This window comes from Eurosta solidaginis, chromosome 2, assembly GCF_040869045.1.
Source record: "Eurosta solidaginis isolate ZX-2024a chromosome 2, ASM4086904v1, whole genome shotgun sequence".
Taxonomy (NCBI): Eukaryota; Metazoa; Arthropoda; class Insecta; order Diptera; family Tephritidae; genus Eurosta; species Eurosta solidaginis.
Genome location: NC_090320.1, coordinates 11,085,636 through 11,157,724, shown reverse-complemented (window position 1 = coordinate 11,157,724; position 72,089 = coordinate 11,085,636). Strand labels below are relative to the sequence as shown.

The window sequence follows — 72,089 nt, the reverse complement described above, 5'->3', positions numbered from 1 at the left end:
TGTTATGATGTTTTTCGTAAGGACAGAGATCCTATTAAAACTGGCTGCAAGAGAGGTGGAGGTGTGTTAATAGCAGCCCGGTGCAATTTGCATGCGTCATTTTGTGAATTGCGTGATAACGACTCCCTCCTCGATCAACTTTGTGTCCGTTTGTGTGGTTCCACTGGTTACCTCTATATTTGTGTTTCTTATATTCCGCCATTGAGTGATGAATGTGGCTACAAATCGCATATTGACAACATTCTCTCAATTCATCAAGACATTGGTAACAATCAATTATGCCTTCTTGGCGATTTCAATTTGAGCTCTGTTAACTGGAATTATCTTGATAACAATTCCTACTTAACTGCTGTAAATATTACAAGTGCTATTGAATCTTATGTCATAGATAACTTTTTAAGTATCGGCTTAACGCAAATTAATGATTTATGTAATAAGCTGCATCGCTTTCTGGATTTGATTTTCATAAGTAATGAATTGAATTTTGTGTTATCGCAGGCTGCAACTTGTATATCACCTGCTAATTTGCATCATATCCCGTTCGTATTGGAAGTTCAATTTTTAGAATTTTTCAAATCGTCTACCTCTATGACCAAACCGTCATTTAATTTTGATCGTTGCAATTTTAATGCTTTTGATGCAGAGTTGAACAACATTGATTGGGACTCCGCGTTTAAAAATAAAGAAGTTGCAACCTGCTTCAGTATCCTTAAGAGCTCTCTGGCAGCTTTGTGTCATAAATATATCCCTGCTATTAAGAGTAAATTATATAAGTTTCCTTGGTACTCGGCAGAGCTTAAGCATCTGAAAAATTTGAGAAATAAGTTTTTCAAAAAGTACAAAGCCACAAAAAGAGCCAACTTTTTTGAGTTGCATGCTTATTACAATAAAAAATTTAATGATTTGAATAAACTTTTATATGACAATTATATTAATAACTTTGAGAAAAACATTAAGAATAATCCTAAAAAGTTCTGGGCTTATGTTAAATCGAAAAAAAATGTATCGAGTATTCCCAAAACAGTGTACTACAACAATGTCTCAGCCTCATCGATCAGTGAGGCTGCCAATCTATTTGCGAACTTCTTTTCATCGAACTTTGTATCAGATGAGGACTTGACTGTAAACGACCTAGATGCGTTACGTGTTAGCCTCAACGATAAACCGTGTTCTTCTATTGATTTTGGATCTTTGGTATTATCTGAAGTGGATGTCATCGAAGGTTTAAAGAGTGTCAAAGACTCTTCGCATACCGATGTTGACGGGCTTTCCATGAAACTTTTGAAAAATTGTACCTCGCTGGTAAAACCCCTCATGCTTATTTTTAATCTGTCCCTAGCTTCAGGGGTTTTCATTGATGATTGGAAAAGCACTTCTATTACCCCTATTTTTAAAAGTGGAAATAAAAATGATATTTTAAATTATAGGCCTATATCCAAGTTGTCGTCTGTTGCCAAGCTATTTGAATGCATTGTAAAAGAGAAACTTTATTTTCATGTGAAACATATAATTTGCGCAAATCAGCATGGATTTGTGGCAGCACGCTCGACAGTTACCAATCTTTCAGTCTTTACTGAGGATTGCCATTCGTGCTTTCGTAATGGTCTTCAGCTTGATACGATTTATACTGATTTTTCTAAGGCGTTTGACAAAATTTCTCACGTAATTCTCATTGAGAAACTTGCATTCCTGGGTTTTCATTCCAGTATCCTCAAATGGATAAAATCTTATTTACATAACAGGAGTTGCATGGTTGCTATAGATGGGGCATTCTCGGATCCATTCATTGCTACATCTGGTGTACCTCAAGGTAGCATATTAGGTCCTTTATTATTCATCTTGTTTATTAATGATGTTTCTTTTTGTTTTAACTCGTCTAGATTTCTCTTATATGCCGATGATTTTAAAATATATTCTGAAATAAGTGACTCGCGTGATTCATCGGCGCTTCAAAGTGAACTTAATAAATTTTTAGATTATTGCGCCTTGAACAGGCTTTATATAAATATTAACAAGTGTTTCAAAGTAACTTACTCTAAAATGGTCAAGCCTTTGGATACTTGCTACTGGTTGGCGGACTCTTGCCTTTCTGAGGTTAATGAAATTAAAGATCTTGGCGTGTATTTTGATAGCAAGCTAAATTTTACTACTCATTTAAACTACATAATTACAAATTCTTTTGGAACACTTGCCTTTGTGAAACGCCACTCTTCTAATTTTTCAGACCCATATACCTATAAGCTTTTGTACTCGGCTTTTGTCCGTTCTAAAATGGAATACGCAGCTGTCATTTGGAGACCATACCATTCAGTCCACATAAATCGTCTGGAGAAAGTCCAAAAGTGCTTTGTTCGTTTTGCTTTACGCTCTCTTAACTTTACTGAACCGATTCCGTCGTACGTTGCTCGTTGTCGATTAATTAGTTTGGTATCGTTATCCGATAGGAGAACGCTATTATCGGTTACATTTATTATGGATCTTGTTTCTGGCAGGATAGATTGTCCTTCCTTACTTCAGCTAGTTAACTTTAATGTGCCCTGCAGAAATTTACGAAATTTTGTTGGTTTTCGTGTTGGACTTAACAGAACAATCTATGGTGCTAACGCTCCCTTGAATAGAATTATGTCTGATTACAACTATTTCTCAAATTTTCTGGATTTAGATTTTACGTATACCAAATCGGTTATACAGTTCAAACTAAAAACCTATTTTTTAAGTAATACTTAATTTACATTAGTTGTACTATATTCTTAAGTGTCTGCTGTATAATAGACATACAAGTAAATAAATAAATAAATAAATAAATACTTCATCAGTAGTTGTTGGAAAGCATATACAGCTACTGTGTCATGTTTCAGACTACCTGATAAAATTGCCATACTTTTATGTGAAACAGTATTTCCTTCCTTATAATAAAAATCGACAGTGAATATCGTCATCTGGTCATTATTCCAGTGAAAAGATTGTGAGGCATTTTGAGCAATGAAAGAGTAATTTTCAGCAAAGTCACAAGTTACGAGAAATTCGCCTTCTTTTAGGTTTTCTCTTCTATCTTTGAAAAAGCTCGACTGTTGTTTGGCAATATATGAATGAGGCTTTAACTTGTAAATGCGATCGCATAGTTCTTCCACAAAATCTTCCAAATTAGAAACTATAGTGCGCAATGTACATCTGTCGGTTTGTTGCGAGCTCACATACTCTACTTTTTCTATATCTTTATCTTCAAGAACTGATTTTAAAGACATTTCAAAAATCTCAACTCCGCGATATTTTTGACACTCATTGCGATTGCATTCCGCAGTATTACTTTTACAGTTAATTATTTTAAAAACATCTTCATAACATTCAAAAAGAAAGTCAGTTCCAAGAGTCACGTCTTTGAAGTTGACAGATTTCAGCATAAGGTTTACGTTTTCGTGATGGACGCAAACACACACCGTGTGAGTACCACTGGCACCAGCCAAAACACAGTGGCGTGGCCTTAGTCGGCAAAATTTTGATAAAAAAATCTGTACTTCGGGATGTGTATTTTTGAAATGTTCATACAGTTCTTTAAGATTACAGAGGATTAATCTCTTTTGAACATATTCACGTGATCCATTTGATGTTTTCACTGAAACGAAATCCTTCAATCCACTCATGATGCGACTATTTTCATCATTTCCATAAAATCCTTTTATTATGTCAACTACATCAGATGACAAAGTTTTACCCCTTTTGGGGTTTGGCGAAGTTAAAATACCAAAGGAATTCACTAGTTGATTGGCTCTTACTGCCTGACGTTTTGTTGTTTTGAACTCAGCCGCCAATTTCCTTTGACTCCATGATTTAGGCGCTAGTGTTAAAAGCAAAATTCTTTCTGAGTTATTGGTGGATTTAGCGAACTTTTCCTTTATCTGTTCAAAAACTTCCACAGCTGCTTGGTGTTTAGGGTTTTCACAAATGCGTCCTATTTTCCTAGCCGCTTCGGCGATTGGTTCATCATTATCTACGTAATCTTCATCATCTTTGTCATATGATAACTCGGTATTGCTCTAATATATTAAAAGAAAAAAATATATATTTACATACACACCTGCTCAAAAGAATAGTTACACAGCAGTCCTTCAATTTCAAAAGAAGAAAAATCCGTTTTATTAATCAATATTATGAAAATAAAACACACTTTTATTCTTGTCCTATTTATTAATGAAAATAAGCAAACTTCACATTAAAGTAAGGAAAAACATATTAGTTATTATTAAAAAAAACATTATTTGGCCGAAACTAACCTGCTCATAAAAATAGGTACAATTTTGATGAGATAGTAAGTATGAAACAAAACTTTTCTTTTACACATTTGACATTGCTTAGTTAATAACCAGTATATCCACCACCATTCTGAACTCTTTTACCCATTATTTTGAGCATGCTATTGATTAAAGTCTGGCAGGTTTCTACGGGTATATCAAACCAAGTTTTTTGAACATATTCCCATAATTGGCCTTTGTTGGATAAAGTTTGACCCCCCAATTTCTTTCTTAAATCTCCCCACACGTTTTCAATCGGATTTAAGTCCGGGCATTGACTAGGCCACTTCAAAACATTAACATCATCCTTTGAGGACCATGATGTTAATGTTTTGAAGTGGCCTAGTCAATGCCCGGACTTAAATCCGATTGAAAACGTGTGGGGAGATTTAAGAAAGAAATTGGGGGGCCAAACTTTATCCAACAAAGGCCAATTATGGGAATATGTTCAAAAAACTTGGTTTGATATACCCGTAGAAACCTGCCAGACTTTAATCAATAGCATGCTCAAAATAATGGGTAAAGTAGTTCAGAATGGTGGTGGATATACTGGTTATTAACTAAGCAATGTCAAATGTGTAAAAGAAAAGTTTTTTTTCATACTTACTATCTCATCAAAATTGTACCTATTTTTATGAGCAGGTTAGTTTCGGCCAAATAATGTTTTTTTAATAATAACTAATATATTTTTCGTTACTTTAATGTGAAGTTTGCTTATTTTCATTAATAAATAGGACAAGTATTAAAGTGTGTTTTATTTTCATAATATTGATTCATAAAACGGATTTTTCTTGTTTTGAAATTGAAGGACTGCTGTGTAACTATTATTTTGAGCAGGTGTGTATGTAAAAAAGTATCTCTTGGTATAAAAACAATTTAAAGTTATACAATACCTCTTCTACAGATTCGCATTCTTGATACACTGGAGATATGGTGGAAAGTTGGGTCAATTTCATTCTACAAGCTGTGCAAATTTTAGCATAGATTGGTAGGAACACATATTTTTTCCTTAGATTTTCCGATATTTTTCTCAATGTCCGACCAGATGCTGAATGGTTACTTATATTTAAAGGGTTACAGCACTGAGACTGGAAGACACTCTTATTCATTATAAATCGCGTAAATTAAAATACCGGTAAAATGCGGAACAATATTATCATAAATAACTATTTTGCACACGCTGATTAGTATAAAAATGTATTTGTCTGTACACTAAGATTTCTTCAAATCTACTGTGGGTTTTCTCCAAGATAAAAGAGTATTTAAAGGGTTTTTATCATATATACTTAAAAAACAATGCAGGTAGTTGCAAACTACTCACGCATGACCATTATTGAATAATCTATTCCTAAGGGCACGCGTAATGCAGCCAATTCAGGCCTAAGCAATAATTCGCGTTATTTTCCAAGGCTCGTTAATCACTGGAAAGCCCACACAAAAAACAACGCAGGTAGTTACAAAGGGTTACCTCCTTTATCCCCAAAATCTTAATCCCCAAAACAAACTCCCCAAAACAAAATCCCCAAATCAAAATCTCCAAAATCAAAATCCCCAACACAAAATCCCCCTTTTATGTGTGAAATAAATTCAAATTAGGTTTAAAATCGCCGCGACCAAAAAAGGCTAATAATCCATACTACCTTTCTGCATAGGCGGCCTTCGGCCGCGCTTATAAAAATAACCCTGGGCTACGCCATGCCAAGTCCTGGTGTGTGGTATAATCTTCCTTCTGCGTAGTGCACGCTTCTGTTAGCTTGTTCGAATTAGAGCGACTAGCAGTCCCATATATGGATAAGTAAAAATATGTATTGCCAAAACGTGAATATATAGTTATACATACAAAAATATGAATCAAAGAGGAAAGAGATATGCTATTTTTTACACGGTCATGATGTTAATCATATCACTGGGATTTTGTGTTTGGGGATTTTGATTTTGGGGATTTTGAAATTGGGGATTATGTATTTGGGATTTTTTTTTTACCTGGGGGTTCTGTGTTTGGGGAGTTTTTTTTTTTTGGGGATTTAGGGGCACTCCCAGTTACAAACTGCTCAGGCCTAAGCATGAATGCGCAAGAAACGTTAAAGGCTCGTTATTAGAGAAAAATTCGATAAAAATGCAGAAAATTATAAACTATTAATGCTTAAACAATGAAAGGTCTCAACACGCTTGAGTTTTAATCCCTTGAATTTCTTTCGGTAAAGGTCAAGACTCATTTTACGGAAGTAAAAAATTAGGTATGCCTGCTTTTTATGTTCTTACACTTTTTTCATTGAGGTATTATATTTTGCTTAATACTTAGTGAACATGTGAGTTATATTTATTTATTTGTACAAAACTTTATTTTTATTACAATTGATTACTATTTTATACAATGAAATAATGAGAGCTTTCTTTTGAAAATAAAAAAAACTAGTTAAAGCGCGCATAAAAAAATTGATACATTCATCTGTACCTCTATGTCAAAAAAAAATGCATCAACAAATTTTTGGGCAGCATAACAAGATAGGTATCATTTTAAAGGAAAAATATCAAGCTTTTATTTAAAAATAGAAATATAAATACATAAAATGTGTTTAAAATAAAATTGTATTAAAGAATTTTTCGCGTGCCAAAATAAAATAGGTATCATTTTAAAGGAAAAATATCAAGCTTTTATTTAAAAATAAAAATATGAAAAATGCCCCTCTTTGAAAAAATTAAAAAAAAAAATTTTTTTATAAAATTTTTACTAAAATTTTTCTAAAAAATTTTTTTATATTTATATTCGAAAAGAATGGAAAAAATACTTTAGAAACCGTTTTATTCATTTCTTCTTAGAAAGCCAATTACACGACTTATGATATATAGAAAAAAGGCTTCCACAAAAAAAATTGAGAATTCAGACGCTTATAACTCCGTAATCATCCAAAATTTAGGAGCGAACTTAAGTGAAATTAACACTACTATATAGCACAGCAATTTCACCAAATTTCATTCAAATCGAAGCGATGAAGCTTTTTAAGTAGATCGGTTGATATACTTTACCCCATTTGTGAACTGAAGTTATGCACGATATCAGACTTGGTCCTCACACCGGATAGGTTATTATAATATGCTGACTGGCATTTATGTATTCTTACCCAACAAGCAAAGTAAAGGAAAATTAAGTTTTTAAAAAGTTTACAGAAATAGGTATTAAGCTTACAAAACGCTGATTTTTCGTTTACAAAACGGTTGAAAGAAAACGTAAAATAATCGAAGTGGAACTTTGGTTAAAAGCTTAAAAATGTAAGCTTAAATAAAATTTTAAAAGTATGCAATACCTTTGATTTTGGTTAATAAAACTGAATCATTAACAAACATTCGGTCTCAACGATTACAAAAAGATTATTCAAGAAAATTAAAATTTATTTAATGTTGAAAGCGTTTATACTTCGCTTATTTGATAAACTTTGTTAAAGTTATTTCCAAAAACATTTACAGAAATGTCTGTTGGGTTGTTTATGTACATCTAGTTTGTAAGTATTGGCAAGAACTATTTTGTATAAAAGAAAGATACTTCAAATAAAACATTCAATTAATGACAAACACTCAACCTATGAGTTTAATATTTTTTATCTGAAAATATTTCAATAGTGAAGAATTTCATTTTGTCAAGAGGTCGAACCTTAAGAAACTGCTGAAACTACTTTAATTTGTATTCCCTTTTGTATCATTTATAAACTGTTAAGCAAATAGTACTGTTTTAAAACAATGTTTACTATATTATACCATGTAAACATATTTTTTGGGTGTATATCACAATCCCCACACAACCAAATCCCGAGAATTCATAGCCCCGACAGAATCAAATCCCGACCATTCATAGTCCCGACATAACCAAATCCAGACTTTTAATCCCTACAACATGTAAATTGGGAAATTACACATGATGTCATCAAAAAATACAGACAGATTTTCGGTATTGTTGGACCATTTTAGACATCCCTGCCTTTGGCCGCGCTTCAACAAAATAACCCCGACCCAATCTAACATCGGCTACAAGATCCACAGTTTTTCTGCGCAGAACACCTTTGTGTGTAGGCGGCCCTCGGCCCCGCTTCAAAAAAATAACAAATACAACACTGACAACGCGATCCAGTGTTTCTTGTCGGCATTTCGCTGTCGAGATTTTGTTACATCTGGATTGTGTTTTGTAGAAATTATGAATTTTTTGGGATTCTAAAAGTTGGGATTATAAAGTGCACCCATATTTTTTTGAACATCAATAAGTATGTACCGTGTTTTTGTATTGAAATTAAAAGCTAATATGCTTTGAAGAGTATGACCTCAGTTAATTATCTCGGCATCACCTTCGATTCCAAGTTGCTTTGAACAAAACATATTGACGTTGCAATATCCAAGGCTACAAGAGAAATTACGGTGTGCAGGCGCATCGCAGGTGAGTGTTGGGGATGCGCGGCCAAGGTCTCGTCACCCTTCAGAATGTATTCATAGAGATGGGAAAGGGGTAAATACCCGGTAAATTGGTTATATATGGTAAAAATGCGTAAATACCCAAAAGAAGAGTAAACATAATCTTTTGGAAAATATGGGAAACAAACACACAAATTCACACCAAAATGTACTCAATTTGTCCTATATTGGTGGGTAGTCCATTACGCTATAGGTTGAATTAGTTTTAATCTGTAATCCAGCCTTTTTCAAAAATATTTAGCCAATAATGCATGCAATAAACCAATAAACAAATGCCGCATTAAAAAATGAGAGAGCACAAACATCATAGTTGGCTGGGAAATAAATTTTCTCGTAGTGACGTCACGCTTTTGACAACATGTTTCATTGCTGACGCAGTGTTCAGACTTTATTCCAATCGGAGTATTTTGCTCCGCTCTTACCTCCTACTAGTAAATAGTATTACTATCTAATATCTTTTGGTTGAAGTTTTCATAGCATACTCATGAAAAGCTGTTTGTTTATAAATGAAGCGATTAGATGATATGACGCGAATTCATTATTCGTGTCTTAAGCATGCGCGGTTCTAGGGGGGGAGGGGTTTTTTTTGTATTGACTGTACTGAAGTATATAATACTAATCTACACAGTAATTTCTTATCACAAAACGGATTTTTACTAATTTTTAACTTTTATTGGTTTTTTACGTTTTAGGGGGGGGGGGGGCGGCGGGGGGGCGTGGGACTTTTTTTTTAAATATATGTAATAATATTACATACTCAGTTGAGAGCTATGGAGATAAAATAGTAGGAAAATGAACCTAGGGTAACCCTAGAATGTGTTTGTATAACATGTGTATCAAATGGAAGGTATTGAAGAGTATTTTAAGAGGGAGTGGGCCATAGTTCTATAGGTGGACGCCATTTAGAGATATCGCCATAAAGGTGGACCAGGGCTGACTCTAGAATTTGTTTGTGCGATATGGGTATCAAATGAAAGGTGTTAATGAGTATTTTAAAAGGGAGTGGTGGTGGTTGTATATGTGAAGGCGTTTTCGAGATATCGACCAAAATGTGGACCAGGGTTACCCAGAACATCATCTGTCGGGTACCGCTAATTTATTTATATATGTAATACCACGAACAGCATTCCTGCCAAGATTTCAAGGGCTTTTGATTTCGCCCTGCAGAACTTTTTCATTTTATCCTACTTAATATGGTAGATGTCACACCCATTTTACAAAGTTTTTTTCTACAGGAATCTGCCCCGGTCTTGAAACCTTCTGTCATTAAAAGAGCATGAAATATGTATGGTAAATCTACTACTACTATGGTAATAATAATAACATTTTTTCGCGATAAATATCCTGGGAGATAGAGCCCACTTTTCTTCTAGAATGTGGTGTGCTTATGGGAGCATTAATTAGTCATCCTACATGTTTTAGGCCGACTCCATGTGCATCTGATAAGGCAGATAACTTTTATGCTGAGAAAAATTTCATGGCAAAAACAATAGAAGGAATTGTCAAGCCACCAAATCAATTTGATGTTAGTTGTTCGCCCGCTTTCAAAAGGGAAGAAAAAATATACTCCGAAAATTTTATTTTTTCTCCAACAATTCCGTAACGCCAGGTCTTGGCTCATTTGTTTATGAATGCATGCCGTTGAAAAAATTTAAGTTTACCCAATAGTCAAAAAAGAGTCGGAAAAAATATCTAAATTGGAGCATTAATTAGTCATCCTACATGTTTTAGGCCGACTCAGTGGGCATCTGATAAGGCAGATAACTTTTTTGCTGGGAAAAATTTCATGGCAAAAACAATCGAAGGGATTGTCAAGCCACCAAATCAATTTGATGTTAGTTGTTCGCCCGCTTTCAAAAAGGAAGAACAAATATACTCCGAAAATTTAAACTTTTCTCCAACAATTATGGGATGCTAGATCTTGGCTCATTTGTTCACGAATGCAGCCGGAAAAAATACCTAAATTGGAGCGTTTACAGTCGGTATGATCTCATTTGGGAGGGCGAAACCAATCTATTTCCCTTCTTGTAATGGTCGTCCTATATGAGCCTAAATAAGAGTCCGACATGAGCCTTAAAAGGCTTTTAAACAGCTCGGCTTTTAAACAGCTCATATTATAATCTAATGGAACTCTCTGCCGTAATTTTTAACTCTAATAAAGTCTGATTATCTGACACCTGTATCAAAAAGGATACATATTGTAACGCATTTTGGCAAATTCCGCTTATACTAAACCTTCTGCTAACGTTCGAATCGCTAAACTGTTAATAAATAACTCCAATATTCAATAATGCAAAATGGTCTTTATAAGACTACTTTGAGAGTACTTCACAATAACTCTTACTTCACAACTTTTTAATATATATAATATTAACGTAAAAAAGCAAGTAAAAATCCGTTGTGTGATAAGAAAGTACTATGTAGATTAGTATTATATACTTCATTACAGTCAATACAAAAAAAAGTCCTTCCCCCCCCCCCCCCCCCTGGAACCGCGCATGAGTTATATGCATGTGTATTTGTAGTTTATAGCCCCTCGCATAGCCATATGCGTGTGTATATGTGAGTACTACTTCGGCTGATGATTACATGTGTTTGCGAGTATCTCTTCGTTGCCTTGTATGTACATTGTACATATGTGTGTAAATGATGATTGATTTGTTTACGTACCAAGAGTGGCAGCTTGCTTTGTTGTTCTTGCCTTTATTTAATAATCGCTTAGTGATGTGATTATCACTTAGTGATACTAATATTCGTCACAATATAATAAAAGACGTTACTCGTTACTTTGTATAATGTTTTCGTTATGGTCGTGGGTGTTTTTTTTTTTGGGCGAGATGTGCATAAATGTCTTCTATACATTTTCGAGGGGTATTTGTGTTTCTTTTTCGAACTGTATTTAATTAATTCGTTAATTCTCTTTCCAAAAATCACATTTGCATAAGTTGCCTACATGGCATGGATAAATGCGAGACAATTGAAAATGTCCCTCTTGGAAAACATTAGGCATCCATTTTTTTAATTTGCAGCGAGTTACTCGCCACTCGTAGCAGACTGGTGTGTAACGACACCCTAAGAGCAACTCACCACATCAACCATACATCAGCTGATGTATGTACTAGTTGACCGAACACGCTCGCACGGGCGAATGCAACCCGGCGCGTGAGTGGCTCGGCCATTATAATTTGGGAGCGAAATCAGTAAGTTGAACTTACAAAAAATATATTTGTGCAACGTTTCGACAATTAATGTTATAAAAACCAAATAAAACTAAAAAGTTAAATTGTTAAATATAAAGTTTATTTATTTGCTTCATATTTGGATGCGCTTATTGGAAGCCCTCAAAGATCCACTTTTAACGCATTTTTACAAATCGTAAGTAGAGTTCACATTGCGACCGTGACATCGAAACCACGCGGCGCGAAATACAAAATGGTGGAATCACCGGATTTTCTTGGTTATGAAGAGGTAACCAATATTAGATTGGCCTGGCAAAGGATTAATCCAAATTTGCCAATAAGTTTTACGTGGTAGAGTCAGTCCCGACACCACTTCACAATTTCACAATATCATCAATAAGCTGAATATCACCATTTCACAAACTTTAAACACTGCAAATTCATGTTACATTTATTCTGCCAAACATTTTATGGGATGCCGATTTTAGTCCATACGAATACAACACAGTAAGTGGCATTATTTCAAGGCACAAGCACCAGTAGGAACCAGCAAAGACCAGCAGCAGGAAATATGTATATAATATGTATGTATTAGAGATATACGCCGCCGATAAACGCCGCCGCCGCCGCCGAATGTCAAAAATATCGGCGTAGCGGCGCGGCGTCCGGCGCGTTAATATATTTTCTACTCGTTTAAGACTGTTTGGGCCATTTATTGTTCATGTCGAAAATTGTTCGGATATGGTCGAAAGTGGTATCAACGGATGCACATCACCGCCAGTTAAAAGTAACTAATTGCGAAATTTAACTCTTTATAAATATTCAAAAGTTATTTAAAATAACCCAATTCACCAAGTTACTAAAACAAAATACTAAAAGAAAAGTTATATAATAAATTTATATGCTCACTTTGCATTTTTGAAAAAATTAGTAATGAACAATTAATTCAAATAAAATGACCCAAGGCGAACATGTTTTTACACTGTCCTCAAGAATAAGCGAAATCAGTGATGCAAAATCCTTTAGTAGGTTCTAGGGGCATAAACACTCCTTTGAAATTATTTTTACCTCATACTTAAGTTGAGGATATATGTACTTATGGGAAGGGTTTGAAAAATCACTTGGGCTTACATTCAAACATCTGTTGTTTATTTGCGAAACTATACAATAGCGTCTGAAATGTTAATTTTGATTTTCACACTTCATCCTTCAACACCCAAGTCTCCCGGTTTGACATTTCCTAAAGTTGGCGGCCCTATCCAAAACTAGTCCCTTGGAGTGAATCACATTGATGATAGCCTATCAACCAAGTTTAAATATCACCTGCACGTTACGGCTCCTTTTACAATTGTGAATACGTAGGCACATATATTTACCAGGTGAAGCTTTGTCCTTCGCAAGAACACTCAAAGTGGTGAAGCAAAATCCCAAGACAGTGGAACTAATGACCGTGTGTGATATTACCCTAACGTAGCGGACAGTCGAACTTGTCTGAAAACTGAAGCTACGCGGTCATCCATAATGAGCTCCTATATCGTAAGGCCGGAAAACAGTAGTTAACAACTTTCAACTTAAAATACGTGAAATCAATGTTGTGAACACAAACGTCTGCAATCTTTGGTCTACATTATAAAAATTTTACCCAGGGTCCTTGTAAAATTTTAATTATGTAGATGCGCCGAGGATTATACGGATTTTCACCCATGACGCAATGACATCCACTTAGACTGCTTATGATTTCGAGGGCGGCATCTTTGGCCGAATGGTCACTGCCTAACGTTTCAAAGTGTAGCTCGGCAACATAGCGCGACAAAAGCATCCGTTGGAAAGTCTTTGGAGCTACACCTAGAGCTTCTAGGAAAGTGACGTCGACGAAGGTATGAGTTCGAAGTCGCAGTCCTATAGCTTCTGTACTGGCATATGGTGTGAGGCTCAGGAGGCGTGGTAGCGACTGGTGGTAGGGATTCCTACTGTTCGCACATCGGAAATTTTAGCTCTTAAAAACAGCCGAAAAAACTAGAGGCGCCCTGTGCCACGATAGTCATGAGTATTAATAGACCATTCATAGCAACCCTAAGTCGCCTTTATGCGTGACCGCCAAGGAGCGACAAATGATTTAAAGAAATTGTGTTCGCGACGATTATTAGAAGTTAACCCTAGGTGACACTACGCTTTGCACGAGATATACAGGCAACTGTGTGACTATTTTATGTATATCTATTTCTTTTCAGCAGGCGCAGCAGTACCAATTCCAAAGACCGGGGTGAGGTTCGAAGCCTCTCTGGAGCATGCGAACGAGGGACAATCCCTTCGCAAGGAGCTACTCCTGAAAATTTTGGAACGGTCTGCGAGATTTTGATGAAAAAACCCCGGATCTTTCCGAAATGGCCAACACGTTGATTTCCTTAAATACATATAAACAAAACCTTTCCTAAATATTATTTTTTAAATAGAAAAATCAAGCTTTTAAAGTAAGAACACCGGCGTACGCCGGCGCGCCGCCTACACCGCCGCCGCCGGTATATAATAGAGCCTACGCCGCCGCCGCCGATAAAGTGATCGGCGTAAACCTCTAGTATGTATGTATAACTTTTTTTTACTTACGTTTTTTATTAGACATGTATGTATACGAAGTATTGCAATCTTAATTAAATGCGGTGCGTTCGCATAATATATTTTGGATTTTGATTACAACGGTGCGTATGTAAATATAAAACACCTGAATTTTTTTACTAAAACGGTGCGTGCGTCTAAATTCTAAACTTAACCACTAATACTTCCGCAATTTTCAAACCATTTTATAAGTATCGACATTTTCAAGTCTGCAATTTTTATTTTGCCTCAAATTTTTCAACTCATTTTTACAAATTTACATTTCCTTCAAATTTTTCATATTTTCAAATTTCTAATTTAAAAATTTATCAATTCATTTTACAAATTCTCATATTTTCAAGCTTCCATCATCATCTCACAAATCTTCCATTTAAAGATTTCTCTTACTCCAGGTAGAATTTCTTCAATACATTCATTTTTCAACAAAATATCACCATATAAGACTGAGTGAACTAGATAAACAGTCTGCAAGTACCCTATAAAATTGATAATTTTTTTGATATATGCGGTGGTTCCATTAAAAACCAATTAAATTTTTTTTTTGAAATATGCGGTGGTTCTGTTAAAAACCAATTAAAAATTTTTTGATATGCGGTGGTTCCGTTAAAAACCAATTAAAATTGTTTTGATATAAACGGTGGTTCCGTGAGAAGTCAAGAGAGATTTTTTATATAAAGCGGTGCGTCCGTGAAAATATACGAATTTTTTGAACAAAGCGGTGCGTCCATGAATATAAATGGATTCTTTTTGAACAGTTAACACAATTTTGAGATTTTTACCAATTAATACCTATATACTTTTGTGCAAATTTTAAATTCAATTACTTTTTACATACAAGTATACTGCAGTTTCAATTAATTCTTCCAATAAATTGTTAAATATTTCTTTAGCGACTATTCACATGTAAACCAGTTCTTTTATACAAAATTTTTTTTTCTCTTTTTATACTCAGTTGAGCAGAGCTCACAGAGTATATTAACGTTGGTTGTACAGGTATGGACTTCCATATATCAAAATCATCAGGATCGAAAAAAAATTTGATTGAGCCATGTCCGTCCGTCCGTCCGTATGTCCGTTAACACGATAACTTGAGTAAATTTTGAGGTATGTTGATGAAATTTGGTATGTAGGTTCCTGAGCACTCATCTCAGATCGCTATTTAAAATGATCAATATCGGACTATAACCACGCCCACTTTTTCGATATCGAAAAATTCGAAAAACCGAAAAAGTGCGATAATTCATTACCAAAGACGGATAAAGCGATGAAACTTGGTAGGTGAGTTGAACTGATGACGCTGAATAGAAAATTAGTAAAATTTTGGACAATGGGCGGGGCACCGCCCACTTTTAAAAGAAGGTAATTTAAAATTTTGCAAGCTGTAATTTGGCAGTCGTTGAAGATATGATGATGAAATTTGGCAGGAACGTTACTCCTATTACTATATGTATGCTTAATAAAAATTAGCAAAATCGGAGAACGACCATGCCCACTTTTAAAAAAAAATCTTTTTAAGTAAAATTTTAACAAAAAATTTAATATCTTTACAGTATATAAGTAAATTATGTCAACATTCAACTCCATTAATTATATGGTGCAACAAAATGCAAAAATAAAAGAAAATTTCAAAATGGGTGTGGCTCCGCCCTTTTTCATTTAATTTGTTTAGGATACTTGCCATAAGTCGAACAAAAATTTACCAATCCTTGTGAAATTTGGTAGGGGCTTAGATTCTGGGACAATAACTTATTTCTGTGAAAAAGGGCGAAATCGGATGAAGCCACGCCCAGTTTTTATACACAATCGACCATCTGTCCTTCCGCTCGGCCGTTAACACGATAACTTGAGCAAAAATCGATATATCTTTACTAAACTCAGTTCACGTACTTATCTGAACTCACTTAGTATTTTTTTTTTACTTTGTATTGGTATAAAAAATGGCCGAAATCCGACTATGACCACGCCCACTTTTTCGATATCGAAAATTACCAAAAACGAAAAAAATGCCATAATTCTATACCAAATACGAAAAAAGGGATGAAACATGGTATTTGGATTGGTTTATTGACGCAAAATATAACTTTAGAAAAAAACTTTGTAAAATGGGTGTGACACCTACTATATTAAGTAGAATGAAATGAAAAAGTTCTGCAGGGCGAAATAAAAAACCCTTGAAATCTTGGCAGGGATACTGTTCGTGGTATTATATATATAAATAAATTAGCAGTATCCAACAGATGATGTTCTGGGTCGCCCTGGTCCACATTTTGGTCGATATCTGGAAAACGCCTTCACATATACAACTACCACCACTCCCTTTTAAAATACTCATTAATACCTTTAATTTGATACCCATATCGCACAAACCCATTCTAGAGTCACCCCTGGTCCACCTTTATGGCGATATATCGAAACGGCGTCCACCTATAGAACTAAGCCCCACGCCATTTTGAAATAAGACCCACGCCCTTTTAAAATACTCATTAACATCTTTCGTTTGATACCCATATTGTACAAACGCATTCTAGGGTCACCCTCGAAAAGTCGACCAACTATAGAACTAAGACCCACTCCCTTTTAAAAAGACTCATTAACACCTTTCATTTGATACCCATATCGTACAAAAAAAGTCTAGAGTCACCCCTGGTCCACCTTTATGGCGATATCTCGAAAAGGCGTCCACCTATAGAACTAAGCCCCACGCCCTTTTGAAATAAGACCCACGCCCTTTTAAAATACTCATTAACACCTTTCGTTTGATACCCATATTGTACAAACGCATTCTAGGGTCACCTCTGGTCCACCTTTATGTCGATATCTCGAAAAGGCGACCACCCATACAACTACCACCACTCCCTTTTAAAACCCTCATTAATACCTTTAATTTGATACCGATATCGTACAAACACATTCTAGAGTCACCCCTGGTCCACCTTTATGGCGATATCTCGAAAAGGCGTCCACCTATAGAACTAAGCCTCACGCCCTTTTAAAATACTCATTAACACCTTTCGTTTGATACCCATATTGTACAAACGCATTCTAGGGTCACCCCTGGTCAACCTTAATGGCGATATCTCGAAAAGGCGTCCACCTATAGAACTAAGGCCCTCTCCCTTTTAAAATGTTCATTAACCCCTTTCATTTGATACCCATATCGTGCAAACAAATTCTAGGGTCACCCCTGGTCCACCTTTATGACGATATATCGAAACGGCGTCCACCTATGGAACTAAGGATCACTCCCTTTTAAAATACTCATTAACACCTTTCATTTGATACCCATATCGTACAAACAAATTCTAGAGTCAACCCTGATCCACCTTTATGGCGATATCCCTAAATGGCGTCCACCTATAGAACTATGTCCCACTCCCTCATAAAATACTCTTTAATACCTTTCATTTGATACACATGTCATACAAACACATTCCAGGATTACCCTCGGTTCATTTTCCTACATGGTTATTTTCCCTTATGTTGTCACCATAGCCCTCAACTGAGTATGTAATGTTCGGTTACACCCGAACTTAGCCTTCCTTACTTGTTCCTCAACACTTCAGCTTCAAACGTAAATTCAGACATTCAAATAAGTACTTCATTAATTTCATAGCAATTTGAACTAAATTATTTTTTGCAATTCTGATAACTACATATGTACCTTAGAAGTGGTATGCAAATGCAAAAAACTTCAGATTCAGAATCCGATTCCGATAATTCAGCCTCAAGTTACGAAAGTTTAGCTTCATCTTCGACCGAAGAAGTCACAAACCAGGAAAATAGATTTTCTTTGTCAACAGATTCGAAAATTCTTCCAGTAAAAATTTAACTTCTAATCTATCTTCAAATCTTAACGATTCAAATAGTGCAAAATTAACTTAAACTTCTTCTACTTTAAAATTAGATCTTAACAACTCAAATAGTACAACCTTAGTTAACCCTTCTTCTGACGTAAACCCAGATCTTAACGATCCAATTAGTACAAACGTGGCCTCACCTTGTTCTAATTCAGCTTCAGATCTTAACGATCAAATCATGGCAACACTTGAGGAAAAGAAAATTTTCATTAACACATGTGCTAATTCTATTAGAGAGAACTACAGTGGTGATCCTCTTGCACTTGATTCTTTTATAGACAAAATTGAATTACTTGAACAATTCGCTACTGCAGATTTAACTGGTACTTTTATAGCATTCTTAAAATCAAAACTAGAGGGTAAAGCCCGTGAAGCACTACCAAGACAAGTAAATTCAGTTAATGAAATTAAAACAGCTCTACGTAGTAGGATCAAACCGGACAACTCGAAAGTTGTAGCAGGGAGAATTACAGCGTTGCACGTTAGCAATAACAATTACACAGATTTTGCCAAAAAAGTTGAAGATTTAGCTGACTCACTTGAGCGGTCTCTTATTATTGAAGGGATCACTCAAGCGAAAGCTCATGAAATGGCAGTCGAACAAACGGTTAACGTGTGTCGTTTAAACGCAAAATCAAATTTAGTAAAAACCATTTTAGCCTCAACGGCACTTAATGATCCGAAAGACGTAGTAGCGAAACTAATTGTAGAACAAAATAACGAAGTAACAGAGCGTCAGGATTTAGCTTTTCGAGCACGTGGTATTAATACATTCAGAAATTCACGTGGTAGTTACCGTGGCTTTTACCCAAACCGCGGCTATACTGGTTATAGAAATAAGAGTTAATTTTCATACAATAGTAACTATAACGGTAACAATAATCAGAGATATCGATATGATAACAGAAATAGATACCAAAATAACAACAATAATAATATACGTCCAAATTCCAATTCAAATACAAATAGCAGTAACAATAGAGGTAACAATTCTAGATCATCCAACGGTAGAGGTAGAAACGCAAACGTTCGCGCTTTAAACGCGAGTGACCCTCAGGAGCGAACACTGGTGGAGGACGAACTAACCGAGTAAGTGAATTTCCCTCACCAATATGCATATATTGTTTAAACCTAAATTATTCAGATTTCATAGAATTACAACTTAGCGAGTCACAAAAATGTTGTTCTTTTCTAGTAGACACTCAAGCCGACATTTCTCATGTATCATCATATCATGTATAGACAGTAACATTTCCTTAAATACAAACGACATTATTAACATTACCGGTGTCACTTTTAATTCAGTTTCTACTTTAGGTAAAATTACAGCAAATTTAAAATTTTCAAACTTTTCTATTAAACATACTTTACATGTAGTAAATGAAGACTTTAATATTCCATCCGATGGCATACTGGGTAAAGATTTTCTGAAAATTAACAAATGCATTATTAATTATGAAAGAAATAGTATTTCCTTTTGGATAGGTAATGAAAAAGTTGCGATACCAATCCTGCACGGAACAGAAAGCGACAGTTGTATCATTTCTCCCAGATGTGAAATATTCAGACTTTTTGATTTTGGAGATTCACCCGAGCCACTTTTCGTGAACTCGCAGGTAATTGAAAAAAGCGTTTTCACAGTTAGGTGCATTGTTAATTCCAGTAACCCAATAATTAAAGTCATAAATACCACGGATGATATAAAGTATGTGAAAAGAAACAGTATTCGGACAAAAAAACTTTCAAATTATAATGTTTATACAGTTAACAAGACAGAAACAGAAGACAAACGTATGCAAAAACTTATTTCAATTTTAAAAAATCAAATACCTCAACATGCTCATAGTAAATTAATTGACCTTTGCATAGATTATGCCGACATTTTCGCTCTTGACGCGGACAAAATGACTTTAAAAAACTTCTACGAGCAAAAATTAAGATTGACAGACAACGAGCCGCTATATGTTAAAAACTATAGATTGCCATACTCTCAACGCGAAGAAATAAATCGCCAAGTAAAAAAATTGTTAGACAACGACTTGATTGAACCCAGTTATTCGAATTACAATAGTCCTTTGATTGTAGTCCCAAAGAAAGATACTAATGGTCAAAAAGCTTATCGTATGTGCGTAAATTTTCGCGCAGTAAACAAAAAACTCATTGCTGATAAATTTCCACTAGCTAGAGTTGACGATATTTTAGATAATCTCGGTAGAGCAAAATATTTTTCCACATTAGATATTTTTTCTGGATTTCATCAAATCCCCTTGCATCCTGACTCACGTGACATTACTTCTTTCAGCACTGACCGAGGTGCATTTAGATGGAAAGTGCTTCCATTCGGTTTAAATATAGCACCTAATTCATTCTCACGAATGATGACAATAGCTTTTTCGGGTATACCAACCAACGTCGTATTTTTATACATCGACGATATTATCGTCATACGTTGTAGTGAAGCACACCATATTAAAAATCTTTCAAAAGTTTTCAATACTTGTAGGTCTTTCAATCTCAAACTTAACCCAAATAAAAGCAACTTTTTATGACCAGAAGTTACATTTTTAGGTCATAAATGTTCAGCCAAAGGTTTGTTGCCAGACGGCTCCAAAAAAACGCAGGTAAAAAGTATACAAAACCGACTGATAAAGACGCGGTACGACGATTCGTCGCGTTTGCAAACTATTACAGACGGTTTATACCTAATTTTGCGTCTCTGGCAGCGCCTCTAAGTTGATTAAGCAGGAAAAGAGTTGAATTTGTATGCGATGTAGAGTGCGAAAATACATTTTTATCTTTGAAAGCAGCGTTACTTTCACCAAAATTACTTCAATATCCAGATTTTACTAAACAATTCATTATTACCGTTGATGCTTCCACAACTGGATGTGGCGCTATTTTAAGTCAAGAACAGCAAGGTAGTGATTTACCAATTTGTTTCGCTTCTAAATCATTTAATAAAGCAGAGCAGAAAAAACCAATAATAGAATTAGAGCTTTTAGCTATTTACTTTGCAATCAAGCAATTTCGACTATACGTTTATGGCACCCATTTTATTGTAAAGTCAGATCATAGACCTCTAGTATACTTATTCAATATGAAAGACCCATCTTCAAAACTTTCAAGAATAAGACTAGAACTAGCTGAATATAATTTCACTGTTGTATATATTAAGGGTAAATCAAACACTGGTGCTGATGCACTATCGCGCATCACTATGGATGAGATTAAAGAGTCGAACAAACAAATTTTAGCAGTATAGACAAGATCAATGACAAAACGGCAAAACGACAATAACCTACCTATTAAAACAGACAAAAACGACGAAAAACAACTTACTATACACGTCTACGACAAATTTTCATTTAATTTTTCGAAAAAAGTTCCACGGATAAGATCTGCAATTACCTACGATAAAAATAATAAAACAAGTTTAAGTATTTTTGCCCATATTAAACATAAGAAACTCGAGTTACTTAGTTTTGAGCTTGTTAACGAAATAATTACTTTAGAGAAATTACTTTCGAGGCTTGAATCAGAAGCCGGCAATCACAAAATTAAGCAGATTGAATGGCCTAAAAACGATATTTTTTTCGAACATTATACTATTACAAATTTCAAAAATATTGGAAATAAAGTTTTAAAATCATTACAAATTATACTAACAGATCCAGTGGAGACAGTAACAGATGAAGATACAAAATTAAAACTAATGAAAATTTACCATAATGATCCCATTTCTGGTGGACATTGCGGAATGAAGACTTTACGCAAAACTACGAACAAAATTTTATTGGAAAGATATGACTCGCGATATATCGAAATATATCAAACATTGTAAGGATTGTCTTTTAAACAAGGTTAAACCTAAAACAAAAGAAAAACTTGTTTTAACACCAACTCCTTGTAAACCATTCGATATACTGAGTCCAAATATGGTAACAAGTTCGCACTTACCATGATTTGCGACATGACTAAATACCTGGTAACAGTCGCTGTACCAGACAAATCGGCAAAAACAATCGCATCAGCAAATTTTGAAGGATTCATTTTAACATACGGCATAATGAATGCCATAAAATCTGATTTAGGTACTGAATTTAAAAATGAATTATTCGAAGAATTAACAAAGCTTTTAAATATTCAACATAATTTTTCAACTGCATACCATCACGAAACTGTTGGCACGATTGAACGTAATCATAGAGTTTTTAATGAATACTTACGTGCATATTTAAAAGATACTTTTTCTGATTGGGATGTTTATTTAAAATACTTTACTTTCCTACACAATACTACGAGTAGCACAGTTTTCGACAATCAATTTTCGCCTTTCGAGTTGGTCTTTGGGAAAAAGGCAACTTTGCCTAATGAATTGACAAAAGAAACAATTGACCCAATTTATAATGTCGAAAACTATGCCAAAGAAGTTAAGTTTAGGATGCAGAAAACGCACAAAATGGCACAAAACCTAATTAATAAAAATAAGTTACAAAGTAAAAATCTGTACTATAAAACGGCACGACCTTTAGTTGTCAAAATCGGAGATAAAATACTTTTACAGAAAGAACCACATCATAAACACGAACGCAAAATATTTATCAAGGTCCGTTTATTATAACCGAAATTAACGAACCTAACGTAACTATTTTCGATGAAGTTAAAAACAAAGAAAAAGTTGTACATAAAAATCGCCTAAGTAAAATAAATTCACATTACTTTAATACTTTGAATAAACCGTAAATTTGATTGCAAAATAAATCTAAATTTTTTTAATAGCATTTAAGCAGCCACGAAGGCTTAAAAACTGTTAAAACAAAAAAAAAAGGAAATAACACAAAATTTTGTATATTCAAAGAAAAAAAACCTATTTCATAAAAATTGTTCATAACACAAAAAAAAAAAATTTTTTTTCCTTTACAAACAGCCAAGAAGGCAGAACAAAAATCATACAAATCTAAATTTAAATACAAAAAAAACCGAAAATTCTTATTGCTATATACTTATATATCAAATATGCCAATTGGCATAACAAAAACTCTCTAGTTTTAAAAACATAGTACAAAATATGTTAAACTATACAATTAAGATAAATAAAAATGTAACCAAACGAAAAAAAAGCTTTATTATAGTTTATAATACTTAAAATTTACAATAAAATACTCTGACTAATAGTTTTAGTAAACGAAATTCATTAAAAACTGAATACTTATATCAAAATTTTATACATATATCTTACAACTACTATTTGTGAATTGCAATGCAAAAAATTTCAATAACATTTTACAAATAAATTTAATTATCATTAACTAAAACTTTAAATGACTTCAATAACATGTATAAACAAATCTGATTATCATTAATTGAAACTATTGTACAAATTAAATAAGCTCATAAAGTTTTCATAAATTGTAAGATAAGCTGATGTATGCTTGAATTCATTAAATTAACATATTTCACATCAAATAATGTCAGACAAGAAGAAGCCAGCAGAATTGATCACTCTGCCGACTTCTTCTTCCCAAAGGAGGGTGATGTAACGACACCCTAAGAGCAACTCACCACATCAACCATACATCAGCTGATGTATGTACTAGTTGACCGGACACGCTCGCACGGGCGAATGCAACCCGGCGAGTGAGTGGTTCGACCATTATAATTTGGGAGCGAAATCCCCTGCAAGACGGAGGTAACCAGTTCACCCACACATTCAAAGCTTTTTTCGCTCTCCACTAACACATCGACGTTTCATCCTGTCATCGAAATGACAGTTCATTAATTATTCCGGAAAACATTGAAACGCAAAAAAAATATAAATTGTTTACAACGAAAAATATCTTGTGCTTTTAGTTGTGACATGTGACGGAAATTAAAAATTTTGTTGCAGAGAACACCTTTTTGCGTTGGCGACCTTCGCCCAAAATAACATTAAGTTAATTTGAGTTGTGACATGTGACTGAAATTAAGAATATTGCTGCAGAGACCATCTTTTTGCGTTGGCGGCCTTCGCCCAAAATAATATTAAGGGTAAAGTTTTACAAGACGGTACACCACCTAATTTAAAAATATCAAATAATAATAAAAACGGAGCTCGAGGCGCGCCTTTTGATTCCACGTTTGATAATTTTTGATAAAAATTGGGTTGTGCACCGTCTTTTAAATCGTTACCATATTAAGTTGTATAGAATCGACGGGATGGCCTACAAGGTTTTATGTCAACTAAATCGCTCCCGATATGGTCGGGCTAGTACCTTAATGGTTCCCGGAACGTACCCGATCTGCATCCGGCAAAGGACCACCAAAGTCGATAACGGGGAGTGTCCTTATCGCTACAACAACAACAACATTATTTACTTTCTGATTTTCATTCATACGTATGTGCATTTTTAAATAATAAAAAAAATGTTATATTATTCTAATAGATAGCATCTCCGCCGGGTTGCGATTCAGCTCAGAATATGCCAAAATCAGAGGAAATCTACAAAAACAAGGTACTTTACAAGCAACATGCTTTGGAATACGGTACCAAACTGGTTGGATGTATTTCCCTAAAAAAGGGTGGAACTACGCATCTTGGTTTGCCAGTATTTGCTTCGGTAATTTATATTGATTTGTAGTGATTAAAATTTGCAAATAGTAGATAATGTAATGTGAATTAAAATTGAATAGGTAGCCGGAGCAAAAAAGGCAACTGATCGGCATGCAACTGTTATTTATGTGGTGCCACCGGGAGCTGCTGCTGCTATCCTAGAAGCATTAAAAGCAGAAATGTCTTTGATTTTTTTTATCACCAAAGTTGTGCCATAACATGATAGGGTTCGCGTTAAGCACGCTCTCTTAAGGCAAAAAAAATCGCGTCTAGTCAGGCCCGATTGTCCAGGAATCATCGCACCAGAAAGGGTAAGTAAATTGCCTACCATATTAAATATATAAGCAACATGTATGAATTTTTTAGTGATAATTTGTCATGCTTTTGTTGATAATCAACTGAAGAATGCAAATACGACAGAGTTCGAAGTTCATGTGAAAACCAATTAATTTTTTTAATTAGCATTTGGAGAGAAAAATACATATGTATGTATGCATAGAACTGCATAGAAGGGGAGGAAAAATTAATTATTATCAGTAGATTTGCAAGATTTTTGTCATTTTCCCTGCATCGCAGTTGCCATTACATTGCGTTAAGAGAGGACATCAACACCTTACTACCCACAGCCAGTTAAAATTATTGTAAATTTTGCTCTTTTCATCACTGTTTCAAAACGTGAAAAGTTAAATATCGAGCATTCCATGGAGAATGGTGCATTTTAGCAGACTTTCGCATTGCCGGCATTATTAAGATTCAATCCCTAGAAGGTTTAATGTAGTCAGTTCCCGAGATGGTGGGGCTAGTACCACAAAGGTGCTTGTTACCGGAACGTAGATAGATAGATCATTTATTGAGGATTGCACAGTGACTTGCACATCTCCTTCACAGCACCTCATCCTAGCCGACTTCCTTGATGAACCCCAGCAGTGTTCTTTGCTTGAGGGATTAAATGTGGGAATGCTCTGGCCATGGTGAGCCCATAAACTTAGCCCTACGTCTTGAAATTGCGCCGCAATCTAGAAGGATATGGGCCACCGTCTGCTGATCCATCACAAAATCGGTATGTGTTGTTCGATACTATACCCAGCTTTTGCATGTGACTGTTCAGTCTACAGTGTCTTGTAAGAATAGCCGTTGGGGTTCTTAGGTTATCTTTTTGAGAGGCCTATTAATGCCCTATATCGAGTGGTGTTGTAACCCCCTAACAGTAACTTAGATTGACTCAGGCCTGGCATATTGCGCCAGTGTTCTCTCTTTTCCCTCCCTTCTGCTAATAAATGCCCCTGTGGGCCAACTGGCAGGAACGGCTCGGGATCGATGGGTCATGCAGTTGCTGCCTCTCTTTCCGTCTTGTCCGCCTGCTGTTGTTGTAGTAGCAGTGCTTCGCCCCATCCAATAGGTGCGACCGATCACAAATTGTCATCAATGTCCTCTAACGGGAGTCCAAAGAAACTTTCTGTTTCAACAGGGGTGGACCATAATGAAAGGGATGTTAGGGGCGTTGGTTCCACAATACAATTAAAGACATGGTTGGTGTCATGTGGGGACACATTGCAAGCAGGACATACATTTTGTATGTCGGGGTTGATTCTGGATAGGTAAGAGTTTAGCCTGTTACAGTATCCAGCTCGAAGTTGAGCTAGAGTGACTACTCTCGTTTCCCTAGGGAGAGTGCGTTCCTCCTCTGCTAGTTTTGTTCTTTGAGTACAGGAATCACCGGCATAGAGGTCCGACGCCTGTTTGTGGAGTTCACTGAAGACATGCTTGTGTTTTTTAGCTTCATACGGCTGTGTTCTCAGGTGCCGTATTTCCTCATAATGTAATGAGGCCGTGAACAACAAGAGCCACAAAAGATTTATAAAAGTTACGAGGACGCTGGATTTTGGAATCTAGCCCAGAGCAACCTGTCCGATGCAACCATCCCTTGCACGTGAAACACTGACAAGAGTATTTATTTTTTTAATTTAATTTATTTATTATTACGGCTGTTTAGGCCCAAAACTTAAACTACTAAGTACAGTTCATTGTTATAATCACTTATTTCTATTGAATATGCTGTTGGAATGCCATGTGATTCCGATCAGCATATTTACTAGCGTGACAGAGGGACGAGTCTGGGAGCCACTCATTAAAGGAAGGTTGGAAAGGACGCGTTTCCAATCCTCCAGTGCTCCCAGCTTAAGGCAACAAAATTTGGAACTTATATTTTTCAATTATATGTGTATTTTAAGCTTTCGGAATGTATTAGTCTCCGATCAATGCAGCTAAACATGTTTTTGGATGTTGGAAATTGAAAATAAAGTGTATCCAATCACCCCTCAACTTTGTTTAGTAAAGACGCTGTCGGAATGCATGAAGATTCCGATTAGCAGAGCTCAACATATAATGGGAGGTTGAAAAGGACGTGTTTCCAATCCCCCTTGCTCCAACTTTTATTTGGCCTTATTTTCGTTATTTTTGTTACACATTATATAATTTTATTGTTATATTTATGCTGTCGGAATGCGAATGATTCCGATCAGCAACAGTAAATACCAGCTGGAAATACCGAATTCCAGCGAAATTAGTTGTTGGAACTGTCTGGAGTTACAGGTGGCGACCGATTTTCTTTTCCTTAGGGCCGGATGCATTGTATTTTGCTGCTACCATTATTACCATTCCCTTTTCGCGCTCCAGTATCGGTATATCATGTAAAAAAATAAAAGAAAAAAAAACTATCTTATTGGAAGGGTTTTACAATGCTCCAATAAACTTTTTTTAAAAGTATTGAAGTTATTACTACTTTTTATGTGATTAGGAAGTTCATTGAAATATTTCAGGCCCTTATATATATGACCGTCCTAAAAAGATTCTTTTCCGGCAAACGCAGCAAACCCATTTCTCAGTACTGGGGTCAGGAGAAGTACCCGGATTGGGGTCGATACCTTCCCGGAAGAGGAGAGTATGGCGCAGACCCGCTGCAAGGATCTGCTGGGGGGTTGATAATTTGTGGGAGAGTGGAGTCCGCCTGCTCATTGCCCTCCACTCCCTTGTGGCCTAGGACCCAGGCCAACAGTACTACGTTGTGTGCTCCTAATTGATTCAGCTTTTCTACGCACTGAAGGACAAGTGCTGACTTTATTTCGAACGCCGCAAGTGCCTTTAGTGGAACCTGACTGCCTGACTGAGTATGGCAATTGTTTCATTGGGGTATCAGCGCTGAAGGTTCAGCTTAGCGCACTAACTTATGGCGAATACTTCCGCTCGAAAATGCTCGGATGTGCTTTTATAGTTACTGATATTTTGGTTCTGGGTCCGAAAACTCTGGCTCCAATCCCCTCTGGCGTCTTCGAGCCATTTATGTACCTTCCGATCTTGAGCCTAGTAATACATTGCACCCGCCTATACCTATACAGCCGTACCAAGAGACGGAGCAGCCCATTACATATTGGCACAACCGGAGCACTGCTCGACATCCATCCTATATGAAAGCTGTGCATTCAAAAGTGTTTGTACCAGTGGCTGGTGCACACCGAACTGGACCAATGTATGCTATATTGAGGCCTGCACAAATACCAAGCTATGTTTATGTAAATAATGTTACTGCTAATGTCAATTTGCACGGTTGAGCACATACAGTACCTACGTTTATACAAGGTGGAACACCACACTACCTACATGGCGATGTAGCCACCGATCAGGTTGTTGTAAGAGATTAATTAAAATATGTTATTCATAAACACTGATTCTTATATTTTTATTATCATTAATCTGTAGACTAGACTCATGACGGGTATTCTTACTGGACACTGCCTTCTGGCGTCTCATGCCTTTAAATTAGGCTTGGTCAGTGATAGCAGATGTAGGAAGTGCGAGTTGGAGGAGGAAACGATCGATTTCATTCTGTGCTCGTGCCCTGCGCTTGCCGGGCTAAGACTCCAGCTGACAGATGTCAGATCTAGAAGCAGCAAGTGGCTTAAGTTCTAGGAATCCGCTAACCCGCTGGAGCCATGAGAAGCGTGAGTGCACTTTGGGTGCCCCAAAACAAGTTCCGTACCTGCTCCGAATAATTTGATAGATAGATAGATTAGATAGGGATCTGTTCTAGGTCCAACTCTTTGGAATGCGGTGTATGGCGGGGTGCTACAAATCGACCTTCCCGGAGGCACGGAAATTGTCGGCTATGCAGATGATATTGTCGTAGTAGCAGTGGCCAAGAAACTTGAGAAGAATAACGGAATGGTTGACGAACACGGGGCTGGAGATGGCTAGCAATAAGACAGAAGTGGTTCTGATGAGCTCAAAGCGGACTGTGGATGAGTTGGTCCTAACCATAGGATATTTTCAAATAAATTCAAAGCCCTCCTTGAAATATCTAGGAGTAATCATTGACTCAAAACTAACTTTTAGGGAGCACTTCAGGGCGGTGGGGGACAAAGTTTCTAGAGTTAGTGGAAGCGAAGCTACCCGTCAGCGATTATCCAACGTAACCAGCTCTATAATATTATATGCAGCACCAGTATGGCACAGATCTAAAATGGTCCACCAAAAAGATATACTAGCAGCCTACCGCATTTCTGCTATACGAATAGCATGTGCTGTTCCGACGACGCGATCCATGTTTTATCCAGGAAAATCCCAGTAGATCTACTCTCAGGTGAAATGGCCGATCTGTATGGCATTGGATTCAGCCGACCATCTGAAGATGCTAAGAAAAGCGCAAGGTCACGAACAATAGTTAGGTGGCAAGAACGGCGGGAAGATTCGAGAAAAGAGCGCTGAACCTTCATGCTAGTCCGGAATATAGCGGAATGGTACGAGCGAAAACACGGCAAACTAAATTACCATCTCACACAGATATTGAGCGGGCACGGTGGCTTGAAGGAATATCTACATAAGCGTGGGATAGAGGAGGATCCTTTCTGTCCAAGCTGTCCGTCCGAATTGGAAAGCGCAGAACATGTAATATTTCACTGCCCTCGTTTTCACGGCGAAAGACTGTCTGTAAACAGAGTTTTTGGAGAGGAACCTTCCATTAGGAATTTAGTTCCACGAATTTGCGGACAAATAGATTGTTGGATTGCTGTGAGCAAGATGGCCTTTATAGTAATGACGAAATTGATGATGCATGCCGAAAGGGAGTGTAGAGAAATGCTCATACGAAGTAGTGGCGACTAAATCGCCGTTGAAGTTACTTTACCAGGTCCTGATTCTAGTTATCTGAAATTTCTCTTGTGCCTTTGGAAAAGAGCTATGTGTGGAGCCCTATTTATGGAACACTTTTCGGCTTATATTAAAAACTTTTAATCTATTCTTACTGATATGAGTTTCTTTTTCATTCTAGGTAATTTCATTTTGACGATGTGAGGATAAAAATATCCCAAATATTCCAGCTGTGGCTGTAAGAACATACATTTGCTCAAATTAGAAGAAAACTGCACGGTTGTGCACATCCAGTATCTAGGTTTATACAAGGAGGAACACCACACTACTTTCACGGGGATGTAGCCACCGATCACGTTGTTGTAAGAGCTTATTTTAAATATGTTATTCATAAACACTGATTCTATTATTTTGTTTTGGTTTTTACTTTAGAGTCAACCTGTTATATAAGCGATGTCAGCTGCCTGTAACGTAAGCGCCTTCAGATGTAATAGTTACCGCGGACGCGGTCACAGGAGTAGTTCACTACGTGGGGATTACACTAATCAAGGACTTTCAATATCGGAAGGTTTTCCAGCACTATAACACACCAACAATATGTGCAATCACCCGAATAAATTGTACAACAAACGTTAACACCACATCATCAGCCAGAAACAACAACAACAAACGCAACAAGTTGAAACTTCTAAACAATTAATGACTAGTGAACCACCAACATATCCGCAATATGCGCAAACATCAACACCAACATGTGTCGCCTACTTTGCAAAACGGTGAAGATGGCCAAGGCCATTCTGATTCTAATACTGATAAAGGCGAACCATTGGCAAATTTAAAAACTCAAACAGACCACGAAAAATGTTGATGATGGTATTAATTCTAGTACGGATAGTAAAGAATTTAAACCTAGGAAAAAAGCTAAACTTGATAAAAACTTAACCGAAGATGACAATGTTTCTAATTCTAATACAAAGGAAGATGAACCTTTGATAAATATGAAGCTTAAAACAGAGTTATCAAAAAATGACGATGATGATAATGATGTTGATGCAAAGTCCAATGTTGAAAATGATGAAAATTATGAAACAGAATCTGAAAATAGTATGAGTGTGGATTATAACCTGAAGCAAAACTGTCATATCCGGTACGACCAGAATTAGATGTTAAGAAAATAGCCTACATAAAAAGGCTCAGTATATTTATGGAAAATGTATCATGAGACAATGCCCAATGTATGTATTTCAATTAAATTCAGCACATTGTTGGAAAAAGCATCTAAACTTTATGCATCGTGTAGAGAAACCAGAACATTTACAATTTAAATATAACGAACGTGGTGCAAAATGTAAATTTTGTGATATTCAAGCAGCTACACCAGCTTCAACAAATTATTGGACCATAAGATTTCGAAGAAGACGAAAATACATTCAAGTATGAATTTTCATTTACGCGTACAACACGCTGAAACAATTGATGTAACAACGAAAAGTTTAGAATTGAATGTTTGTCCATATTGTAATCACAATGGTATTTACGCAAACACTTAATACATCTTTTCTACGTTTAGAATGTGGTGAATAATTTAGAACAAATACAAGTTTACGTGTGCACCACAAGATTTGAACGGAAATATCTTGAGGGTATGGTTACACCTATGTGGCATCTACAAGCTATTTATAATGACTAGTATGGAATGAATCCGGATATGGAAGAAAACGGAGGTGACGAAATGAATCACCATGCTTCTTTGGATTCTGGTGATACTCCTGACATGCTTCCTAATTTCCCTACGTCTGATGTTACTATACCTACCAAACTAATATGACTGCAAACTGATGAGCAACACTACCAGCGCAGGAAAAATAAGAACTTCAAAACAAGGTTTCGGAAAGGGCGCGACTATGAATAGACGTTAATGTATTTATATAGTTTATAAATATATAAAATTCACATATGTAAAGTTCGCTACAGTAATAAGGCAATAATTTAAATTGTAAAAAAACATTGTATATATGAATAATTTATAATTAAATATTATCTGAACATAAAGGACGCGTTTCATTCATAGAAAAAGCGATTTGACAGAAGGTAACCGATACGGGTAACCGATAGGCCAGTTACCCGTGTTGTTGTTGTTGCATATGTTTTGGTTAGCGATAACGAAAACATAACTGATGAAGTAACTTAAAAATGTAAATAACATCGAGCGAGAAGGAATGTCGAAAACACAATAGGTAAGAGCGAGAAAGCGAGTCACACGTACACTATTTTGAGAGAGCGCATGCGTTACCTTTTTCACGACAGCAATGTAAAAGTCATTAAGACGATAATTGGTGAACAAGTTATTGGTGACGATTAAGTAATCGATTAGGGAACGGGTACCTGTCTTGTAGGGTCAGTAAGCTGAACTTACAAAAAATATATTTGTGCAACGTTTCGACAATTAAAGTTATAAAAATCAAATAAAACTAAAAAGTTAAATTGTTAAACATAAAGTTTTAGGCAAGGCGTCTTGTCCGTCCTGATGTGACGTTGTTTAAATTTTTCTCAATTTATTAAATAAATTATAAAATTAAAAAATTGCTTCAAATAAATGTTTTCATACATTTAAAAAAAAAAAAAAAAAAAACCAATATGGGTAATCCCCGATTATTAAAATCATAAAGTTTATTTATTTGCTTCATATTTGGATGCGCTTATTGGAAGCCCTCCAAGATCTCCTTTAAACGCATTTTTACAAATCGTAAGTCGCGTTCACAGGTGGCTCTTATTATATTTATCCCCTTTGCCTATATGGCCTATTTATTAGGCATCGTCAGCGCTTATTGATATATACATATGTAGCTCGACACACCAGGACAGAGCGTGGCAGCTTTGCGGTCACATTAAAAATATCGAGAAGCATCCATGAGCGGAAAAATTTCGATGCTTATACAAAAAAAGAATAGCAAGGGTAACAATTATGTACAAATGTAATTCATTTTGTATTTAAATGAAACAAAGTATCAATATTTGTTCCAAACGCACTTTGACGAACATAAATATTTGATAAATGACAATTTTTGCATGCTAGGTTAGGAGCTTTTAGGCCGTTAAATAAAAGGCAAAAATTAAAATTTCTTTTACCCTTCTACGCATTTCGACGCTTTTCTGATTCCTACATTGCCCACTTATTTTGGACTCGTTTCGGATTCTTAAATTATGAACGTCGTGAGCATGTTTGAGGGGTTGCTTTGTTTGGGTAAATATGTGTACCTTATAAAAATTCTTAAAGCGCTTATAGTTCTGGAGTTCAATACGGGTCCGAAATACGTGAAATATAGCAGCCTCAAAAATGCTATAACCAAAGGATCTTTTATGACTCCAATTTTATGAAATTATGAACAAACGAAAACTATTAAAATCAGTAAACTAGGGAGCTCCGGAATAAAAACTCAGAAATTTTTCTGCGACAATTTATTCTAAAAAAATAATTAATTCAACTAATACGTATTTCACATCTATCTTATTCTGATGGAAGTTTTATCACAACAATTTTCTCAACTATGTTCCGTAGTGTGTCATTACAGAACTCAAAATTAGCAGTATATGACGCCAATAAGGCTAATATACATATGATATCGGAAGGAGGCCTGTATAAGACTTATGTGAGAGGCTCCTAAATGAGTTCATAACGATTCAAAGTTTGGACTCCTTTCAGACTAATTGTTGCCTCCGAGTGTTTGCTGGGTTGTTTATTTAAAATCAAAATGAAATTTTTTTAATTTCAAATGACGTATAAATTTAATTGTTGAATTGTAATTCCAAGCAGCCTCGATTCAAATGATTTTTAAATGCCCTAAAAAAAGATACGAAAAAGGAATATTGCGGGTATTTTCTGGTATTTACCCATAAAAATGGTAAATACCCGGTACAATCCCAACTCTATGTATTCAGAATTTGTTGGGCATAATGAGCAACTCTATACTACGTATTGTATTGAAACACACAGCCAGCCGCACGCAGACGCAAAGTAATTTAGTCACCAAGACGACATTAGCAAGGTCATCAGATTTGAAAAAGAAGACAAGGAAAATTTCCAGAGTTAAAGGTTTCCACAGAGACCGGGCACCATGCCATTTGAAAGTTTCCCGAACATTTATTAGATGGTTCTATTCTCCATATGTCTGTGAGCAGATTTAAACTTGCAACGTGGCTACCTACATGAGAGCACGCTGTTCTTGAGTTCACAATAGTCTATATTCTTTCAATCCATCGACGAATCGGCAAATAAAGTTAACGTGAACAGGATTAGCTTGGTTTTTTTGGGCCACTTGAGGGCAGCGCGCTGGCACAACGTCCAAAAATGAATCCCTCGCCCCATTCAATAGATGCGACCACTCACAAATTGTCATCAAAGTCCTATAACAGTTTCAGTTGGACTGGACCATAGGGATGCCACTGTTAAAGGCGTAGGTTTCTCCTTACAAATGGAAGAATCTTTATACTTAGCAGCAATAGACCGATCGCACTCAAAACAACATCCTCCACCGAGATAAAAATCCTTAAGAGTCCTCGACTGTGGAGAAACTGAATCGCCAAGCAGCTAGCAACACCACCCGGCATCCGACTAGTTTTGGTTACGGCACACAAAGAGTGGAGAAAAGAGACAAACTGAAATCTCTATAGCAATATAGACTCCAAAAATTAAAAATGAGCTCAGGAAATAACAGGCATTCCTTAGAAAACCGTATTGGATTTAAATCGCAGCCTGCGACGCGGGAAGGCATTGATAAGGTAATACAACGAAAAGCGATGCATCTTTTGAAGTTAATTTCGAGCATAAAAACAGGGATACTTATCGATTCAAGGTTCAGAACAGTCATCCTGTTGAGAGAGGAGTGGTGAACGGAATAAATATGGGGCAGTGTAGTCATTAACTGGTTCACGGATGGGTCCAAAATGGACGGGAAAGATTGAGCAGATTTTTTCTGTCAGAAGCTCGATGAAGGCCCAAAGTTTAAGTTGCCTGATCGGAAGTTATAGCAATTATGGATGAGGGGGAGGAGATGCAATCCGGTGCCGCTCATGGCAAAGTCGCAACCGGATCCCGTTAAAATTCGAAACTTATTTTGAGTACCGAAGCCAAAACACAAGCACTTTTTCATGTGACGTGTTTTTAAACATTTTTTTGTAAATATTTGTCGTTGAGCAATTAGAGTGAGTAAATAATAATAAAATACTAATTATCGTATTGTTTGATCATATGGGTAAACTTATTTTTAGCGTAAAAAATATGAATAGTCAAGTTCACTCCAATGACAGCACCCACATATCGCTAACATGTGTTTTAGAGCAAGCAATAGGAACTATGCCAACGAATATAAACGCAGAAACGATAAAAGGCTGATAATCTTTTTCAGATACAGGTGTTTGTAGCCCATTGGATAAAATACTTTTCCCACCTGAAATGAAGAAAGCTCTTCGAACAAACTTTGCGGATTTTTTCACGAACATGTCTAACGAGAAAGTTGACCGGAAAATGAAGCTACACTTTGGCACTGTTCCTGCGCATCTCGAAGTTCTTAAGAGCATTTCATGTTGTTGGCTGGCTGTTGTTTACACCAGATGCCTTAAATAGGACTACATTTCGAATGGCTTTTCATTCGATTTTAATAATGCAACAGTAAAGCAATATTTACAATTCTACTCTAGTACTTCACAATTACCATACTCGTATTGTTGTTGTTGTGTTCACAGTGCTTCGCCCCATTCAACGGGCAGGACCACTCACAAATTGTCATGAAAGTCCTCTAACGCGAGTCCAAGGAAACTGGCAGTGTCAACAGGGACGGACAATAGGGAGATTGGTGTCAGAAGCGTAACAATTTGAAAGATGGTTGGTATCATGTAGGGACACATCGCATACATTACTTATGTCGGGGTTGATTATGGACAAGTACGAGTTTAACCTGTTACAGTACCCAGAACGAAATTGTGCCGGGTGACTCCCTTGGTAGTGAGCTTTCTTCTTATGCAAGGGTAGGATATTGTATATTAATAACAGGGTTCACCAAGCACGTCCTGGCAAAAGCGTATACCAATTCGCGTTCTTTAATTAAAGCGTTTAAAATAAAACTGAATGACCATCGCTTGGACTGCGCTGCTTCGATACTCTTAGCTCGTCTCGTTTACCTATTTCTCGCAGGGTTTAGACCTTTCACGAACAACCATCTCGAATAAATGCTTATTTATTTCTCTTTTATATACTTCTTATACACTGGATTACGGGATGGTTGTTTGGACACGGCGGGTATTACCAAAATGTCGGTGTTCGTAAAACACAGCGGCTTTGACAACAACATCCACCATGGTCGTAAATATAGTGGTGAATATATGTTCATCCTGTAGATACTGCGGACAAGGCGCCTGCATCGTAGGCGTTGATCAGGCTTTTTTATATGGGTTAACATCTCTTTGACTAAAGCACTCTTACTAACTTTGAATTGGAGCCGATGTCCACCTTTGCTTGTGCTCCTATACATAATTAGGTTAGATATTTTTATATTTTTCCTAATAAACAATAATAATAATAATAATAACTTTGAATTTGGGAGGGTAGTACTGCATTAATACCATTAGTATAGATTTCAATATAACAGAGTTACGTTCCGTAAAGCTAGGCAGCAGGTTAAGTCTTTGTAGTATACAAAACGATTTCCCGTTATCTTTACCCCGTTGATAATCTAGAGACTATCTCATTATTGTACTGTCAGAGACTTGAAAATCTTGGGTGACAAATTTGAACTGCCGCTGGATTGAAGGCAAGAAACATATGCTTGAGACATACCCGCCTGCCAGACAAATTCAATAAAAATGCAAACAGATACAACTAATTAGTGTACCTTTTGTTCTTTTCTGTGTTTATTCATTAATAATACAAACATTATATCACATAGCCTGTCTCAATGCAATAGCACAATTAAACTGTGCAAATATATAAACAAATCACTTGCAAAATTTTCTTTGTGCTCATTTCCTGAAATCTAGAAGTTTCTACTTTATTTTTATTCACACAATCCACTAACGTATAAATAAAGCCCCCAAACCCGTCAAGATTTTTGACTCCATTAGGCACTCAATAAAGCAATAATGAGAGATTATTGAGACGGGAAGTTGTTTCGGGACTATTCCGGGATCATTTCGGAATTCTTCCGGTATCATTTCTGGTTGGTTTTCGGGATCAGTCCAGGATACTGTATGGGTCATTTATGGACTTTTTCGGGTTCATTTTGGGATCCTTCCGGGATAATTTCTGAATGATTTTCGCTATCTATCTGGCATCCCATCGGAGTCATTTCGGGACTTTTTCGGGATCATTTTGCGACCCTTTCTGGATCATTTCTGAGTAGTTTCCGGGATCCGTCCGGCGTCCCGTCGGGGTAATGTCGGGACTTTTTCTGGACTATGTCAGGGTCTTTTCGGGACTTTTACGAGACCATTTTTAGATGGTTTTCGGAATTCCGTCAGGGTAATTTCGGGACTTTTTGGGGATTATTTCGGAATCATTTGGAGATCCTTCCGGCATCACTTCTAGATGGTTTTTGGGATCCCGTGAGGGTCATTTCGGATTCATTTCGGGTCGTTCCAGACTCATTTCTGGATGGTTTCCGAGATCCGTCCGGCCACCCATTGGAGTCGTTTCTGGACTTTTTTGGGATCAATTGGGGACCCTTCCGGAAAAATTTCTGGATGGTTTTCGGGATCCGTCCGGAATCCTGTCTGGGTAATTTCGGGACTTTCGGGATTATTTTGGGACCCTTCCGGCAACATTTCTAGATTGTTTCCGGGATCCGTCCGGAATCTCGTCAGGGTCATTTATGCACTTTTTCGGGATAATTTGTGATCCTACCGTGATCAGTTCTTTATGGTTTTCGGGATATATCCGGGATCCCGTCAGGGTAATTTCGGGACTTTTTCGGGATCATTTAGGGACCCTCTCGGCAACACTACTGGATGGTTTTCCTGATACCGTCAGGGTCATTTCGGGACTTTTTCGGGATCATTTGGGGGCCCTTCCAGAATAATTTCTGGGTGGTTTCGTGACTTTTTCTGGATTATTTCGGTACCCCTCCAGGATAATTTCTGAATGCTTTTCGATATCCGTCCGGGATGCTGTCAGGATCATTACGGGACTTCTCCGATACTACTTTGGTATAATTTTGGAACCCTTCCGGGATAATTTAAGGACCCTTCGAAACTGGTAGTTCAGCACACATGCCTTTTTAAATTATAAGTTTTTATGATCATGGATTTGCTGCAAATTATTCGTAATTAAAATTCGGTATGTTTTATCTTTAATATCTAACACAGCTTTTTCGTTTAGTTTTTTAAATTAATCCTGTAACGAACTGTTACAACTATAATTATACTTTTTGTAATATTTTAACCAACTAATAAATACCCGAAAAAGCAACACTATTTTCATCTGAAAAATACTCTTTGGTTTTAGCAAATTGTAGTTTCACTCCTTTGTTCTATGAATTGTAATTCCTTCACCCCTCTCATATCCCTGATTAACTTATACTAATATACCAAATTAGTTAATTCGTTGTAGTTCTATAAATAAAACAAAAACAGCAACAATACCAAGTTTCTTTGAAACCGCCTTATCAACAAGCATAACTTTAACACATAATTACATACGAAGTATGTAGTGTGTAAAAGAATAATATATGCAGAGGGCAGTTGGGAGAAACTTTACAACAACTAAGGCATGACGTGGCTGAATGCGTTTGGAACACTTCAACCATCGTAGGAGTGTGGGTTCAAATCCCACTCCCGGGAGAAAAGGCTTTGAAGATATTTACAAGGTATAATCGAAACAGCTGTCGCCTTGTCAGTCCTGATGTCACGTTGTTTAAATTTTTCCCAAATTTTTAAATAAATTATAAAATTTAAAAAATTGCTTCAAATAAATGTTTTCATAAATTTTAAAGCAATACGGACAATCCCCGACTAACTCATACGTTCTGACTAATGTTTTTTGAAGAAATGTGTTTCTGAATTTTTGCTCTCTGAATTTATGGGGGCACCCAGACGGATAGCGAAAATCATTGAGTAATTATCTCGGAAGGGTCCCAAAATTATACAGAAATACTCCCGAAATGATCCCGACGGGATGCCAGACGTATCCCGAAAACCATCCAGAATTAATCTCTGAAGGGTACGCAAAAGGTCCGCAATTGTCCAGAAAAATTCCCGAAATCACCACAACGGAATGCCGGACGGATCCTGAAACCCATCCAGAAATGATGCCGGAATGATTCTGACGCGTGATTGAGTCACAAGGACCAACGTCTGGACACACAAACATCCAAACATCTGCTATTCAGATTAGTCTGTTTATCAAGTTATCTGTTTAAAAATTGTTTTTGTAATAGAGTAAAAAAAATAACTAAATGAGCTGATAACCTGAAAGGCACGCTTACGTGAATTGTACAATACAGTTTTTTCGAATTAAAAAAATACATTTTGTTCAATGCTGCCCAAAATTGTTTTATATGGAAGTGCGAATCACAAAACATGTACAAAATTGTATGTGCACTGAAACTTTTTTTGTATTTAAAACATTTTAATTGCTTGAGGTCGGAAAAAGTTTAATATTTGGTTTGAAATTACAAAATATTTGCTTAAAATATTACGTCAATAGTTATATGTATCACCAACATACAACAGCCAGTAAATTTAATTCTGAAAGTAGCGAAACATTACGTTGACCTCTAGCCTCATGGGGACATATTCTATATAAATATATCGTCGGAATTTGGGTTTCAATAATCATACTAAAAGTGAATGAAGATTTCCGCGAATATTGCATTGGAAATTGAATTTGAAAACTTTTGAAATTTGAAATGCTTAATTAGAGGGCTCCGCGTGGTTTGTTTTAAATTTGTGTTTAAATTTACATACAAATATTAGCAACAGAGTTTTTCAGTTTTTTGTCAATTTTATAACTGAAAATCTAGCTATTAATGAACTAATACTTATTTGACACTCTACGTCTAGTTCTGAACCAGAATTTTGTATCACTAGTTATTGACTTCCCTTGAGGGTAATTAACTAATATCATATGAAGTTAGAATAGGCTCCTTTTGTTGTGGTACAGTTTTGCTTACATTCTCTTGTCATATGCCCCATATATTTCAGCTCTTCGGTGAATTTTAATTTTATTTATGAATCAATTTTGATTATACATTTTTTGCAGTGCTATAATGTTTTTGAATAAATTTTAGTTGTCAAACTGTAAATTTTTGTATCATACACAAGTGCCTGAGCTTCATACGGGAGTGCTTTTTCTTGGCACTTTCATAAGAAATTAAAGCATTTTCATATGATTCGAAATTATATGTGAGGGCATATGGGAGTGATATGAATTTTTTTTTTTATATTCAAAGTGAGAATCTGTGCCTATGATTCAGGGTCAAACAAAAATAAAAGTGCTACAAGTGTATAGGGGTTGAGCAGCTCTATTTATACATAATTCCCTCCAAATAAATAAACTTTTTTGAATTTTGAGAAAAATTTAATGTTTTTTCTGTCTGATTACTTTCTGAATTTTGACTTCTGAATTTTCACTTCTGAAATTAGACTTCTGAGATCTGACTTCTGAGTTTTGACCTCTGAATTTTGTCTCTCTGAAAAAAGAGCACCCAGACGGTTGCCCCCATAAATTCAGAAAGCAAAAATTCAGAAACACATTTTTTCAATAAACATTAGTCAGAACCCTTTTTTCAGAAAGCCAACATTTTGCGCAAAATTTAATGTTTTTTCTGTCGCCTGATTACTTACTTACTTACTTAATTGGCGCTTTAAACGGTTATGGCCTTTCAACAAGGCGCGCCAGTCGCTCCTTCTCTCTGCCAACCGGCGCCAATTGCTCACACCAAGGGAGTTTAAATCGTTTCCACCTAGTCTTTCCAACGGAGTGGGGGCCGCCCGTCGTCTGATTACTTTCTGAATTTTGACTTCTGAAATTTGACTTCCGATTTTTAACTCCTGAAATTTGATTTCGAATTTTTGATTTGAGTTTTGACTTCTGTATTTTGGCTTTCTGAAAAAAGGGTTCTAATGTTTTCTGAAAAAATGTGTTTCAGAAATTTTGTTTTCTGAATTTATGGGGGGAACTATCCGTCTGGCATCCCGTCGATGATGATTTTCGGGATGATTTTCGTACCCGTCCGCCATCATTTCTGGATGATTTTCGCGATCCATCCGCTATCCCGTCAAGGTCATTTCGGAACTTTTTCGCGACCATTTCTGGATAGTTTTCGGGCTCCATCTGGGATCCCGTCGGTGTTATTTCCTGACATTTTTGGTATCCTTCCGGGATCATTTCTGGATCACGACAGGGTAATTTCGGGACTATTTTGGGATCAGTGGGGAACCCTTCCGGCATCATTTCTGGATAGTTTCCGGGATCCCGTGAGGGTTATTTCGGGATTTTTTCCGGGATCATTTGGGGATCCTTCCGGGATCACTTTTGGATGTTTTCGAGATCCCGTCGGGGTCATTTCGCGACTATTTCGGGATCGATTCTGTAAGGTTTTCGAGATCCCGTCGGGGTCATTTCGGTATCATTTTGGGACCTTTTCTGGATCATTTCTGAGTAGTTTCCGGGATCCGTCCAGCGTCACGTCGGGGTAATGTCGGGACTTTTTCGCGATCATTTTGGGACCCTTGTGGGATAATTTCCGAATGATTTGTCGAATGATTGCTATAGAAATCACTTTATTTTACGAATATGGGAGGGATGAACAGACGTTTAAGTCCACAACCAATTAACGTCTCATTAACACAGGATCTTGATGATGTCAGTCCACTTAACTTCGAGCAATGGTGCTGCTCAAAACTTCGTGCACTGCTCCCAACTCTGGTTTTGTGGCGGTATAAAATAGGCAAATTAGCTAGTCTGGAAAAAGACAAAACTAATTATTGTACATTTCGTTCTTATCTGTGTTTATTTATTACTAGCTTATGCCCGTGGGTTTTACCCCACGGCCATGGGTAAACCATTAGTTGGTAACATTGACTTCTGCTACAGCTAACGTCTGTTGTTGTATGATATATGTACATATTCATATTTGTAACAGGATTCCCCTCGCGTAGGTGAGGTTGACAATTGAGTTGCAGAAGCTGTGGAGTTAAAAAGGTTTGTATTGCGCTCATCAATCCCTTGATTCGCAGCTAAAGATCGTCCTTGAGCTTCTTTGAATAGGAAATTTGAGGCATTTAAAATTGAAAAGACAAATCTATCAGTATCAATCGAATTCTTGGTTTTAAACTTTTTTCTTTTCGAAATTTTCCGATAAAATTAATTGCTTCAATGACATTCGCAAAAGTTTTGTGATGAAAAGCCGTGGAGAATCGAAATAACGAAGCATAAATATTATGATATTATGGACCCTTTTTTAAGGATCAATCGATGAGGATAAATTTCTGATGGCCCAAAAGAGCTAATAAACTCAATCGGATATGCACAGCTTGGGACTCTTCCACGACTGTGTTAATAGAGTGATAAGTTGTCTTGGTTCTAGAGATATTAACATCCTCATTTTAAAGTGCTTAAAATGCCTTTTCTCAAAGCCATTTATACTTTGTAAAGATGGATTCAATATTTGGAAGAAACATTAGCTATTAAAGCTTCAGGTGATGTCATAATTTCTCAAAAATTTGCAGGGAAAGAAATCAAATCTGTTAGTAAAGAAATAGGAATTTTGCCATAATTAATTTCAAGAAGTTGTTTAGCAAAAGCTGCTGCTGAAGTGTTTCCGCCAAAATTCCCTCTCATCATAAAGAGAGTAAATTTTTGTACGTAAAGCCGACGAAAAAGCACGCATCTACTTCAACTGCGGCTGTTCCAGAAAGTAACAGGAAATCACCAACTTTCGGATGATCATTCTTAAGGGTTCGGTCTAAAACTTGCAGCGACTGTTTATGAGTCATGGTGCACACATCGCACACCCTCACTTTGGCCTGACCGTTTGCTTATTTTGCACATCGGTGTATCAGATGTTTGCAGACAGTGATCATTTTAAAGCGGAGGGTATCCGCGGTATCTGAGAAAGCAACTGCCATAGTGATTTCTCTTTTTGCTCTTACATCAATTAATATCAAATTAAAAGTAAATGTTTTTTCCGGTTCCTCCAGGCGTATCCAAATATACCAACCCTAAAGATAACATAAAAGAATCTAATGAAATAACAGCCAAACCCAACTCTGCAATCAAACTTTACGTGTTGAAATAACCTAAGTTTTTAAGGCAGCTATAGTTCTGAAAGTCCCATTTGTCTTGTTTTTTTTTTCAATTTCATATTGTAACGAATTTACTGCAAATCCTCTTATTTGCAACCTTCTGCTAAGTTCGAATCACTAGACTGTTGAATAAATAACTCCAATATGTAATAATGCAAAATGGCCTTTATTAAAGGACTTCACAATAACACTCAAACTATTTTCAAAATAATACTGCTATTAATCGCTAGATAGCGTCTTAATCGAAACTGCTACTTAGCGCCTCTACCTTTGGTGCTTTTATACTCTGTGATTTCCTCGTTGCATCTTCTAGGGGCTTCCAGAATTTACTTAGTTACTGCCAGATAATTAGAACTACAAATGCACGTGTATAGCTTCTCATAAGCGCGCGTATTTGTGAGCGACACTTCCACAATTACAATTGCATACTTTCGGGAGCATCTCAGATAAGATATATGCATGTGTTTGTGCACTGTTTCTCCATGCGTGTACGTACATATGTGTAGACATAATTTATTGATTCGTTTGTGTAGATACATAATGATTGCATTATTGATGTGCGCACAAATCACTGTTTAGCATCGGCTTAGAGATGGCAATACTCCTTAGTGTTGCTAATATTCGTAACACTGCCCTCCACCTAAGTCTGATCGTCCCGATCAGACAAGTCTCTCGATCTAAACGCCGATAGCATCTCCAAATGTACCACTCTTCTACTTGGTGGTTTCCCAATGGTTTGTATGCGGCAGATGGTGTCACTGATCTTCTTCACAACTTTGTACGGGCCTTCCCAACTGTACCGAAATTTGGATGGAACACCTTTCCGCCGGTGAGGGTTGTATAACAGTACCAATTCTCCCTCCAAGAAACCTTTCGAATTATTGTTCTCATCGTACCTGCGGTTCGTCTTATTACTCATTATCCTTGATCGTTCCCTCGCACTCTGTTGTTTGGCCAATGAACTACTTCGTAGAGCTTGCGCTGGACGGATTTGCTTTGCATAATCAGTATCGTTCTGACGCTTCACAATAGTAGTGTGCCCTGGCTTGAAACCACCCTTGCATTCTTTCTGCGAAATCCTTTCCTTCGTTTTAGTGGGTCGTTAGGGCTTTTCAATGCCAGTGTTTCTCTCACAGGTACCTTCGGTTTTGATTTGTTTGGCCCTTGTTTGTTCTACTTTCCTTGACTTTCGTGGTCTTTATCGAGTCTTCTCCACCAGTACTCGATTACTACTGAACCCTTTCTGCAAACTGAAGTTAAGTGGTATATCCTGGTTCTTATAACGCATCACCCTGCTCTGCATATCGATCTGGATGTCATGGTCAACCAAGAAGTCCACTCCCAATATGACTTCATCAACAATCTCCGCCACAATGAATTTGTGTAGAACTGTGAACTTTCCAATTAATACCTCACATACCACTTCTCCTTGGACTTGGTTAGACTCGCCAGTGACCGTACGCAATCTTGCTCCAGGTAACGTTTTTACCCTCCTGTTGACCAAGTCAGATCGAGTTAAGGAATGAGATGCGCCCGTATCTATAGTCAGTACACGTTCTTTGCCATCCACATTCCCTCTGACGGTAAGGCTGCTCGATTTTCTACCAATTTGCGACACAGATATCACAGACATTCAATAGCTGGGCAAGTTTTCGTTCTTTACATCCGACACGCTCTTCCTCATCTTCTCCAGCTTTGCGTTTACGGCCACCCACATTGTTGGAACTATTAGGACCAAGATCGCAATGACGTACAATGTGACCGGGCTTCCCGCATTTGAAGCATTTGATAACTCTTTCACTCGCTTTTGCGATCCTTTCAGCGCCTCCAATATTGCGTCGACCCACTCTGGCCTTTCTACTTCCACACGGCGTGCTTTGAAAACTGGCTTACACAGAAGTGACGCTGTTTCCTGAATGAGAGCATGTGATACCGTTTCTGCGAATGTTGGCTTTGGGTTTGTGTATGTAGCTCGTTTCGTTTCGACGTCTCGTATGCCATTTATAAAGCTCTGAATCTTTATCCCTTCAGTGTATTCCACGGGTGCGTCCGCATTCGCTAAATGTGCTAGCCTTTCAACATCCGACGCAAACTCTTGCAATGTTTCACCAGGCCTCTGGAAGCGGTTCAGTAACTCCATTTGGTATATCTGTCTCCTATGCTCAGTTCCGTATCGTCTCTCTAGAGCACCCATCAACGCTTCATAACTGTTCCGTTCGTACTCTGGAATAGTCTGTAGGATTTCAGCAGCAGATCCTTTCAATGCCACGAATAGTGCAGCAACTTTATCTTCAGCACTTCAGTTGTTCACTGCTGCGGTCTACTCAAACTGAATCTTAAACACCTGGAAAGGAACAGAGCCATCAAAAGATGGAGTTTTTACCTTCGTAACGCTTGCTGAAACAACTGGGCGGTTTAGTTGTAACTGCTCCATACGACCTTTTAACGCTTCTATCTCGGCATCAATTTTGTCCTCGAGTTGTAAAATTTTTGCATCCTGCTCTTCCAGTTTCACAAAGAGCTGCGATGATACCTGTTCCGAAATTTGTGCCGACATTTCAGATATACGTGCCTCTTGCGCTTCCAGTTGAGATGTCAAATATGTCTTCTGTTCTTCCAATTGCGATGTTATACGGGTTTCCTGCGATTCCAGTTGGGGTGCCATATCGGTTGATATTTGTGACGACATTTCCGATATGCGCGATTCTTGTGCTTCAATCTTCGATGTTACTGTCGACGTTTGTGCATATATTGCAGCTAATATTGTGTTCAAGTCTGTGTTGTTTGTTGTTGTCTCGTTGCCATCAAGATGAAAGACATACTCTTCCACGTTAACTCCTTCTGCTTCCATTGCTTCTCGTAGTCTTGCCTGAAGTTCGAGTTTATTGCCGGTTGTATTCAATCCACGGCTCTCCAACTCCCTGTTCAGTTGCTGGATCTTCAATTCACTGAACTTTGCCATGTCCTTGTTGTCCTCTGGAATTTATTCAACAATTCCTCTTCTGACACCAATTGTAACGAATTTACTGAAAATCCTCTTGTTTGCAACCTTCTGCTAAGTTCGAATCACTAAACTGTTGAATAATTAACTCCAATATGTAATAATGCAAAATGGCCTTTATTAAAGGCGCTTCCAGAATTTACTTAGTTACTGCCAGATAATTATAACTACAGATGCACTTGTATAGCTTCTCATATGCGCGCGTATTTGTGAGCGACACTTCCACAATTACAATTGCATACTTTCGGGAGCATCTCTGCATACAAATCACTGTTTAGCATCGGCTTAGAGATGGCAATACCCCTTAGTGTTGCTAATATTCGTAACAATATATTACTGGTGCTGTTAGGACTTAGCGCCATACAGCTCCTTACCAATTTTCATTATTCCATTTGTATGGGAGGTGCCACGCCCCTTCTTACTCACCCCTTATTTTCTTAGCGGTGTTAGGGTTTGATCCAATTTAACTCTTTACTGCATTTCAATGTTCTTGCATGAATACTTCCGGAGTTATGCTGTATCAAACATTCCATTTGTATGGTAGGTGTAACCCTTTTTATACCTTTCATGAAAATGAAATGGTATATTAATTTCGGCACGAAACCCAAAATTGTAAGTCCTTAAAGGAAAATAGATAGACCCACCATTAAGTATACCGAAATAACCAGGTTGAAGAGCTGAGTTGATTTAGCCATGTCCGTCTGTCCGTCTGTCCATCTGTCTGTTTGTATGCAAACTAGTCCCTCACTTTTTGAGATATCTTCATAAAATTTGGTGAGCGGGTGTATTTGGGTGTCCGATTAGACATTTGTCGGAACCGGCCGGATCGGACCTCCATACAACCGATTTTTCAGAAAAAGAGGTTTTTTGTAATATCTTACTCAATTTAACAGATTGAAGCTTCAAACTTCACCATATAATTTCGTATATTGCACATATTGTTGCCTGAAAAAATTGATGAGATAGTTGTATATATAGTGTATATCCCCCACAACCGATTGTTCAGATAAGAAACTTTTCGTAATTGCTGCCCTATTTTAAGAGCTAGAGGCTTCAAATTTCAACGAATGCTTACGTATATATCATATATATCGGTGGTATATATAGTATATATATGGTGGTATATATAGTATATATATATAGTATATATAGTATATATATATAGTATATATATATATTTTCGCAATTTTAGCCCCATTTTAACAGCTAGAAGCTTCAAATTTCACCGAATGCTTACGTATGTAGTATATATTGTTGTGTCAAAAAATCATAGAGATCGGTGATATATATAATATATATATGATGATATATATAGTATGATTGTATATATAGTATATATGTATTTTTTGTTTTTGCGATTTCGGCCCCATTTTAACAGCTAGAAGCTTCAAATTTCACCAAATGCTTACGTGTATAGCATATATTGACGTCTGAAAAAATCATTGAGATCGGTGGTATACATAGTATATATCTCATACAACCGATTGTTCAGATAAGAAACTTTGCGCAATTTCTTCCCCATTTTAACAGCCAGAAGCTTCAAATTTCACCAAATGCTTACGTGTATAGTATATATTGTTGTCTGAAAAAATCATTGAGATCGGTGGTATATATAGTATATATCTCATACAACCGATTGTTCAGATAAGAAACTTTGCGCAATTTCTGCCCCATTTTAACAGCTAGAAGCTTCAAATTTCACCAAATGCTTACGTACACATATGGTCATTAAAATAGGTACTCCCATGTGAGTCCTAATAATTCATTATTTTTTAAGCGAATAGTAACAGATTTTCAATTCTGTGATATTTTTATTTTCAGACTAATAAGACAAATGTAAATAATAATTGAAAAATATTTTGAAGTTTGCACTGTTGTCAATATAAACAAAAATGATATTTTCATGTGGCCATTAAAATAGGTACTAAATAGTTTTAGTAATAATTTTACAAAACTTATTGAATTTATAATTTATTTAATAATTTGGGAAAAACAACCATTTCAACTATCGTAGGGGTGCGGGTTCGACTCCCACTCCCGGGAGAAAAGGCTTTGAAGAGATTTACAAGGTATAATCGAAACAGCTGTCGCCTTGTCCGTCCTGATGTCACGTTGTTTAAATTTTTCCCAAATTATTAAATAAATTATAAAATTAAAAAATTGCTTCAAATAAATGTTTTCATACATTTAAAAAAAGCAATATGGGCAATCCCCGATTATTAAAAATCATACTTATTGAATTTATTTTCAAAATATGTTTGCAGCCTCCAAGCTTGATCAATAACCACTATGTCCACCGTTACTATCAATGACTTTTTGCATTCGGCACGGCATAGATTTGATAATCCTGCGGCAGGTCTCTATGGGAGTGGAATACCACAACTCTTTAACCTTTTGCCATAAGTCCGTCTTGTTTTTGAATGCTTCTTTCCCGATTCGCTTCTTTAAGTATCCCCAAAGCTTTTGAATAGGACTTAGATCCGGTGACTGGCTTGGCCAATCCAGAACGCTTACATTATTTTGGGAAAACCAGTCACGTACAAGCCTTGGGGAGTGTTTAGGATCATTGTCTTGCATAAAAAGCCATCGAAGTGGCATGCTTTCTTCAGCAAAGGGCAACACCACATCTTGTAGTATATTCCTGTAGACAAGTTTATCCATTGTATCCGAGAATAGGTGGATAGGGCCTACTCTGTACCAAGAGGAGCAACCCCAAATCATTATATATGTTGCCGCCACCGTGTTTAACTGTTTTTTTTGTGTACCGCGCTGAGAATTCTTTGCCTTTAGGACGCCTTAAATTCCGGCCAGCATTTCCAGCGTTTCCGAATAAATTTATTTTTGTTTCATCGCTCCAAAGAATACTATCCCTTTTTTTAATACCTACCATCTAATCGACATCATGTGCTGTGCTCTTGAGCAAAAGATTTCCTCTTCCGTAAATTTGCAATTCTCAACAAAGGCACTTTTCGACCTACTCTGCCTGGTAAGTTCCTGTTGCACAATCGACGGCGTACATTTCTGGATGATATTGCATTATTAATTTCTGCTGCAATAGCCTTTGAAGACATAAAAGGATCCCGCTTGCCAAGAGTTACAGTTAAATTGTCAGTAGTGAGACTAGTCTTCCTTTACCACCTCTTGGTTCCGTCGGGTTTATGGGCTTAATGCCATTTACAACAAAATTTTTAGACCATCCTAGTGATTCAGCGATAAATTTATAAGATCTATTCTGTTTTCGAAGGTTGAGAACAAGTCTTCGCACCTCAAGACTACAATGCCGAGCACGAACCATCACTTAAAGAATTGTACACTGATTTTTATAAATTTTTCTTTATTGAACGTCGCATTTAATATTTTCCGCTTACTTAGTTAAAAGCAAAAGATATACGCAAAGTACCTATTTTAGTGGCCAAGTTAAATTACACTTTATGAAAACAAACGGCTCTATGAAGCTTATAACGTAATTTATTATAACGGGACTTGCAATATACAATGAAGCAAAGTTGCCATATGCAAAAAAAGTAAAGTTTCAAAAAATGCTCTTAAACTTATGCGAGCTGCGAAAGGAAATCGATTTACAAGTACAGAGTGCCTATTTTAATGACCATATGTGTATATAGCATATATTTTTGTCTGAAAAAATCATAGAGATCGGTGGTATATATATTATATACTTCATATAAACTGTCATATTTGCCCCTTTTTTACGGCTAGAAGCTTCAAAATTCATAAAATTTCATCAAATAGTTACGTTTACGTCATATATTGTTGAAATACGTGATTTGTAGTCATAGTTTTTACACGCAGACCACAAAAAACCTGAAACTTTGCACCCTCACACAAAGTACCTACCTATTTTTATACTCAGTTGAGCAGAGCTCACAGAGTATATTAACTTTGATTGCATAACGGTTAGTTGTACAGGTATAAAGGAATCGAGACAGATATAGACTTCCATATATCAAAATCATCAGTATCGAAAAAAAATTCGATTGAGCCATGTCCGTCCGTCCGTCCGTCCGTCCGTCTGTCCGTTAACACGATAACTTGAGTAAATTTTGAGGTATCTTGATGAAATTTGGTATGTAGGTTCCTGGGCACTCATCTCAGACCGCTTTTTAAAATGAACGATATCGGAAAATAACCACGCCCACTTTTTCGATATCGAAAATTTCGAAAAATCGAAAAAGTGCGATGATTCATTACCAAATTCCTTGGAAGGTTTCTAGAGGGTTGTGCAAATTTGGTCGTGATCGGTCGATCCGTTTACGACGCAACTCGATCTATACCTACATACATATTTTGAATTTTATATATATAGGTAAGTAAAACGTGAGAATGAAACTATATAAAACGTAGATGAGAAATAATTGAAACGCACAGGGTTACATTACAAAACTATAACCAGAAAACTTAATTCCTTTTTAACAGGTCTTGGGAGCAGAAGCTGGAATGCCAACGCCAGCCAAAAAAATGAGAGGATTTAAAAATATAATTACTCCAAAACATGCAGCCGCTTTAGATGTGTGCAAGGTCAGTGATCGAAAAGCCGTGCATTTAATTATATCTGTGGTAAAAGCAGTCGGTCTTGAGGTACAACAATCTTTATATATAACAAGTAAGGAAGGCTAAGTTCGGGTGTACCCGAACATTACATACTCAGCTGAGAGCTTTGGTGACGAAATAAGGGAAAATCACCAAAATGAACCTAGGGTAACCCTGGAATGTGTTTGTATGACATGGGTTTCAAATAATAAATATTCAGATATTAAAGAGTATTTTAAAGGGAAGTGCGTCATAGTTCTATAGGTGGACGCAATTTCAGGATATCGCCATAAAGGTGGACCGGGGTGACTCTAGAATATGTGTTGTACGATATGGATAAAGGTATTAATGAGGGTTTTAAAAGGGAGTAGCCCTTAGTTGTATATGTGAAGGCGTTTTCGAGATATCGACCAAAATGTGGACCAGGGTGACCCAGAACATCTTCTGTCGAGTACCGCTAATTTATTTATATATGTAATAACACGAACAGTATTCCTGCCAAGATTCCAAGGGCTTTTGATTTTGCCCTGCAGAAATTTTCATTTTATTCTACTTAATATGGTAGGTGTCACACCCATTTTGTAAAGTTTTTTCTAAAGTTATATTTTACGTCAATAAACCAATCCAATTACCATGTTTCATCTCTTTTTTCATGTTTGGTACAGAATTATGGAATTTTTATCATTTTTCGTAATTTTCGATATCGCAAAAGTGGGCGTGCTCATAGTCGGATTTTGGCCATTTTGTATACCAATACAAAGGGAGTTTAGATAAGTACGCGAACTGAGTTTAGTAAAGATATATCGATTTTTGCTCAAGTTATCGTGTTAGCGGCCGAGCGGAAGGACAGACGGTCGACTGTGTATAAAAACTGGGCGTGGCTTCAACCGATTTCGCCCATTTTCACAGAAAACAATTATCGTCATAGAGTCTATGCACCTACCAAATGTCACAAGGATTGGTAAATTTTTGTTTCACTTATGGCCTTAAAAGTATTCTAGACGAATTAAATGAAAAAGGGCGGAGCCACGCCCATTTTGAAATTTTCTTTTATTTTTGTATTTTGTTGCACCATATCATTACTCGAGTTGAATGTTGGCATAATTTACTTATATACTGTAAAGATTTTAAATTTTTTGTTAAAATTTGACTTAAAAAAAATTTTTTTTTAAAAGTGGGCGTGTTCGTTATCCGATTTTGCTAATTTTTATTTAGCACACATACAGTAATAGGAGTAACGTGCGTGCCAAATTTCATCATCATATCTTCAACGACTGGCAAATTACAGCTTGCAAAACTTTTAAATTACCTTCTTTTAAAAGTGGGCGGTGCCACGCCCATCGTCCAAATATTTACTAATTTTCTATTTTGCGTCATAAGGTCAACGCACCTACCAAGTTTCATCGCTTTATCCACCTTTGGTAATGAATTATCGCACTTTTTCGGTTTTTCGAAATTTTTGATATCGAAAGTGGGCGTGGTTGTAGTCCGATTTCGTTCATTTTAAATAGCGATCTGAGATGAGCGCCCAGGAACCTACTCAAGTTATCGTGTTTACAGACGGACGGACGTACATGGCTTAATGAATTTCTTTTTTCACCCAGATCATTTTGATATATACAAGTCTATATCTATCTCGATTAGTTTATGCCGTTACGGATTACCGTTATGCGAACAAAGTTAATATACTCTGTGAGCTCTGCTCAGCTGAGTATAAAAAGAAAGGCTAAAATGTGTGTTAGTTGGTCGCCGGTTTTTGAAGAGATGCGTCGGTCGATTTTGTTCAAGCTTTCACATAAGTTGCGTAAACCTCACGCGGTGATTACTACATAGGTTTGGTTGCGATCGACGTACAGGGTCTCAAGATATAGGCCGAAACGTGAACCCGAGTATCCCTAGAATGTGTTTATAGAATATGGATAACAAATGAAAGCTGTTGATGAGTGCTTTAGTAGAGGGTAATTTTCATACCCCTGGGTGACTAGGGTCTCGAGATATAGGCCAAAACGTGGGTCTGTGAATGCCTAGACAGTGTTTATACAATATGGATATCAAATGAAAGCTGTTGATGAGTGCTTTAGAACAGAGTAATATATTATCCAGAGACGGACTGGGACTGAGACTCGTAGTGGGACGGGGACTGGGACTGGAATAATATACATACCACCCTCTGGGACAGGCAATAAGGGATGCAGAAGAATGAGAAGAAATTGAGAGAAGAGAAAAGAGAGAAGGAGATTGAGAGATAGAATGATACGAAGATGGAGATAGATGAGGCGAAAAAGACGGAGGGAGGAGTGAATAAAAGGATTAGGGAAAAGTGAAGACGGGGGGAGGGCAGAGTCAGACGGAAAAAGCTTATTAAAAAGTGTGCAGATAGGCCAAATTTAAGGCAGGACAACGTCTGCCGGGTATTCTAGTATATTATAAATAAAACGTCTATACATAATGCAAGGGAAAAAGTACGAGCAGAACAGTTCAAACATATAAAAGAACGTTTCAACAACAACGAACTTGGTGCAGTTTGTTTGCACTGGGACGGAAAGCTGTTACCAGCCTTACTGGGAATGGAAAAGTTGACAGACTTCCAATCATAATTTCGTGCTGGCGTACGGAGCAACTACTTGAAGTGCCCGCACTTAAAAGTGGAACTGGCAGAGATCAGGCGTCTGCTGTTTGTAAAGCTATATTTTAATGGGGACTTGTTCCGACACAACTGCCGTAAATACGGGCCGTTTTAATGGAACCTGTACGACTATTGAACACAGTCTTTGGCTACCTTGCCGTCACCACATTTTGGAAGTCGTATTAAAAAGTGCCTTTGAAGTTAAGATGAGCAAAACCGAAAGCCCAAATGTAAAGGAAGATAATGGAATGGAAGATAATGATGTCAAAAAATATTTAACAGTAGATAAAGATAAAATAATTGAATTTGTGAACGATGCGATCAAAACTAAACCGCGAAGAAATGATTACAGAGTTTCTTGAGTTAACACTAATATTTCTTGGCGAGACTCCACCTATTCGCGATGCAGCTTTTCGCGCCCCTGGGGCTGTCCACCAGAGTTCTGCTTTGAGTACTAATAAAATTAGTGCACTTAAGTCATGAGCCAAAAAATTGTATCTAAATGTGTACTTAGTCAAGTACAGAAAAATACTATGAGCAACTAGCACATAAAATAGAAAATACATACGAGTGCCCTGCAACACATATGTCCCATACATATATGACATTGTTGAGTATAAACTGAAATCATAGTCGCTTTAACTCAGTAGCATGTTGGTTTCGTGTGTAATACACTGTATACTTCGTTTACTATCGGGTTTTCTTCAGCGCTGTATTCAATTTAGTTTCGTGTACATCGTTGTGCTGCTAGCGTCAGAAGACTGATATGACTATATTCATTTTATTGCACTATTAGTCTTACTGATTCCAATTAGTGTTTTGTATAACACAGTTGACTTTCTTGATCAATAAGACAATTGAGTACTGAACTGCTTCGTGGCTTATGAGCGGGTATTCATTTTACGAAGCTGCTGCACAAGCACCATACAAAGATTTCCAGCTTTTGAAAAAACTAGATTCTTTTAAAAAAATTGATGCTGATAAATCTCAAGTTACATTACACAAATTTAAAAACCACTTATGGTACTTGAGTCCTGAATATGTGGCTTTAGAATTTTTTGATAACAGTGTTTCTGTTGAGTCAAAAAAAGAGATGGTGAACGCATTGAGTCGTGGGACTTTAGACGAAGACGTAAAACGCGCCTCAATTCAAAATTTAAATGTTATGCATGTTATTGAAGGCGGAATGGATCAGTTCATTTCTTCTGAGACAAACATTTTTTTTCTTCGCTTTAAAATCAATACAGAATTTTTGAAAAATGATCCAAGTTTATGGCCTGCGGATAGTAATTTTAAAACTTCTCTTGAAATTGTTAATGGCATTCACGTGGTAAACGATACAGCTGAACGAGCGGTGAAATTGATGCAAGACTACAACCCAATGCTCACAAAAGACGAGGAACAAAAACAATATATATTGCAAATTGTCAAAAACTATCAAAAACAATTTCCTTTCAGCACGACGGAGGTTTTATTACAAAACTTTTTATAACACAATTTAATAAAATAAATAACCATCAGGCAAAGAATGCGAAGATATGTGAAAATTTCGCTGTTATTTTTGCATTTGGTTTATTCTGGATTAAATATTAATGTCAAAGAAAAATAATACAGAGCAACATTGTTCGTTAGATATGTCCCTAGAATATTTGTGAATAAAGTTTTTCTATAAATAAATATTACTGAAGTTAAGAACAATTAAAGCGAGCCATAGTGAGAAAAATAGCATTTTTAACAAACTTTGCGGGCTCAAGGCACGCCCAATAATTATGCAAACTATCTAAAATTTTTTATATATAGTTTTTTTTTCTAATTTGGAACAAATCTAAGGGGTTTGCTAAGTGAAAATACGAAAAAAAAATAACGGTCACACTAATGTACATACATACAACACTCTGAGATTTGGTGTAGTTTGCCGTGAAGCGATAAAGTAATCACATAGTCGAGCAAGGGGCTCGTCCGCACCTGCCCACGTCTACTCTCTAAGAACTTGACCAAATGGAAATGTAGATTTGAAGCGTTTAAGAATTGCCATATAATCCACTGGGGCCATCGACATGGTGTTATCAGAAGTTTTTTCGACGAAATTGGAAGAACGATAGGTTAGCACGATAGGACGATAGGAAGCAGATTAGATTGAACTCATTTTCTATTTATAATGTGTTGCTTTTTCATTCGTCCTACAAATTGGCGGACCTGTATGTTTTATATCGACTCCGAATGCTGGGAAGCTTTTGATGGCAAAAATATATCGGAAGGGCTTGCCAAATCGCTGCTGAAGGGCGATCACATGTTAAGAAAATTTTGTAAAGTAATTAGATGTTGGGTGTCCCATCACCTTTGTCGTGGGCCTTTGGCTATTTAAGTCAGCACACCACCTCTAGACCACGCCGGTCGCCCTGCTGATTCTATATGGGAAAACTAACTCCTACTAACTGGAGCCCTAATATGGCTGGAGCAGATTTAGCATAATATTATGTTCAACCATTTAATTTAACAGCCCGCATTTTCTAAATCTGCGGTCACTAACGGGACCTAATTTAGTGCTTGTAATTTCAGAAAGCGGGGCTTTGTCAGAACGCCTGCCATGAGCGTACGGAACCCTGTTTTTAGTGATACTACTAGCTTTGTAAGTCCAATATAATAAGACATGATATTTGGCACTTTGCAGCCGAGTGATTGATTCTACGCCTATTCTGCTTGGGTTATATGTTGTCAGCGCAATCTCTTATGGATCTTGCTTTTTAACAATGCTTTCGGTAGATCACCGATACCGAAAGGATCACCAAAACGAGGGAAATCACTAGCACCAGGAAGATTACCAACACCAGAAAGCTCACCACCACCGGGGAAATCACCGACACCAGGGACCGTGCAAATCAATATCAGGAAAACCGCCTCCCACATTGCCTTCAATACTACCGCTGTTGTTGTTATTTTTGTTGTAGTGATAAAGAGATTCCCCGAAGGAATTAAGTATCTGGACTATTTCCTGTTGACAGCTTTAGACGGGAGAACTGTACGATATTTGCGTAGGTGTTGGGACTACATATTACATACATACAGTATCATAATAATAGAACAATAATTGTGACTACTATAACCGGATCGGCTAATTCATATTTGGAATAGGGTTTAGATAGGCCTACCACACCGAATATCCTAGGGTTCCGCCCCGGGCAAAGCAATATCAAAATTTTAGAAACAAATTTTTTTAATTAGAAGAAAATTTATCTAGGCAGGGTCGCCCCTCGGCAGTGTTTGGCTGCCATGAAAAGCTTCTTAGTGAAAACTCATCTGCCTTGCAGATGACGTTCGGAGTCGGCATAAAACAAGCAGGTCCCGTCCCGCCAATTTGTAGGAAAAACTAAAAGGAGCACGACGCAAATTGGAAGAAAAGCTGGGCCTAAAATCTCGTGGGAGGTTGTCGCGCCTTGCATTTATTTTGAATAGGACCCATTTCACGTTAATAATTGTGTTGGAGTTGCTGTGAAACTGTGGATTGAAAATTTTAAACCCCTCTATTGTAAACCTAAATCAAAACAGCGATCAAAAAAATAATAACAAAGTTCAGCAAAGGCAAACAACTGACTGGCTTCCTCATATGCGTCAAGGTTTTTTCCAATCCCTCTCTCGGTGAGTATTGAAAATAATGTTTAATGCAGAATACAGGTCACTAGGTAGTGAATTGCGGCACCCGGTGGTATGCGTCACTTCAAAGTTTTAGATTTTTTACTTAGTTGATCTTGGTGTGCGATATAAATTTCCATTCAAATAGAGCCTACTGAAAAGCACATTCTTTAAGCAAAAGCCACAAGTTATAACTTAATACAGAAAGCTTATTATTCACATTTCTTTATTAAAAAACCAAGAACTAATGAATTTTTAGTTACAGATCAACTGTAGGAAACTCTTAATTTATGCAATTATTAAAAAATATATAAGGTATATCAACACCAGATCCGCGACCACCCGACTTGCCGCCACCCGACTTGCCACCACCCGACTTGCCACCACCCCACTTGCCACCACTTTTAACTCCGCCACCACCTGACTGGCCATAATCCGACTTGCCATCACTTTTAACTCTGCCACCACCCGATTGGCCACCTTTATCACACTGTTTCGCATCCCCAGGTTGGGCTGAAAACAATTGAAAAATAAAATTATAAAAATCCTCATCAAATTTAATAAAATCTTACCATCAGCCACGAGTGCTGCCAAAGCTAATAAGAAAAGTATAGTGAAGAATTTCATTTTGTCAAGAGGTCGAACCTTAGCAAACTGCTGAAACTACCCAAATTTGTGTTCCCTTTTATACCATACAATTTCTAAAGTGTTAAGCCAATACTATTGTTTTAAAACAACTGTATGACATAATATAGTATATAAATATATTTTTTTGGTGTATATCACAATCTCGAAACACAAAATTTCGATACACATAGTACCGATGCGACCAAATCCCGAGAATATATAACACCGACATAACCCCCAAGACCCGACCTTCAATCCCTACAACATGTAAATTGGAACATGATTCCTAAAAAAAAATACAGATCTTCGGTATTGTTGTACCATTTAAGACATCTCTGCCTTCGGCCGCGCTTTAACAAAATAACAAATATAAACCCGACAATGCGATCCGGTGTTTCTTGTCGGTGTTTTGTCGGGATAATGATTTTTTTGGGATTCTGAAAGTTGGGATTATAAGATGCATCAATATTTTGTTGAACATCAATAAGTACCGTTTTTTAAACGGTTTTATTTAGCTTGATTTGACAGGCTGGATGGTTGGCTGGCTGGCACGAATTTTGTAATTGAAATGTAAGTAACTTTCCGATAAGCTACAAGCTTGAAACTTGGAATATAGTTCGGAACCCAATAATAATGCAATAATAAGAAGGATCGAGATATTCACAAAAATCGTATTTGTGGTCCGATTTGGTCCATATTTGGAACACATAATACATACATGAATAGAAAGCGACCTATGATATCCGATTTGGCTCATATTTGGAACACATAATACTGTGACGAATATTAGTGACACTAAGTGATACTCCCATCACTAACCTGATACTAAGTAAATAAAGCCACAACAACAATAAAGCAAGCTGCTACACTTGTATGTACGTAAACAAATTAATCATTATGTCTGCACACATGCGTGCGGGGCAACAGAGAGAGATACTCACAAGCGCATGTCATCATCAACCGCTCACATATACACACGCATATGGATACAAATTGCAAATATACATGTATATAGGGTAAACAAGCATCAGGTTCACGAAATTACTAGACCTTAGGAGAAATGGGTGAACGAGGAAACCGAAGAGTATAAAAGCGGCACAGGCTGAGGCATCACGAATCAGTTTCGATTAAGACGCTATCTAGCGAGCAATAGCAGTATTATTTTGAAAATAGTTGGAGTGTTATTATGAAGTACTTTAATAAAGGCCATTTTTCCATTATTCAATATTGGAGTTATTTATTCAACAGTTTAGTGAGTCGAACCTTAGCACAAAGGTTGCAAATAAGGGGAATTGCAGTAAATTCGTTACAATTGGTGTCAGAAGAGGAATTGTTGATTAAATTCCGAAGACTTCGAATACAACTTGGTCATATCAAAGTTAAGTGAATTGAAGATCCAGCAACTGAAGAAGGAGTTGGGGAGCCGTAGGTTGAATACAACCGGCATTAAACTAGAACTTCAGGAACGACTACGACAGGCAATGGAATTAGAAGGAATTGACGTGGAAGATTATGACTTTCATCTTGATGGCGAGGAAACAACAAAACACAGAGCACAGACTTGAACATGATTTTAGTTGCAATATCTGCTCAAACAACGACAGTGTCATGTCAACTGGCAGAACAGAAGACATATATGGCATCTCAGCTGGAATCGCAAGATACACGTTTAACATCCAAGATGGAAGCACAGGAGGCACCTATTTCAGAAATGTCATCGCAAATGTCATCTCAACTGGAATCGAAGGAGACACGTATAACATCAAAGATTGAAGCACAAGAAACGTGTATTTCAAAAATGTCGGCACAAATTTCAGTACAGATATCATCTCAGATCTCCACACAACTAGAAGAGCAGGAAGTCCGTATATCATCTAAACTGGAAGCGCATATGGAAGAAAAACTAACCCAGTTTCAGTGGTCGACAGGATAAAATCGAGGCCGAGGTGGATGCTTTGAGAGGACGTATCAAGCAGTTACAACTAAATTGTCCAGCAGTTTCAGCGAGTAATCCAAAGGTAAAAACACCATCCTTTGACGGTTCTGTTCCTTGCCAGGTCCCTAAGCTACAGTTTGAGAAAACCGCAGCAGTGAACAACTGGAATGCGGAAGATAAAGTTGCTGCACTACTCGTGGCATTGAAAGGGCCTGCACCGGAAATCTTACAGACGATTCCAGAGTACGAACGGAACAGTTATGAGGCATTGATGGCTGCTGTAGAACGACGTTATGGAAGCGAGCATAGAAAACAGATATTCTAAATTGAGTTGGAAAACCGCTACCAAAAAGCAAATGAAACATTGCAGGAGTTTTCTTCAGATATTGAAAGATTGGCTCATCTTGTAAATGCGGACGCACCCGTGGAATACGCGGAAAGGGTAAAAATCCAGAGTTTTATAAATGGCATAGGGACGTTGAAACAAAGCGAGTTACATACGCAAACCCAAAGCCAACATTCGCAGAAACGGTATCACATGCTCTGATTCAGGAAGCAGCGTCGCTTCTGTGTAAGCCAGTTTTCAAAGCACGACGTGTGGAAGTAGAAAGGCCAGAGTGGGTAGACGCAATATTGGAGGCGCTGAAAGGATCGCAAAAGCGGAGTTAAAGAGTTATCAAATGCTTCAAATGCGGCAAGCCCGGTCACATTGCACTTTATTGCGATCTTGGTCCTGGTAGTTCCAACTTGGGTGGCGGTAAACGCAAAGCTGGAGGAGATGAGCAAGAGCGTGCCAGATGTAAAAATCGAGAGCTAGCTCCAGCTATTGAATGTCCTGTGATATCTGTGTCCCAAATTGGAAGGAAATCAAGCAGTCTTACCGTAAGAGGGAATGTGGATGGCAAGGAGCGTGTACTGACTGTAGATACGGGCGCATCTCATTCCTTGATTCGATCTGATTTAGTCAACAGGAGAGTAAAACCGTTACCTGGAGCAAGGTTGCGTACGGTAACAGGCGAGTATAACCAAGTCCAGGGAGAAGTGATATGTGAAGTCCTAATTGGGAAGGTCATGGTTCTACACAAATTCGCTGTGGCGGAGATCGTTGATGAAGTCATATTGGGAGTGGACTTCTTAGATGACCATGACATCAGGATCGATATGCGGAGAAAGATTATGCGCTATAAGAACCAGGATATACCACTTAACTTTAGTTTGGAGAAAGGGTTCAGCAGTAATCGGATACTGGTGGAGAAGACTCGACAAAGACCACGGAAGTCAAAGGTAAAGGTTGCTGGAACGAATGGGCCAAACAAAACAAAATCAAAGATACCTGCGAGAGAAACAATGGCATTGACAACCCCGAACGGACGCACTAAAACGAAGGAAAGAATTTTCCAGAAAGAATGTAAGGGTGGTTTCAAGCCAGCGCGCACTACTATTGTGAAACGTCAAGGCGATACTGATAATGCAAAGTCAATCCGTCAAGATCAAGCTCTGCGAAGTAGTTCTTCATTTGACCAAACAACAGAGTGCGAGGGAACAACCCAGGGTAATGAGGAGTAAGATGAAACACAGGTACGACAAGAAAAATAATTCGGAAGGTTTCCGGGAGGGAGATTTGGTACTGCTATACAACCCTCACCGGCGGAAAGGTGTCCCATCCGAAGTTTGGTGCAGTTGGGAAGGCCCGTACAGAGTTGTGAAGAGGATCAGTGATGTCATCTACCGCATACAAACAATTGGGAAACCACAAAACAGAAAGGTGGTTTATTGGAGAGGCTAGCAGCGGTTAGATCGAGAGATTTGTCTGATCGGGACGATCAGACTTAGGTGGAGGGCAGTGTGATGAATATTAGTGACACTAAGTGATATTCCCATCACTAACCTGATACTAAGTAAATAAAGCCACAACAACAATAAAGAAAGCTGCTACACTTGTATGTACGTAAACAAATTAATCATTATGTCTGCACACATGCATGCGGGGCAACAGAGAGAGATACTCACAAGCGCATGTCATCATCAGCCGCTCACATATACACACGAATATGGATACAAATTGCAAATATACGTTCAGGTTCACGAAATTACTAGACCTTAGGAGAAATGGGTGAACGAGGAAACCGAAGAGTATAAAAGCGGCACAGGCTGAGTCATCACGAATCAGTTTCGATTAAGACGCTATCTAGCGAGCAATAGCAGTATTATTTTGAAAATAGTTGGAGTGTTATTGTGAAGTACTTTAATAAAGGCCATTTTTCCATTATTCAATATTGGTGTTATTTATTCAACAGTTTAGTGATTCGAACGTTAGCAGAAGGGTTGCAATTAAAGGGAATTGCAGTAAGTTCGTTACAATACAAGAATAGAAAGCGACATATGAAAAAAATCGCCGATATGTGGCGCAAAGATCGATATATTCAAAAAAATCGTATTTTTGGTTCGATTTGGTCCATATTTGGGACACATAATACATACATGAATAGAAAGCGACCAATGATGTCCGATTTGGCTCATATTTGCAACAGATATTACATACAGTCCGATAGAAGTGACACCAAAGTATTTTGGAGTTGGAGGAGGGACAAGTATACGTGGCGCAGAGTCGAGTAAAGTCTTTGGAAGGATTATGTATTGAGGACTTAGATTGAAACAAATTGTCAGGAAAGAGTCCTTGTAATAATGAGTCACTAAATGAACTAAATAGAATGAGAAATAATAGGCAATTAAATAAAGACTAAAAACTTGAAAATAACGCGTCCAACGCTTTAATTTAATTGTCTGAACAACGCCCTAGATTGATGAGGGGTGTGATGAGTAGTACCTAAGACCTGCCTAATTATTTTCTAGCTTTTAGTATTATTATTACTTCATGTAAGTATTGTTTTCAATAAAACCGTTTAACCGTTAGAGGATATTGATGACAATTTGTGATCGGTCGCACCTATTAGGTGGGGCGAAGCACTGCTACAACAACAACAACCGGGCAAATCAATATCAGGAAAACCGCCTCCCACATTGCCTTCAATACTAGCATGTTGTTAAGTATCTGGACTGTTTCCTGTTGATGCCAGCTGTAGACGGGGAACTGTACGATATTTGCGTAGTGTTGGGACTACATATTAGAAATGATACAGATAGTATCATAATAATAGAACCATATTTGTGAGTACTATAACCAGATCGGCTAGTATATTCATATTTGTAATAGGGCTTAGGTAGGCCTACTACACCGAAGATCCTACGTTCACGCCACGGGCAAAGCAACATCAAAATTTTAGAAACAAGTTTTTTCAATTAGAAGAAAATTGTTCTAGGCAGGGTCGTCCCTCGGCAGTGTTTGGCAAGCACTCCAAGTGTATTTCTGCTATCAAAAGCCTCTTAGTGAAAACTCATCTGCCTTGCAGATGTCTTTCGGAGTCGACATAAAATGAGCAGGTCCCGTCCCTCCAAATTGTAGGAAAAACTAAAAGGAGCAGGACGCAAATAGGAAGTGAAGTCCGGCCTTAAATCTTGTCGAAGGTTATTGCGCCTTACATATATTTTGAATTGGACTCACCTCACGTTGATAATTGTGTTAGAGTTGCTGTGAAGCTGTGGATTGAAACCCCTCTATTGTAAACTTAAATTAAAACAGCGACCAAATAAATAATAACAAAGTTCAGCGCAAAGGCAAACAACTGATTTGCTTCCTCATATGCGTGGAGTGTTTTCCAATCCCTCTCTATATGGGTAGTGAAAATAATTTTTAATGCAGTATACGGATCACTAGGTATTGTATTGGGGCACCCGGTGGTAGGCGTAACTTCAAAGTTTAAGATTTTTTACTTAGTTGATCTATATAAATTTCCACTCAAATGGAGCCTATTCAAAAGCACATCCTTCAAGCAAAAACAAGAAGTTATAACTTAATACAGAAAGCTTATTATTCATATTTTTTATTAAAAAAGCAATTTTTTAGTTACAGATCAAGTATAGGAAACTTTTAATTTAGGTATGTTTAGGCGTTAATAAATCATATTCAAAAGTAGAAATTATACGAATAGTAGTTATAGTTAGTTGAGTTCATCGCTGTGAAGCTTTTTCCAGACGGATGACCACCAGTTCAGAAAATATTTCCAGAATACATACAGTCTCAAGGACTAAGCATACGACCCACAGTTCCAAAAGTAATACCACTATGTCCAGATTCGCGACCACCCCACTGGCTACCACGTCCAGATCCGCGACCAACTGACTGGCCACCACCTCCAGATCCACGACCACCCGACTGGCCACCACCTCCAGATCCACGACCACCCGACTGGCCACCACCTCCAGGTCCGCCACCACCACGTCCAGATCCGCCAACACCCGACTGGCCATTTCCACCACACCCGAAACAATTACCATTCCCTGGTTTGGCTGAAAACAAAAAATTAAATTATAAAAATCCTCATCAAATTTAATAAAAACTTACCATCAGCAACGAGTGCTGCCAAAGCTAATAAGAAAAGTATAGTGAATAATTTCATTTTGTCAAAAGGTTGAACCTTAGCAAACTGCTGAAACTACCTAAATTTATATTCCTTTTATACCATTTCTAAAATTTTAAGCAAATAGTACTGTTTTAAAACAATGTTTACAATATTATACCACGTAAACATATTCTTTGGGTGTATATCACAATCCCGAAACACAAAATCGGACATAGTCCCGATACGACCAAATCCCGAGAATACATAACCCCAACATAACCCCCAAACCCCGACTTTCAATCCCTACAACACGTAAATTGGAACACATGATTTCATAAAAAATACAGATCTTCGGTATTGTTGTACCATTTAAGATATATCTGCCATCGGCCGCGCTTCAACAAAATAACCCCTAACCAATCCAACATCGGCTACGAGATCCACAGTATTTCTGCACAGAACACCTTTCTGCGTAGCCGGCCTTCGGCCCCGCTTAAGAGAAAAACAATAGAACACCGACAACGCGATTCGGTGTTTCTTGCCGGGATTTCGTTATGTCTGAATTGTGTTTTGCCGGGATTATTAATTTTTCGGAATAATGAGGTATACCCGTTTTTTTGTATTCAAATTAAAAATTATGTTCTTTGAAGAGTATGGCCTCAGTTAATTATTTCGGCGTCACCTTCGATTCCAAGTTACTGCGAAGAAAATATATTGACGTTGCAATATCCAAGGCTACAAAAGAAATTACGGTGTGCAGGCGCATCGCAGGCCAGTCTAGGAGATGCATGGCCAATGTCTCGTCACCCTTCAGAATATATTCAGAATTTGTTTGACATATCGAGAAACTCTATACTATTTATTGTAGTGGAACACACAGCCAGTGTTAAAGGTTTCCACAGAGACCGGGCGCCATGCCATTTGAAAGGTTCCCGAACATCTATTACATGGTTCTACTCGTATTCACCATATGTCTGTGCGCAGAGATTAACTTGCAACGTGGCTACCTAAATGAGAGCATGCTATTGTTGAGTTCAGAATATTCTTTATTCTTTCAATCGCTCGAAGAATCGGCAAATAAAAATAACGTGAACAGGATTAGATTGGTTTTGTTGGGCCACTTGAGGGCAGTGCGCTGGCACAACGTATAGATGGCACCACTCACAAATTGTCATCACAGTCCTATAACAGTTTCAACAGGACTGGACCATAGGGATGCCTCCGTTAAAGGCGAAGGTTTCTCCTCAATAATGAAAGCATCTTTATACTTAGCAATAGACCGACCGAACAACGTCCAACCGATATAAAAATCCTTAAGAGTCCTCGACTGTGGAGAAACTGAATCGCCAAGCAGCTAGCAACACCACCCGGCATCCGACTAGTTTTGGCTACGGCACGCAAAGGAGTGGAGAAAAAAGACAAACTGAAATCTCTATAGCAATAGGGACTCAAAAGATTAAAAATAAGCTCAGGAAATAACAGGCATTTCTTAGAAAACCGTATTGGATTTAATTTGCAGCCTGCGACGCGCCAAAGCATTGTTAAGGTAATACAATGAAAAGCGATATGAAGTTCCGATGCATCTTTTGAAGTTAATTCGAGCATAACAACTGGGATACTTACAGATTCCAGGTTCAGAACAGTCATCCTCTCGAGAGAGGAGCGGTGAACGGAATAAGTATGGGGAAGTGAAGTAGTTAACTGGTTCACGGATGGGTCGAAGTTGGAAGGGAAAGTTGGAGCAGAGGTATTCTGTCAGAAGCTCGATGAAGGCCGCAAGTTTAAGTTGCCTGATAGGAAGTTTCAGCGATTAAGGATGCGGTGGATGAGGTGCAGTCCAGTGTCGCTTCATCTTTTTTATGGCAAAGTCGTAACCGGATCACGTTTAAATTCGAAAATTATTTTGATTACCGAAGCCAAAACACAAGCACTTTGTTATGTGACATGTTTTTAAACATTTTTTTTGTAAAGATTTGTCGTTGAGCAATTAGAGTGAGTAAATAATAATAAAATACTAATTATCGTATTATTTGATCATATGGGTAAACTTATTTTTAGCGTAAAAAAGATGAATAGCCAAGTTCACTTCAATGACACCACCCACACATCGCTAACATGTGTTTTAGAGCCAGCAATAGGAACTATGCCAGTGAATATAAACGAAGAAATGATAAAAGGCTGATAATCATTTTCGGATTCAGGTGTCCGTAGCCCCATTGGATAAAATACTTTTTCCACCTGAAATGAAGAAAGCTCCTTGAAAATACCTTGCCAGTTTTTCAAAAACGTGTCTGACGAGAAATTTGACCGGGAAATCAAGCTACACTTTTGCACTGTTCCTGCGCATCTCGGAGTTCTTAAGAGGATTTCATGTCGTTGGCTGGCTGTTGTCGAAGTCTTGGAACGGAATGGTTTTTCATACGATTTTAATATAGCTACAGTAAAGCAAAATGTTCTTTATTTATAATTCTACTGTAGTTCTTCACAATTACAATACTCGCGTTGTTTTTGTTGTGTTAACAGTGATTCGCCCATTCAACGGGCACGCCCACTAACAAATTTTCATTAAAAGTTCTCTAACGGGAGTCCAAGGAAACTGGCAGTAGGTAGGTTACACATTACAATTGAAAAGATGGTTGGTGTCATGTGGGGACACATCGCATGCAGGACATACATTACGTATGTCGGGGATGATTCTGGACAAGTAAAAGTTTAACCTGTTACAGTACCCAGAACGAAGTTTGGCCAAGGTGACTCCCTTGGTAGTGAGCTTTCTTCTAATGCAAGGGTAGGATATTGTATATTAATAACAGGGTTCCCGGGCGCGTCCTGGCAAAAGCGTTTACCAATTCGCGTTCTTTAATTAAAGCGTTTAAAATAAAACGGAATGACCATGGCTTGGACTGCGCTTCTTCGATACTCTTAGTTCGCCTCGTTCACCTATTTCTTGCAGGGTCTAGACTTTTCCTGAACAACCATCTCGAATAAATGCTTACTTATTTCTCGTTTATGTACCTCTTATACGCTGGATAACGGGATGGTTTTCTGGACCCCGCGAGTATTACCAAAATGTCGGTGTTCGTAAAACACAGCGGCTATGACAACAACATCCACCATGGTCGTAAATATAATGGTGAATATACATTCATCCTGTGGATAGTGCGGACAAGGCGCCTGCATCGCAGGCATTGATCAGGCTTCGTTATATCGGTTAACAGCTCTTTGACTAAAGCACTCTTACTAACTTTGAATTTAGGAGGGCAGTACTGTATTAATACCATCAGTATAGATTTCAATATATGAAAGTTGCGATCCGTAAAGCTAGGCAGCAGGTTAAGTCTTTGTAGTATACAAAACCATTTCCCGTCATGTTTACCCCGTTGACAATCTAGAGACTATCTCATTGTTGGACTGAAAGAGACTTGAAAATCTTGGGTGACAAATTTGAACTGCCGCTGGATTGAAGGCAAGAAGCATATGCTTCAGACATACCCGCCTTCCAGACAAATTCATTAAAAATGCAAACAGATACGAGTAAAACTAATTAGTGTACCTTTTGTTCTTTTATGTGTTTATTCATTAATAATACAAACATGATATCACATAGCCTGTCTCGATTCAATAGCACAATTAAACTGTGCAAATATATTGTAACGAATTTGGTGCAAATCCTCTTATTTGCAATCCTCTGCTAAGTTCGAATCACTAAACTGTTGAATAAATAACTCCAATTTGTAATAACGCAAAATGGGCTTTATTAAAGTACTTCACAATAACACTCAAACTGTGCAACTACTAGCTCGCTTAATAACCAAATTGATTGATAGCTCCAATAAAACTCTACTATTCAAAATAATACTGCTCTTGCTCGCTAGATAGCGTCTTAGTCGAAACTGCTTGGCAACTCAAATCAAACTGAATTCCAGTGCCTCTACAATTGCCGCCTTTTATACTCTTTGATTTCAACCTTCGCATCTTCTAGGCGCTTCCAGAATCTACTAGTCCAGCAGCTCTCAAACTTCTCAGCTGTAACTACAATTGAAAAATTTTATAGTTTTTCTCATTGCAGGAGTATCTCTGATATATGCATGTGTTTGTGCATTGACTCTCCGCTGCTCGTATACGTACATGGTACATATACGTAGACGCAGTTATTGTTTCGTTTATGTAGATACATGATGATTGAATTATTGATGTGCATTCACGTCACTGCTTAGCATCGGCTTAGAGACGGCAGCACTCCTTACTTTTGCTAATATTCGTAACAATATAAACAAATCACTTGCAAACTTTCTTTTGAAAACAGCGAAATATTTTCTTTGTGCTCATTACCTGAAATCTAGAAGTTTCTACTTTATTTTTATTCACACAATCCACCAGTGATTAAACAAAGCCCACAAAACCGTCTAGATTTTTGACTCCATTAGGCACTCAATAAAGCTCATTATAATTGAGACGGGATCTCGTCGGAGTTATTTCGGGACTATTCCGGTATCATTTGGGGATCCTTCCGGGATCATTTTGGGATGGTTTTCAGGATCCCGTTAGGGTAATTTCGGGATTTTTCGGGATGATTTTGGGACCCTTCCGGCATCAATTTTGGATCAGTTTCGTGATCCGTCCGGGATCGCAACAGGGTAATTTCGGAACTATTCTGGGATAATTTGGGGCCCTTCCGGCATTATTTCTGGATAGTTTTCGGGCCCGTCCGGTAACCCGTAAGGGTTATTTCGGGATTCGGAAGTATTCCAAGATCATTTGGGAATCTTTCCTGGATCATTTCTGGATGGTTTTCGGGATCCCGTGGGGGTTATTTCGGCACTATTCCGGGATGATTTTGGGACCCTCCCGGCATCAATTTTGGATCATTTACGTGATCCGTCCGGGATCGCAACAGGTTAATTTCGGGACTATTCCGGTATAATTTGGGGACTCTTATGGTATTATTTCTGGATGATTTTCGGGATCGGTCCGAGTACCTGTCAGGTTAATTTTGGGACTTTTTCGGGACTATTTCGGGATCGTTTTGGAACCCTTACGGGATCATTTCTGGATAGTTGTCGGGATCAGCCCGTGATCCCGTGAGGGTCATTTCGGGACTTTTTCGGGATCTTTTCGGGACCCTTCTGGGATCATTACTGTATGGTTTTCGGAACCCCATCACGGTAATTTCGGGACTTTTTCGGGATCATTGCTGTATGGTTTTCGGGACCCCGTCAGAGTAATTTCGTGACTTTTTCGGGATCATTTGGCGGCCCTTCCGGCACCATTTCGGATGTCCTTTCGGGACTACTACGGGATCATTTGGGTACCCTTCAGGCATCATTTCTGTATAGTTTTCGAGATCCGTTTGGGATCCCATCAGGGTAATTTCGGGACTATTTCGGGATAATTTGGGACTCCTCAGGGATCATCTCTGTATGGTTTTCGGGATTTGTCCGTGATCCCGTCGTGATCATTTAAGGACTCTTCGGAACCGGTAGTTCAGCAGACATGCCTTTTTAAATTATGAGCTTTCATGGCCATGGGTTTGTTGCAAATTATTCGTAATTAAAATTCGGTATGTTTTATCTTTAATACCTCACACAGCTTTTTCATTATATTTTTGATTTTTTTAAATGAATCCTGTAACGAATTGTTATAACTATAATTACACTTCTTGTAATATTTTAAACAACTAATAAATACCCGAAAAAGCAACACTATTTTCATCTAAAAAATACTCTTTGGTTTTAGCTAATTGTAGTTTCACTCCTTTGTTCTATGAATAGTAATTCCTTCACACCCTCATATCAATTAATTTAACTTAAAAACAAAATGTATTTTTTTAATTCGAAAAAACTGTATTGTACTATTCACGTAAGCGTGCCTTTCAGGTTAACAGCTTATTTAGTTATTTTTTTTTTACTGTATTACAAAAATAAAATACATTGACAAAACAATTTTGAAACAGATAACATGATAAGCAGGCTAACGTGAATAGCCCATATATTTTAGTTTCTCCTTGCGGATGGGGCCGCGGGTAAAGGCTAGTAAATCATATTCAAAAGTAGTAATTATACGAATAGTAGTTATAGTTGTGTTCATCGGTGTGAAGCTTTCTCAGATGGGTGATCACCAGTTCAGAAAATATATCCAGAATGCGTACAGTCTCAAGGACTAAGTATAAGACCCACACTTCCAAAAGTCCTACCAATATGTCCAGATTTGCGACCACCCCACTGGCTACCACGGCCGGATCCGAGACTACCCGACTGGCCACCACCTCCAGATTAGCCAACACCCGGCTTGCTGCCTTTATACCCAAACCCCAAACAATTCGCAAACTCAGGTTTGGCTGAAAACAATTGCAATAAAAAATTATAAAAATCCTCATCAAATTTAATAAAAGCTTACCATCAGCCACGAGTGCTGCCAAAGCTAATAGGAAAAGTATAATGAATAATTTCATTTTGTCAGGAGGTCGAACCTTAGCAAACTGCTGAAACTACCCAAATTTGTAGTCAGTTTTATAGCATACAATTTCTAAAGTGTTAATCAAATACTATTGTTTTAAAACAATTGTTACTATATTATACCATATAAACATATTTTTTGGGTGTATATCACAATCCCGAAACCCAAAATTTCGATACATATAGTCCCGATACGGCCAAATCCCGAGAATACATAACACCGACATAACCCTCAAATCCCGACCTACAATCCCTACAACATGTAAATTGGAACACATGATGATACAGATATTCGGTATTGTTGTACAATTTAAGATATTTCTGCTTTCGTCCGCGCTTTAAAAAAAAAAACCAATACAACACCGACAACGCGATCCAGTGTTTCTTGTCGTGATTTCGCTGTCGAGATTTTGCTATCTCTGGATTGTGTTTTGTAGGGATTATGAATTTTTTGGGATTCTAAAAGTTATTATTATAAGGTGCACCCATACTTTTTTGAACATCAATAAGTACCGTTTTTTTGTATTCAAATAAAAAATATTGGTCTTTGAAGAGTGTGGCCTCAGTTAATTATCTCAGCGTCACCTTCGATTCCAAGTTACTTTAAAGAAAACATATTGATGTTGTTATATCGAAGAAAAGAGACAAACTGAAATCTGTATAGCAATAGTGACTCAAAAAATTAGGGATGAGCTCAGGAAATACCAGACATATCTTAGAAAACCATATTGGATTTAAATCGCAGCCTGCGACCCACAAAAGCTATACTAAGGCAATACAAAGAAAATCGATTTAAAGTTCCGATTAATCTTTTGGAGTTTATTTGAGCATAACAACAGGGACTTACAGATTCCAGGTTCGGAACAGTCATTCTTTCGAGTGGTGAATGGAATACATATGGGGTAGTGGAGTCGCTAACTGGTTCACGGATGGGTCGAAGTTGGACGGGAAAGTTGGAGCAGGTTAGACGCTGGTTGTAAGCCCCAAGTTAAAGTTTCCTGATCGGAAGTTACGGCAATTATGGATGCGGTGGATGGGATGCAGTCCAGTGCCGCTTTTGGCAAAGTCGTAACCGGCTCCCGTTCAAATTTGAAACTTATTTTGATTAGCTAAAACAAAAGCACTTTGTCATATGACGTGTTTTTAAACATTTTTTCTTGTAAATATTTGTCGTTGAGCAACTAGAGTGAGTAAATAATAATAAAATACTAATTATCGTATTATTTGATCATATGGGTAAACTTATTTTTAGCGTAAAAAATATGAATAGTCAAGTTCACTCCAACGACACCACCCACAATTCGCTAACATGTGTTTTAGAGCCAGCAATAGAAACTATGCCAATGAATATAAACGAAAAAACGATAGCAGGCTGATAATCAG

The 72,089-nt window shown here is 37.4% G+C and overlaps 2 protein-coding genes and 1 long non-coding RNA gene across 4 annotated transcripts; 1 reads left to right on the top strand and 2 right to left on the bottom strand.

Moving 5' to 3' along the window:
- The first annotated feature begins 17,950 nt into the window (after positions 1-17,950).
- On the top strand, positions 17,951-32,179 carry LOC137239282 (uncharacterized). 2 transcript variants are annotated; one of them, XR_010949319.1, is made up of 5 exons: positions 17,954-24,423; positions 24,819-24,992; positions 25,066-25,296; positions 30,309-30,489; positions 30,560-32,179. It is a non-coding gene; the product is annotated as an uncharacterized lncRNA (long non-coding RNA). The 2 variants fall into 2 exon arrangements; XR_010949318.1 differs by having other exon boundaries at positions 17,951-24,992.
- Positions 32,180-57,416: 25,237 nt separating this feature from the next.
- On the bottom strand, positions 57,417-57,960 carry LOC137241974 (eggshell protein-like). Its single transcript, XM_067769349.1, has 2 exons — positions 57,801-57,960; positions 57,417-57,741 (listed from the first exon to the last, which is right to left on the bottom strand). Exons 1-2 carry the CDS (start codon positions 57,853-57,855, stop codon positions 57,512-57,514), a joined length of 285 nt encoding a protein of 94 aa, XP_067625450.1. The 5' UTR covers positions 57,856-57,960; the 3' UTR covers positions 57,417-57,511.
- Positions 57,961-63,716: 5,756 nt separating this feature from the next.
- On the bottom strand, positions 63,717-64,385 carry LOC137241973 (uncharacterized). The gene is made up of 2 exons (XM_067769347.1): positions 64,254-64,385; positions 63,717-64,198 (listed from the first exon to the last, which is right to left on the bottom strand). The coding sequence occupies exons 1-2, from the start codon at positions 64,306-64,308 to the stop codon at positions 63,930-63,932; spliced, it is 324 nt and encodes a 107-aa protein (XP_067625448.1). The 5' UTR covers positions 64,309-64,385; the 3' UTR covers positions 63,717-63,929.
- Positions 64,386-72,089: the final 7,704 nt, after the last annotated feature.

What these genes read in the sequence shown, in the direction of transcription:
- LOC137241974 (XM_067769349.1), bottom strand. Translation starts at nt 57,855, where the DNA reads ATGAAATTCTTCACTATACTTTTCTTATTAGCTTTGGCAGCACTCGTG. An exon ending in GGCAGCACTCGTGGCTGATG is followed by an intron (nt 57,742 to 57,800) that starts GTAAGATTTTAT and finishes AATTGTTTTCAG; the next exon opens with CCCAACCTGGGGATGCGAAA.
- LOC137241973 (XM_067769347.1), bottom strand. Translation starts at nt 64,308, where the DNA reads ATGAAATTATTCACTATACTTTTCTTATTAGCTTTGGCAGCACTCGTT. An exon ending in GGCAGCACTCGTTGCTGATG is followed by an intron (nt 64,199 to 64,253) that starts GTAAGTTTTTAT and finishes TTTTGTTTTCAG; the next exon opens with CCAAACCAGGGAATGGTAAT.